General features: G+C 35.3%; 5 protein-coding genes across 8 annotated transcripts; all 5 read right to left on the minus strand.

Moving 5' to 3' along the window:
• Nucleotides 1–2,408: 2,408 nt before the first annotated feature.
• LOC131638495 (ABSCISIC ACID-INSENSITIVE 5-like protein 1) lies at nucleotides 2,409–4,537 on the minus strand. Of its 3 annotated transcripts, none has more exons than XM_058909054.1 (5): nucleotides 4,381–4,537; nucleotides 3,216–4,003; nucleotides 3,069–3,140; nucleotides 2,933–2,962; nucleotides 2,409–2,730 (listed from the first exon to the last, which is right to left on the minus strand). In XM_058909054.1, the coding sequence occupies exons 1-5, from the start codon at nucleotides 4,394–4,396 to the stop codon at nucleotides 2,644–2,646; spliced, it is 993 nt and encodes a 330-aa protein (XP_058765037.1). In that variant the 5' UTR covers nucleotides 4,397–4,537; the 3' UTR covers nucleotides 2,409–2,643. The 3 variants fall into 3 exon arrangements, with proteins under 3 accessions (XP_058765037.1, XP_058765038.1, XP_058765039.1); XM_058909055.1 differs by lacking the exon at nucleotides 4,381–4,537 and adding an exon at nucleotides 4,097–4,332; XM_058909056.1 differs by having other exon boundaries at nucleotides 2,637–2,730; nucleotides 2,933–2,972.
• A 25,102-nt stretch (nucleotides 4,538–29,639) lies between these two features.
• On the minus strand, nucleotides 29,640–31,398 carry LOC131638500 (uncharacterized). The gene is made up of 5 exons (XM_058909062.1): nucleotides 31,153–31,398; nucleotides 30,853–31,044; nucleotides 30,524–30,735; nucleotides 30,190–30,451; nucleotides 29,640–30,047 (listed from the first exon to the last, which is right to left on the minus strand). The coding sequence occupies exons 1-5, from the start codon at nucleotides 31,261–31,263 to the stop codon at nucleotides 29,688–29,690; spliced, it is 1,137 nt and encodes a 378-aa protein (XP_058765045.1). The 5' UTR covers nucleotides 31,264–31,398; the 3' UTR covers nucleotides 29,640–29,687.
• An 8,934-nt stretch (nucleotides 31,399–40,332) lies between these two features.
• On the minus strand, nucleotides 40,333–43,667 carry LOC131638516 (putative calcium-transporting ATPase 13, plasma membrane-type). Its single transcript, XM_058909077.1, has 3 exons — nucleotides 42,395–43,667; nucleotides 41,595–42,281; nucleotides 40,333–41,451 (listed from the first exon to the last, which is right to left on the minus strand). Exons 1-3 carry the CDS (start codon nucleotides 43,665–43,667, stop codon nucleotides 40,406–40,408), a joined length of 3,006 nt encoding a protein of 1,001 aa, XP_058765060.1. The 3' UTR covers nucleotides 40,333–40,405.
• Nucleotides 43,668–51,433: 7,766 nt separating this feature from the next.
• Nucleotides 51,434–51,853, minus strand: LOC131638517 (uncharacterized). Its single transcript, XM_058909078.1, has one exon. It carries the CDS (start codon nucleotides 51,851–51,853, stop codon nucleotides 51,434–51,436), a length of 420 nt encoding a protein of 139 aa, XP_058765061.1.
• An 898-nt stretch (nucleotides 51,854–52,751) lies between these two features.
• Nucleotides 52,752–55,450, minus strand: LOC131638499 (uncharacterized). Of its 2 annotated transcripts, none has more exons than XM_058909060.1 (5): nucleotides 55,288–55,450; nucleotides 54,476–54,747; nucleotides 53,892–54,103; nucleotides 53,539–53,800; nucleotides 52,752–53,445 (listed from the first exon to the last, which is right to left on the minus strand). In XM_058909060.1, exons 2-5 carry the CDS (start codon nucleotides 54,725–54,727, stop codon nucleotides 53,155–53,157), a joined length of 1,017 nt encoding a protein of 338 aa, XP_058765043.1. In that variant the 5' UTR covers nucleotides 54,728–54,747; nucleotides 55,288–55,450; the 3' UTR covers nucleotides 52,752–53,154. The 2 variants fall into 2 exon arrangements, with proteins under 2 accessions (XP_058765043.1, XP_058765042.1); XM_058909059.1 differs by having other exon boundaries at nucleotides 52,812–53,445; nucleotides 54,476–54,729; nucleotides 55,288–55,448.
• Nucleotides 55,451–72,089: the final 16,639 nt, after the last annotated feature.

Below are 72,089 nucleotides of genomic sequence, written 5' to 3' on the forward strand. Positions count from 1 at the left end.
GTACACATGGAACCCTGCCTCTAAACCTTTTCCTATCCCGTTTGATCTATCTTTTAAACTTTTTGTGCATCAAAAGGTTCTCGTCTCCATGACCATACATCTTATAGAAGACTAATTGAGAATTTGATTTACCTAATCAATACTAGACTAGGCATCTCCTTTGTAGTTCAACGTCTAATCTAACTTGTCTCTAATCCTTTCCTACCTTATTATAATGCAACCCTTCGCATTCTAAGATACTTCAAATCTTCTCTTGCAAGTGGTATTTTCGTATGCTTTTGCAGACCCTGATTGTGTTAGAACAAGATTTAGTTTTGCATTCAATCTTTGAGTTTTGATGATAACAATATATATATATATATATATATATATATATATTTGTTATGTAACAGTTTGGTATTATAATAGTTTCTTAAGTGTGCAGATTTACTATTTTGGCTGATTAAGGATTGATGTCCAAAAAATATCAGAATCAGCGTAACACACATTAGAAGAACTATTCATCTATTTCTAAAGCGATATCAGCAGTTCTGAAGAATGTTGAATGACTCATCAAGTAACGGATTTACAAATGTTTCTAAAGCTAAAGCTACTTTTCAATATCAGAAATCAAGAATGCATCGTTTAGAAAAGCTGCTGCTTTCAACTCTGGAGACTTATTTCTGACTCTGAAGAATATTTTCTCTTGGGACGTCTACGTTACTTGATCTCTTCCATGCGTTCTCTACTTCAGAACAGAAGTACATCTCAAAGAAGAATGATCTGATAACTTGCACTAGAAGCAATATGGTATAATAGTACATCAACTTTTTCCACTACTGCAAGACGTACTTGATGGAGAATCGCATCACAAAACGCAACGGAAATTAAAATTTTCCTTTAGTTATCCTTACGAATGGGCATGATCAGTGATAGAAACAGTTACCTCTTGTGGCGATTGAAACCTTTGATGTCGATTCGAAGGAGCGATCACAAGCGTCGATGAAGAACAACGTCTCTACTCAGTCCACACAAACAAATCCCTTCAGTCTCCTTTTTTTCTGAAAAAAAGTTGATTTCGGAAGTGCACTTCCGAAAACACCTTATTTTTTAGAAAAAAAGTGTTTTCAGAGATACATTTCTGAAATCACCTTTTTTTCTTTAGAAAAAATGTGTTTTCGGAAATGTATTTTCGAAATATTGTTTAAAAAATAAACCAACCAAAATAACCAATAGCAACCATGACACTGCCGTGCGGCACTGTTTCCGTTCTCCGCTGTGCAATAATTTGTAATTTGAATTTGAAGAAGGTAGAGGAAGATTAAAGAAGATTTTATTGTAATTCATTTCAGGTTGTAACGTAAGATTGTTGGATTTTAATTTTCAAGATAAGAAGTTTATGTAATTTTACAATAAAAATTCTGAAATCCCAATTGATGTCGTCGTCTCTTAGAATCACTACCTTGCTGCCTCGTCAGCTCTCAGTTGCTCTTGCCAATATTCTTTTGAAGATTGTTTATGGACGAAGATTTTGGGTCTTTTTAAGATTGAAGATGATTTGGTTGCTGTGTGAGATTGAAGATTTTTGCGGTAGAAATTGCAGAAAGTTTTTGGGAACAAATTTGAGAAGTTAAAGTTATTTTAAATTTAAAAAAAATAGGATTCCTCTAATCAGAAGATTGTTTGTTGGTGTTGACGGAGAGAATCAACAGTATATGCTATTGACAATTTAATCATATCCATGGCGCAACAGTATTCATCTTCGGAAATGGGTGTTTTCAAAAATGCATTTCCAAAAACACCCAAAAATGGGTGTTTTCGGAGATGCATCTCCGAACTCTGAAAAAATAGGAAGAAAAAAAAGTGACTTCGAAGATGCATCTCCAAAGTCAGAGGTATTATGAAATTTCCAGCAGGAGTTCTCACCCTAGAGAGGTGGATAAAGAAATTGTCTAAATAAAATAGACCCATTTCGTTTTAGGCCCATTTTTTCTTTTGGCTCTTTTCCTAGTTTGTTAGAATTAATCAGAAAGTTAGTTAGCTTTTTACTATATTTTGTTGCCTTCAACCTCTTGATATATAGGCGTTGACCTATCATCACAACTTCTAATATAAGCTTAATTCATAACTAAGAAATCTCACTTTCAAATTTGATCCTTCTGCGCGTACCACCATTAACAACTTCCCTTCAAGCTTTTTAAGTAGAATCAATCTCAAATCACTCATGCTTCTACAATCACTTGTCACTATTATTTTAAAGTGGACCATATCTTTTTCAACTTACATCAAAAATATATATAGACATATAACAAGTGACAAATCCAAATTTATTGAGCTTAAAGCTAAATCAAGAAAATGTAGACATGTCACATAACATGTTAAGCATTACTTACTTGTATGACAATGATTATAAAATTAGTTCCAATCCCTTATCTGCATACTTGAAAGTGATGTGAATCAAACACAGGTTGTTATCAAATCTATACATATTTATGAACAATGTATGCAGTAGAATAATAGCAGCATTCATATGTCTGAACTTTTTTCAATTGTCCATATATTAGAATGTACAACACAAGTAGAATTTCTCATGAGTACAGACACATTATTTTTTTTCCCTTCATATCTACACTAATTTTTTTAATTCTTCTTGTTGAGGCTTATTCACCAGGTTGCACTTATAGGCCTTCTTATTCCTCTTAATTTTTCTGTTCCCTTTCGAATCTTTGGTGAATTCGTTCTCTGTAAAAGCTGCAGCAACACGTGATAAACACTCATTCACAATGATGTTAGTAAAATACTAATAGGAATAAAGAGAAATTATATTTGAAACATTAAATCTAAGTAGCACCGCCGCTTCAAATTGAAGGCGTGTTTGGTGGTTATTATTAGTGTCAACGTGTCAGTGTATCTGTGTTCCGTTGTGTCTTTTTCATAGCACTAAATTACTTACCTCTTGTCTCCTCTTGCTCTCTGCTTCAGCCTATTTCAAACTCAAAAATAGATGTATATGTTAAGTATCAGAAAAGATAATTCATGACACAATTAAGAAAATAAGAACTTAAATATCGAATTTCAGTATTGTTTACCAGAATTTGTTTTAGCTTTTCATTCTCTTCTTTTAGGTGATTCAGCTCTGCCTCTAGCTCGACAGTGTATGCCTGCATTACAAGAATTTTCCATTAGGTAAAGGACCACTAATTGAAACAAAGAGTAGAGAATGAGGAACACAAAACCTGTCTTCTTGCTCGAGAACGAGCAGCCGATTCTCGATTTTTCAACATCCTACGTTGCCTTCGCTCCACGACAACTTCGGAAGGACCGTCAATTATCATCTTGCTATTATTACTACATCCACTTGATTCAGGCAAGTTTTGACTTTTCCCGATTGCGCGGTCCTGCAGTACTCCTGAGTTGTTATTCTGTGACATCATTTGGTATGGTACAAGACCATTGCTAGAATATCCCATTCCAATTGAAGGCCTCAAACCATAACTTGCAACATTCAATGGCCTCATATTACTTGAAACACTGCCACTATGATTCTGAAACGACAATGATGATGATTGTTGTTGTACTACACCAGCTTTCACAAAGAAATCCTCCAAAGTCATTTCTCCAAGTGTTTGTTGCTTCTTGCGTGACTCGTTTTTCTTAAGGCTATTTTCTTCTTTGAATTGTGGTTGGTTTTTATGAATCTCAGACCAAACTTCATCCACAGTTTTCTTGCAAATTGGAGGAGGGACAGAGAATGAGTTACCATGCTGTTCTTCTTCTGTTGCAACACTATTAGTATTCTTGAGAGATGGAGTAGCTTCATCACTGGAATTGCAAATGCTGGCTAGGAATTCTTCCATGTTGAGAGAACCAAAGCTCTTTCCACTCTTGCATTGGAACTCATCAAGGGTGAGTGAGAGTATTGAGCTTTGTCTGCTTAGTTGAGGAATTGGAGTTTCTACTTGTTCTTCTTGCATTGAAACCTCTTGATCTATTTCTTGTAAAGCCATGGATACTTCTGAAGATTCTAATTCATGAAATAAAAATGCTAATGAGTGTCCTTCAAAACATTTGTTAAGAAAACAAATATAAAAATATCGCGAAAAATGGTGCACTCAACTTTAAGCTAAAGATCAGATCGTAATGACCTATGATTTTTGTGTTGTAATTTAGGGTTTAGAATTAAAATCATAAACTGTCTGATCTCGGTCTAACGATATATTAAAGTTTACCAAAAGCATATTGTGACTAAAAATTTAAGATGATGTAAATGGATTCAATTGCATCCCTTAGTTGCATGCAACATGCAAACATGCATATGAATGTGATTTATATGAACTTCAAGAAGACAAGCAAAAAAAATAATACAAAAACAAAAGAATGAAAGGGAATATAGATTAGTACCTGAATATATAAACATCAATTTAGAGGAAGGGAATTGTGATGAGAAATATAGGAAAGGTATATATGAGAGAAAAGGAATAAGATAAGGCCTACACTAGATGAAAGAGAAAGGAGAGGACATTCAGTGCATGGAGACATAAACCTTAAATGCTAGTCACCATATTAAATCAAAATTTTGTTGTGATTGAGAAAGTGGTGCCCTTTTTATGGATGAGTTATGAATATTTGTTGACACGTTTTGTGATGCATGCCATTGCCAAGAGGAGTGTACTCTTACTCTACTCTTCAAGTTAAGTTAACCATTGTAACCGTGAGGTAGGTTGGACAATTGTTATGGTTTACTTTGGTTCTCAATTTACCAATCAACCATATCAATATGGATAGGATTGCAATAAAATTAAGTTTTTTTATTAACAAATGCATTCGGTCAAATCATATCATATAGAAATTTATTAAAATATTTCAAGATCTAACTAGTGACAATAAAATGTAATTTGATAGATGTGTAAAAGGTTTTACAGTGATGGTATATATAAAGAAGAATTAATTTTGTTTTTAGATATCCCTCTTATAAAATACAGATTTCAGTTTCACTCACCTCTATTCTCATGTTTTGCTGACTGTGCATATTATGTATCTTTGTTGGTAGTTTTTTATTTGTTGATTGGATTAAATGAATTGAATATAATGTCACAATATGGTTTTTGTTTTCCCAATCTCTTTTTTCGTTTCATTCTCCATCATTCAGTGTATTCTTCAACTTCTCACACGGCCATTGAACTCAGTCTTGCACACAATCGGAAGCATGGGTGGCAAGTCAGTTGGAAGCACCAGTACACCGTCCGTTGGAATTCCAGGTCTACCCAGATGCGGTTGTGACCGTGCAATGAAGATGTGAGTATCCAACACAACGCAAAATTGTAAATGAAAGTTCTGGAAATGTCGCAATGCTAGGGTAAGTTTCTTGTTGAATTTCCAGATGTTGTTGACCCAAATCTTGTTTACCCAGATGGTCCAATAACAAATATGTAATTTGTATGTGCATAATGAGAATAGCTATGACTTTTTTTTATGAGATGATGAAATTGGAGACGCACTAAAAGAGAATAGTACTATTTAAACATTTTTCCAAAAGTGTGACAAGGCAGAAGTGAAATTAGAAACCGCATTGAAGAAGTTAGAAAAATTAAAGGTGAAGGTTGAAGTTTAGAGGAAGATAAATGTGAAGCTGAAGATGGCATTTGTGATGTCTTGGTTGTTTTTTGCATTGTAGTACAACTTAATGTAATTTATGTGGTTTTTAAGTAGGTTGAAAATATTGTAACGTTGTTGTTGTTGAACTCATCTATTTTGGTATTGTAATGTATTTGCAACTTTTCTGTATTAATGAAATTCATAACTTTTCTGTCAAACAATTGATTGCACGAAAACAGTGGATTAGTCATTAATATATGGCACAAAAAGTGTGCAATAGTCATTACAAAATAGCATCAAAAGTATGCATTACAAAATAACACTAAAAGTCAAGTCATTACAGTCATTACTAAACGTTATAAACTGATTTCTTCTTTGGAGCCTTCTTTGACATTTTCTTTGGAGATTTCCTTGTAGTTTGAGAGTCATTGTATTTTTGAGTCAAGACTCCATCTTCTTCTTCAGTGAAATACATTGGCTGGTCTGGGATTGAACTAGGCCCTGTGATTGGTTTCTGAAACCATTTCAGTTTAATTCTCTCACTTTTCCTCTTCCTCATTGGTGTGGTTTCTTGTTTGACCTTAGTCTTTCCTTTCCTACTGGTACTTGGTGACTTGTTTGTAGATGTTGTTTGCACATTTGGATTTATATCACATATAGTTGACATCATCTTATCAGTAATATCTCCAAACAATACACCAGTCTGAGTTATAGCATTTGGATAAGTTGGACTTGGAATTGTATCGGTTGCACTTGGCACTTCATCAGTTGGACTTGGAACTGCATCAGTTGCACTTGGCACTTCATCATTTGCACTTGGACCAGCATCATTTTCCCTTGTACCTGTAGGAGACTTCACTTTCTTCTGCAATATACCTAAGCTACATATGAACCAACAATAATTTCCAGAACAGTAATAATGAAAAGGTCAACAACAATACCTTTCTCTTCAAGGAATTTGGATCTTGTTTTTTGCTCTTGCATGACTTCACATTGTGTCCAATCTTATCACACTTAGTGCACCTATAAGATACACTAGGGAGCCTTCTTCTAGCACCTTCCTCACCAGACGATCTAATTCTTAATTTTTTAGGTCTGCTAGGACCTTTTTTGTAGCTAGGAGGTAGAAGCTCTTCAATTTCAACCTCATGCCACATTTCCTGTCCATTAATAAGAATCACAGCAAATCCATAACAAAGGGCATATTTTTCCCTAGAGTAACACGCATCAATAAAAATTTCAGGATTTTGTTACCTAAAACCTAATGCTGTAACAACATGCTTATATGGAATGCCTACTAACTCCCAGAAATTACATGTGAAAGATCTCTTGGCTATATCAACAATGAATTCCTGTTTGTTATAAGAATGTGTGACCTAAAATTTTTCATCCAGAGCCCAGGTTGGCAACCAATGACCACTCATAGCTACCTCAGTATCTAATCTCTTTCTAGGAATAGGCATAACATTGTGAGACCATTTTTCAAGTTTCATGACAAAAGTACTGCACTTATTCAATCATATATTTTCTAATCCATTCACACATTATTAGTATAGATTTATCTCTAGCTACTAAAATGGTGGCATTAAAAGACTCAACAATGTTATTCATTAGTACATAACATTTAGGGTAAAAACTAAATGGATGCTTACACCATCACTTAAGAGGTACACCCATTAGCCATGACCGAGCCTTTTGATCTACTTGCTTCAATCCATTCATCTTTTGCATCCAGCCTTGATGGTAAGTTGTTTTTGATGCTCCCATCATTAGATCTCTTATTAATGATCCACCTCCAAATTTCTTCTTGAAGTTTGCATACAAATGTCGCAAACACAGCCTATGCTCAATTCTTTCAAACTTATATTCGAATACTGCTACCAAACCCTGTAATAGTGATGCAAATGAGTAAACTTTTAACACAACAAACATTTGAAAATGAGAATATATTGAAAACTAACTACTAGTGACCTTTTGCTGATTTGAAATAAAGACATATCTATTTTCTTTTTCCAACATCTTACATTAACAAATGTATAAACCACCTCCAACTATCCTTTGTTTATGTTTTTACAACATTAAAGGCCAATGGGAAATATTGGTCATTGGGGTCCCTACAAATAGCTATTAAGAGTTGTCTTCCATATTTGGTCTTCAAATGGCACCCATTAATCACGATTTACGTGTCTATTAGTCGTGAAAACAGCAAGTGCACAGTCGTGTCGTGTAGTTTTAAAAGATATCGATCCCATAAAGACTATGAATCGACCTACCGTATTCTTAAGGTACTATGTAAAGATAAGGCTAATGATAATAATGCTAAAAGGGAAAATAAGACTTAAATTTTAATAAAATATTAATAAACGAATATCAGTATGTATTTTGTCTAACTTTGGTAATCCGAATTTCATTGGCCTAGTTCTTCGATTTAACAAAAAACCCTTCATTAAAGCACTGTTAGTTTAAAGGTCTGTTTCTCAAACTCTCGCTCTATTGAATCAGACTATGGTCCTAACTCTAAATGTACGCTCTCGCAGTCCCACCAGATCTAGAATCACTCTTTGAAAACAACAGTACTAACGAAATTCCTTTTTCATGTAAACATTTATTTATTTAAAAACCCTCGTCTCAAACTCTCGCTCTGTTGACTTAGATTATGCTAATATTCTCTAACGTGCGCTCTCTCTACCCCGCCGAGTTTAAAAAAACTTTTTGAAAATAAATAAACACTTAATCAGTCATAATACGCTCCCGCTGTCCTTAAAACTAATGCCTAGTATCTACTATCCGGTTTTAAATCTCAAACTTCCGCTTTGTTGATTTTAAACCTTAGTCAGTTATTAACCTCTAAGTTTTGTCTGTTGATTTCTAACCTTTAATAATTCTAATTAGATACTAAACCAGAAAAATTGATTTTTTAATAAAACATTATTTAGGCCAATTTTATTCGGATCCCTTCGTTTCGATTAATTTACATACCGATATCTAATCGGTTTAACCAGACATAATAATTAATTCAATCATGCATAAGTTATAATACTTCATATATTTAGACGATTCCATAATCAAATTAATAAATAACATGCAACAAATATATTAAAGCGATTAAATTAAAAACCTGAAAATAATAATTCTTCAATAAATTTGTTCTTCAATCTGACTGAGTATCTTGAAATTCTCGAACTGAAAGTGGTAAATAAACAAGGAATAAAAAGCACTTAAATCTAACGTAAGGTTAGATCAGTGAAAAGTACGCAATAATTTTTGGTGTAGAAATTATTGCGAGAAAATATTATATGCCTAAGAACTAAAGAAACGGAATCAAAAACTAGAAACAAAACTTGAGAAATAAAATAATAGAAATGCTGGAAAATATATTGCACTGGTACGGTATATGAAAATGCCGACCCCTTGGCTTTTGTTTCTTCCCCTTTTTATAGGATGAGCTTTGAATCGGTTAAAGGAGAAGATTTAGGAGAGGTGGCCAATTTTCTGCGCAAGAATCGGTCTTGCAATTGCTTCTTTTTCATTCAAATTGCCTGAACGTTGCCTTTTTTTATGGAGAAGAAGAAGCAAGTGGCGGGGGCCACTTGCTTAGGGCGCACGCCCTCTTGCTGAGATTTGAAGAAGTGGGGATGTGGCCCCAGGCATGGTATGGGCGCCCTCACTTTGTTTCCTTTTTTTTCTTTTCAGAACGTGGGCTGAGTGGGGGTGGGGGCCTCGAAGTGGGTATGGGCGCCCCCTAGCCTTCTTTTTCTCTTATTTTGTTTTTTTTTCTTTTTCTGAACGTGTGAGTGGGGGTGAGGGCCCCAAAGTGGGTATGGGCACCCCCTCACTCTTTTTATTTATTTTTTATTTTTTCTTCTTCCAATTTTTCTTTCTTTGGTCTTGCGCTTCCAATGCGGGCTTTTTATTTTTCCTTCACTTCTTCAGACAATTCCTCGAAAAATATCATGATTTTATTCTTTTTAGTCGAACTCGGGATAATTTAAATACCTGAAATAAAGTGAGAAATACTAGCGTAATATTGAAATAAAATAATATAATTGATATAAAATGCATATATAATCTATGTTAATCGAATCAAATATACGTTATATTTTCGTGTTATCAAATACCCCCACACTTAAACCATTGTTTGTCCTCAAGCAATCAACCACACGGTAAAAGAAAAAATGATTAAGCAAGCCTTTTGAAACAAAGGCACGACACGACTCTGAGTCATACGTGGTTGCTAGGATAATGTTAGATCGATAGGTATTAAGTATTCAATACCAAGGACATTGTAACGACACAATATTCAAAAGCTCCCTCCTTATACAAACCAATTCGAATTATTCCATTATAACTCAACCTATCTCTCTCGTTTCTCATTTCGCTTTTTTCATTTAAGCGCAATCACATTAAGCCCGTTATCTGTACACACACATAGTAGGGGAAATCGGTTAGCGACTATGATCCTTTTTTTTAGCGCAGGGTTCTGGTTTTTAAGCGATGCAGCCCCATTTTTTCCCAACTGCGATTTTGGGGGATCGAGCCGTAGTCCGCCCTACCAAGTCCAGTACCAATGACTTCTGGGCCAACTAACAGTGGGTGCTTATTATTAAATCCTTATTGGCTTAACAACCGTTGGGCTAAAGGACCGGGGGAGGGTCACCTAACTTAGAAGGTTATTTTTTTTCAATTAAATCATTTATTTAGTAAAAACAGGATCATTCACTTATATTCATCGACTCCCTACGTAGTTTGTGCTTAAGATGGTGCTGACTGCTAATATAAACTACTTAAGAGCTACTTTGGAAACTTGAGCCTAAGGTATTGAAATAATGGGTATCCAATTACATAATTAGGGGGTTTAGGGTGTCAGGACGGTATCGATGTTGTTGAAACATCTCCAAGTCTTTCTAACAAAGCCTAAAATGTGACAACCTATATACTTTCAGAGTGTGTGCACCATGCGTCAAAAAGAAAATATTTGTTGGAGGTTAAAATTTTTAAAATTTCGGGGAAATTCAATAGCGACTGAAAATCACGTATAAGACTCGACAACACATCTAGAAAACAATAAAGCGATAAATGAAAGCGGTTAAGTTCCTCCCCCACACTTAAACCAAATATTGTCCTCAATGTTTTGATAGAAGGTGAATCGGGAAAGACAGAACCTATATGGATGCTATTGGCAGGCGACCACGACCAAATCCACTCCGCGTCCGGAGGAAATATCTTCTCCTATCATGCTCATCAATGGTGTCACCACCAGCAGTAACATTCGTAGAAATATGCATGGTGACCAGTTCATTTTTTAGATGATCATCTATAGATGCTTCGCCTAGATATGGTCGAGACGTGACAAGCGATCCATATCTTTATTTTCTGCAAGTTCAAACAATAAAAGGAAAACACTAAATTAAAAACTAGTGGGTTGCCTCCCACGCAGCGCTTTGTTTAACGTCGATAGCTTAACAGATTAATAGTGCAAGCACTTGTGGCGGTTCTCTCGAGAATAAATCCTCGGTTGAACTTTTAATAATACTCAGTTTCCATTTCCACTTATCGAGCCATCTCACATATCCCTCGCCTTTTCTTTTCTTTCTTCTGTGGGTTAGTTCATTCTTTCGAACTTGTGGTGGTGGTTCTAGATCTATCCTAAGTATTAGCTTTTCGAGCTCGGGCTTAGTGATTTCATCCACCACCTCAAAGGTTAACCTTGCCCTTTTAACAGTGATTATATCCCTATTTTCATGGTCCTCTAATTTTCTCTTTTTTGGTAAAACTTAAAACAATGGTGCATAGGTGTGGATATTTTCCCATATCTCGACATACGTTTTAGATTGGGAGTCTACCTGAGCTTCCATAAAACTTTTCGGGAAAGGAATCAGTGGGGTGTAGTGATTTAGAATAACAATAGGTGCCTCTTTCTGTACAACTTCTGCAACCCCTCTTTGTGTTGGTGGATTTTTCTCAATCCCTACTCTTTTCTCGTCAGAACTCTCCTCGACTACAATATCACTTTCCTTAACCTCGTTATCACTCTCCTTAGGATTCTCGATTTGTTTTTCACTAATGGTCGTTTCAACATCCACATGCTCCTCGGGGAAAGGTCCTAGAGGTTTCTGTTTAAGCATGCAGATTTGAGTCTCCAATGTCTCGTTGTGAGTCGCTAGGGACTCAACCACAGTGGTCAGCTGCCTAAGGGTGTCATTAACATGGGTAATTTGTTTTCTAAATTCTTCGTTTTGGATTGTTTGTGTCTCTAGAAAGTGCTCCATCATAGATTCTAACCTAGAGTGGGCTAGCATCTCGTCGGGATCCTCCATTGATGCTTCGAAGTTGAAATCATGTGATTCTTCTGGTTCTTCAAACTGAGTTAGCGTTGCATTTTGCGTTTCCACAAAGCGCTCCATCATGACTTCTAACCTAGAGTGCGTTTGCGTTTCAATAAAAATTTCCATTAATATTTCGAGGTCGAATTTATAGGGTTCTGGTGATTCCTCAAAATGTTGGGTGTGGTGATCGTAGAGGAAATTTGGTTGAGGATATGGTTGGTTGGAATTGTAAGGTTCTTGCGACTCCTCAAAATGCTGGAATTGGTAGTTGGGGAGGTGATTCGGGTGAGAATGAGTTTGTGACGCATTGAAATTTTCCAAAAGTATTTCGAGATCGGATTTATGGGATTCTCGTGGTTCCTCGAAATACTGGGGTTGGGAGTTGTAGAAAAAGTTAGGGTGATACATTGTAATTAATGAAAAAAATGCCTCAGTCTCTACTGCGTAACTAAAAGAGTTACGATATCGACTCAAATAGTCCCCGGCAACGGCGCCAAAAACTTGATCACGATTTACGTGTCTATTAGTCGGGAAAACTGCAAGTGCACAGTCGTGTCGTGTAGTTTTAAAAGATATCGATCCCACAAAGACTATGAATCGACCTACCGTAATCTTAAGGTACTATGTAAAGCTAAGGCTAATGATAATAATGCTAAAAGGGAAAATAAGACTTAAATCTAAATAAAATATTAATAAACGGATATCAGTATGTATTTTGTCTAACTTTGGTAATCCGAATTTCACTGGCCTAGTTCTTCGATTTAACAAAAAACCCTTCATTAAAGCACTGTTAGTTTAAAAGCCCGTTTCTCAAACTCTCGCTCTATTGAATCAGACTATGGTCCTAACTCTAAATGTACGCTCTCGCAGTCCCACCAGATCTAGAATCACTCTTTGAAAACAACCGTACTAACGAAATTCCTTTTTCATGTAAACATTTATTTATTTAAAAACCCTCGTCTCAAACTCTCGCTCTGTTAACTTAGATTATGATAATATTCTCTAACGTGCGCTCTCTACCCCGCCGAGTTTAAGAAAACTTTTTGAAAATAAATAAACACTTAATCAGTCATAATACGCTCTCGCTGTCCTTAAAACTAATGCCTAATATCTACTATCGGTTTTAAATCTCAAACTTCCGCTTTGTTGATTTTAAACCTTAGTCAGTTATTAACCTCAAACTTTTGTCTGTTGATTTCTAACCTTTAATAATTCTAATTAGATACTAAACCAGAAAAATTGATTTTTTTAATAAAACATTATTTAGGCCAATTTTATTCGGATCCCTTCGGTTCGATTACTTTACATACTGATATCTAATCGGTTTAGCCAGACATATTAATTAATTCAATCATGCATAAATTATAATACTTCATATATTTAGACGATTCCATAATCAAATTAATAAATAACATGCAACAAATATATTAAAGCGATTAAATTAAAAACCTAAAAATAAAAATTCTTCAATAAATTTGTTCTTCAATCTGACTGAGTATCTTGAAATTCTCGAACGGAAAGCGGTAAATAAACAAGGAATAAAAAGAACTTAAATCTAATGTAAGGTTAGATCAGTGAAAAGTACGCAATAATTTCCGGTGCAGAAATTATTGCGAGAAAATATTATATGCCTAAGAACTAAAGAAACGAAATCAAAAACTAGAAACAAAACTTGAGAAATAAAATAATAGAAATGCTGGAAAATATATTGCACTGGTACGGTATATGAAAATGCCGACCCCTTGGCTTTTGTTTCTTCCCCTTTGTATAGGATGAGCTTTGAATCAGTTAAAGGAGAAGATTTAGGAGAGGTGGCCAATTTTCTGCGCAAGAATCGGTCTTGCAGTTGCTTCATTTTCATTCAAATTGCCTGAACGTTGCCTATTTTTGTGGAGAAGAAGAAGTGTCATACCCCAAAATTTGCCCATACTATTTCTCCTATTCAAATTCAAATCAAAACACAAAGCTTCAAGACACACTCTCCTATACAAAACTCTAAAACTAGGGTTTGGCTCATTCAAAGGAAAATCAGTGAATCAAAAGCTCCAAAATCATCAAAAATTTAAGTTTCTAAATCAGGGTTTTTAAACAAAAGTCAACCCAACCTTGACTAATTATATCTCTTTCATGCTTTATCAAAAATTCCCCAACTAAAGCCTATTCTCAAGGAAATTTCATTCTCTACAACTTTGATGTTGGGCTCAAGGTCAAGAAATGTTTCTACCTAAGAGATATGAGCCAAAACATTACAGGTCCTTCTAGAAGCTCGCAAAAATCCGTTTTCTTCCAGGAGCCATATTCTCAAGATAAAATCTCCAAATGAAGAATATGTTCCAAAGGGGTTTGTAGAGGACATCTTGGGATTTTCAAAAAGTCTTAGAACATCTCCATATGATAAATATTGAGGGAATTATGACTCGTTGAAGTTGACAAGAATTGAGAAAGTACGTAAAAGTCAATTTGAACAAATTTGACGTTTTTTTGACAAATGGGCCTAAGTTTTGGTTTTGAAAAATAATCATGAACTTATCCAAGGCCCATAATGCCATTCTCTATTTTCTATTATTTTTTATTTATTTTATTTTGAAATTTGTTCAATTAAATTCAAATTTTAATTAAATAAATAATAAGAAATATAGAAGATATGCATGACTTTTATTTTCCAATCAAATCTAAGCATCCAGTTATCTTATTTCTGATTATGAATCGTTGCAAGAGATATTGGAGAGAGATATGGAAGATTGAACTCAATTTTGGAAAGATTTGCATACAAATATTCAATCAAGTATTTCACCATAATTTCAAGAGATTTATGTGAAGATTATTAACCTAATTGTTTATGCCATATATACTGAGAAAGCACAGAAGAATAGGGGTTTTTTTTTTTCCGGCAGCTTCAAAGCCTTGTTCTTAGAGCAAGAAACCGTGAATCCAAAAGCATTTGCAGTCAAAGATTCAAGCCATATTAAGCCAAACCGAGCATCCCAATCGATTCAGTGGAGCATTCTGAACGTGAACCAATCTTCCTCATCAACAAAAAACGCACAGCAACGCATCTCCATAGCCACGGTTTGCTTTCAAAAATTTTGGATCCGAATTCGCTCATATGCACGTCATAAATCACATTCGAATTTATATTTGCATTTAGAATCATGTTTGCAACCTTTCTGTGTAGTTTAATTGGGGTTTTGATGCAAGGATATCGATCCACCATTGTTAGGGTTTTAGGACCTTCAATTGGGATCTCTCTGTCTAGGGAAAATTGGCCAATGCCACTGGTACCATTGGATTCTTTGGATGATTTTTAGTCAATCCAAGGCTTTAATTCTGATTTATATTTTGTTTCTGTTGAGTTTCGATTTGCAGGGCTTATGGTAACAAAGAAAAACCGTTGCCATAAGTGTGTTCTGTTGCAGAATTGGAACGAGGAAGATGACCGTACTGGGCGCGAATTTCATTCAAGTTTTTTTGAATAATCTATTTTTTTTTTATATTTATTATTAGTGATGCATTAACGTCGTGAACAAAGTGGCGCAGTGGTAGAAAAGGAGACCTTAGTGCCTTGGTGTTCAATTGCAGGGGTTCGATCCCCACGGCCTTGCGTTATTTTTCTCTTTTTTCGCATAAGGCTTCTAGCTGAGGATCTCACGCATCTCGCCTGTGCAAACCCACGATGTGTCCTCCTTCGTTTGCCATTAGATCCTTCCATCACATGATCTAACATACCAGAACGTGAGGTGCATTATACGCCTTCAAGGCTCATCCACACTGAATCAAGCTGAGTTTCTTATTTTATTTATTTATTTTCTTTTACTTTTAATTATGTAACTTATTTATTTATATATTTACATTTTGTTTTGTTATTTGTTTTTTTTACTTATAAAGCTATATACTTTCTAAAAGTCTTTTTTATAAATAACAATATTTATTTATTTAATAATACTTATTTTTATATTACTATTATATTTAGTTACTAATGTTTATTTATTTACTCACATTTATTTTATTTAATTAATACTTATTTATTCTATTTATTTTATTTATAATTTATTATATTTATTTTTTTTACGATAATTAATATTTTTATTTATTTGTTTTAATTAAATAACTAATTCCATAATTCCAAATATTTTATTTAATTCATAAAAAATTCATAAAAAGTCATAAAAATATTTTTGGCACTGGATTTTATTTTCTTGTCCCGATTAAATTAATTAGGTCGTGAGACCAATAATTAATTAAATCGATTTATCATTATATTAAATTTGAATCCTAATTAGGGTTTGCCCTACACTGAAAATATTCCTTTTTTCTATGCCTTTTCAGGGTTACTTTTCAAATACCGTCCGACTGCGCGCCACGTCAAACAAAAGTTAAGTTCTATCCTTTCCTTATTTAAATTTTCTTTCACCTTTTATTTTTAGGGTTTGATCCCCGCTGACAATGAACTCCTCCTACACTTACTTCTTTTTCTATTGTCAATGTTTCAATGGTCAGAGTCAATGCTTCAGGCTACCTCCAATTATCGACCTTCAAAAACACGAAGCTAAGTTTCTTTTACCCTTTTTCTTTTATTATTATTTTCATTTTTAGGGTTAACCCTAATTGTCTCTGAACAAATAATACACTCACCCCTTTTCTGTTTATTCTTTCTTTTCAATTTTCAGGGTTTGTCGACCGCCAAAGCTACGAGTGTTACAATTTCCCTAAACCCTAACCCTAATGTTTTCTGCTTTTATTATTACTTATATCAAACCCTATTAAGGGATCCGCTGGTTACAATTTCCCTCCCCCGTATTTGTGTGATTATATTATTTAAATTGCGTGGTTAGTAATTTAGGGAGTGCAATCTTGAACTGAATTAGAGCCATTTAATTATAAGATAATATATTCCGAATTGAATCACGTGATTGGTGCACACACGCACACTTTTGGGTAACCCTCTCTGTTGCCTGTTGCCTGTTGCCCGTTGCCTTTGCCTTGTGTATTTTTTTGCAGAATAGCCAGTCCCTCGAATACGAGGATACCTCAGCCATGTTGCCTCGATTAAGATCATGGTCCCTAATGATGCTGCCTTCGATACACATGATCTCGACCCTCGGAAGTTGCCTACGAAAAGGCTGAGGTATCCTCTGGCTGCCTACGAAAGGCTATTATGATCCTTCCCCTTTGACTACCTGCCTCTCTATGGCATGGGTCAGTCTTATGGCGAAGGATATTTCGACGACCCTTCAACCTCCAAATGAAAGGCTTCCTGCCCTCCTATGGCATGGATAGATTCTTTCACTCTGAAAGGCTAAAAGAACACTGTTACAAAAATTAAGGTAATTGCCCTTAATTGCCTTGCTCTGGCTAAATTCTATTTTCAACTCCATTTTCTTAAAACATCATCAAGGCTACGCTCATTTACGAGCTAAAGTCCTTGTTTTCTCTTTCTTCTACATTTCTTCAAGAGCAAAGCAATTAAGAGCCCATGGAAAACCATGGATGCAAAGGGTGCCTTACACCTTCCCTTTGCATAAATTACCCCCTGAACCCGTTTTCTTTTAAAAAGGTTTTTTTCTGTTCTTTTAGCCTTTCTATTAATTTGGATAAAATAAAAGTCGGTGACGACTCTTGCTTACCGCAACATTTCGATAAAAAGTCAGTTCACCGTATTACAAGAAGCAAGTGGCGGGGGACACTTGCTTAGGGCGCACGCCCTCTTGCTGAGATGTGAAGAAGTGGGGATGGGGACCTCAAGCATGGTATGGGCGCCCCCACTTTCTTTCCTTTTTCAGAACGTGGGTTGAGTGGGGGTGGGGGCCCCAAAGTGGGTATGGGCGCCCCGTAGCCTTCTTTTCTCTTATTTTGTTCTTTTTTTCTTTTTCTGAACGTGTGAGTGGGGGTGAGGGCCCCAAAGTGGTTATGGGCACCCCCTCACTCTTTTTATTTATTTTTTATTTTTTCTTCTTCCAATTTTTCTTTCTTTGGTCTTGCGCTTCCAATGCGGGCTTTTTATTTTTCCTTCACTTCTTCAGACAATTCCTCGAAAAATATCATGATTTTATTCTTTTTAGTCGAACTCGGGATAATTTAAATACCTGAAATAAAGTGAGAAATACCAGCGTAATATTGAAATAAAATAATATAATTGATATAAAATGCAGATATAATCTATGTCAATCGAATCAAATATACGTTATATTTTCGTGTTATCACCCATCAACCCCAAAAAATGGTCTGCAACCATTTATGAACCCCTTTTTACTTCCATCAAAACAAAAGTAAAAAGAACGAAACCTTGGTTGGATTATTGGGATTGGTCTATCAATGTTGATCTTCACAATATTCCCAACATTTACCCATTGCAGCTCAGCAACATATCTCCATAGGATAGCATATTGATTTTCTGCATCTCCATCAATTATCTTCTTTGCTATCAGCTTAGCCTTCCATGTCCGAGCCCCAGTTATTCCCACTGAATAATTTTGTCTCATGTCTTGAATTTTATCACAAATTCTCACTGTATCAGATGTTTGCATTTTCTTCACAACTACCTTCACCACCCACCATGAATTTGCAGATCTATTATTTAAAACCCTATTACATGTGTGGGTTTCATTTGTAGTCTTAATGGCATAAGTGTGCTTCTGGTCCACCCTAGAGCAAAGCATTAAAAAATCAAATTTAGCCTTGCATTCTATCCTTACCCTGTATCCCTCATTTTTTACAAAAGTTATTTCCCTACCATTTAAAATTGTCCATTCACGAATGGCCTCCCTAAAGTCATCTAGGGAATTGAACTGCATACCCCACTTAAACTTAAAAAATTCTTATTAAATTGCTCTTTCCAGAAATTCTCAAACCTAGGTCCCTTTTCATCTTCAGATTTATCTGGATCAGAGCTGTATAGCCCTTCATTAACATAGTCATCATCTTCACATTTTCTCTTTTTGGGACAAGATAACAACCCAACTATTATCGTACCTTCACTAATTGGTATAGTTACATCAATTCCATCGAATCCATCCGCAATAGCAGAGGTTCTTTTTGTCTCACTGTCATTCAACCCTTCAACTCCCTCCTCTTCATCTCTTACATCTAACTCAACCATTTCAGTCACACACCTAGGCCTCCTAACTGTTGCTTCTATACCAAAGACATCATTTTGCACACACATTTTCCCATCCACTTGCATTGCACAAGCATAAGCAGATAAATCATAAGCATCATCATCATTCTTAATCTGAAAAGAGTTTTCATCTATGTTAGTGATTTAGATCCACATTATGTACGACCTATCTAAGTATCCCCACCCATTAACCATATTACGAATGTGACGCATTGTCCACTTTACAATGTGTTGCCCATAAACTATTATTGAAACACCACCCTTGTATATGGTTTCACCATCAATCAACCTTACAAACTCTCCTCCATGGTGGAAGACAACATTAAACAGCTGCATATTTTGAAATCGAACACGAAACTAATAAAAATTTACAAATGCATGTTCGATTCAAGCAGAAATGGCAAAAATTCAAACTAACATGTGTGGTTTCTGATAGGAAAATAGCAAGTGTACTATTTTTGCCTATTGTAGTGATAAAATGAGTTTTCTCCAACTCTATTATCAGTGCAATAATATAATTCACAACAATTGATTACCGATTCTCTAGAGCATCTAATCCTAAATCCTAAGTGAGCAGATCTTTGAACACACACCCTAACTTCTATGTCCATAGTCAATTACGGTAATGATCAAGCATTCAAATATCGAGAATTTTCCGGTTAAGATAAAATATTTCTAGTCCTAGATAATATTTATTATCAAATGTTCTTATTCAGGTCAATAAACAAAGGCTGCCCAGCTCAATATTTATAAAAACTCATAATCCGTTTTTCCGACGGTTTAAGCATTAAGAATGAAAATAGGAACAAATCAATTTAACAATGAATAACAAAATTACTGCATTAACAAATTCGAATTCAGTACATTCAGAATCACGGTCACCCCCTAGCAATAGGGGGTTTAGCTACTCATAACAGAAAATAAAGTAATAATAAAGATGGTTTTCATTACAGAATTCTTGACGAAATTAATCTGCAATGATGATCAATTACGAATCCCCCACTGAAAACTCTGTTCTGCAGCCTTTAAATCGTAACTTTGCTCCCAAAAATCGTCCAACCCAATGAAATTCGCACTCCTGGTTTATATAGAAACTGAACTGGGCTTTTAAGAAAATATTGTGCCACCATACTCGTATGGTATGCGTATTGCTTTTGGAGGCAATGTGGCATACACGTACAGTACGAACTTGGGCAGATAGTTGACTTAATGCAGCAAGGCATACGCGTACGGTACGCGTACAGGCAGGTTGCCTGTTTTCCTTCACTTCATACGCGTATGATACGCGTATGGGCAGGGCACATGATTTTTCTTGATCTGTTGCTGTCTTGATCCAACTGTTCTTCGATACCACAACCATTCGAATCTGCACAGACATGCTACACATACCAAACGTGTAAAAACTGACAGTAATCACTTAAAAAGTACAACTACGGACTAAACTAAAAATTAACTTAAAATTACCAGAAAATAACAAAGTTATACAGTTAATCATGACTTTTTTTGACGCTTAAATGACAGAAATATTTAGTATAAATGGTGACTGATCAGTTTCGCCCACGTCTTCGCCATTGTCAGCCATTTCCTCATCTTCTCTGCCTTCTCTGACATAGTTCGTCTTCTTCACTTATGGTTTCCAAATGTAAACCCTAACATTTCACCGGGGGTAAATAGGAAAGGATGCTCCAAATGTTTTCTGTTTTATTTTTGATTTAATTATGACTTGGCAATTCATTTAATCCAGTCAACAACTAAAAAATTGCCAACAAGAATACATAATATGTCCAGTCAGCGAAACATGAGAATATGGGTGAGTGAAACTAGAATCTGTGTTTTATAAGGGAAAAATTTAAAAAGAAAACTAGTAGGGGTGTCAAACAAAACTCGCTATAATGGTAGGGCAACGTATATTTATCCCTAAATATTATATTTTACAAATTTAGATATTAAAACTAAAAAAATTATTAAGCAGATGATCTATAAATTTTTAATACTTCATTTAACATTTTCAATCGAATAAATGAGAAACTCTTAAAAAAATCATAAGCAAAAGGACATTATTCAATTATTCATTGGTGGTGTGTTTTTTTGTCAAGTAGCATAGTAGTCGGAATTCACCCATTAAAATGAACAAGTAGAATATCGCGTGTTCGATCCGCGCTCTTACATTTGATGTCCCTGCACAGCTATCAACTGAGTTGACATAACGGAACTCAATGGTGTGTTTTTACAATACATCAACACAAATGAGAGAAATACGGGATATTGTAAGTTACAATCCACATATGTGATTTTATTAATAAAACACTTATGTTAGAGTGACAGTAACTCATTCACATATTCTCACATATTCTCAAAACTTTAACCACAATAGGATCATGATTTCACTTTTTCTCTAAAGTTTTCATCAGTCATAACTTGCATGGTAGGTGGAAGGTTCTCTAGTTTATGATTTTATTCGTGGGTGGATTAAATAAACACATATATTGTTGTTCGTGCAATGTTTGTAATCAATCCAGCTTGACGAACAATAATTCTATGTTGAAATTACTTCTAGTGTATCCCTATCTCGTTTGAGTATTTTGTTGCTTGTTATTTCGTCTATTACTATTAACAATTGAGTTCCCCACAATAAGTTTGTTGCATATCTCTTAGAAAATGGTTATTTTTCATGAAAAAAAAATATTTTTAGGGCATAAATCAGGTATTGGACTAAAATTCAACGCAAGATGACTATGGGTTGTTGAGAGTACAACTCATGTATTATTGAGATAATTACGTGTTGTTGAGATAACGATAATTGAGACAATTATAGGTAGAGATAATTGTTTGTTGAGGGAAACTAGAGATTACGGTTTTTAAATAAACTAAACCCTAATATTATATATATATATATATATATATATATATATATTGTAACACTGTAATCCAATTAATTCACAAGACATAAATAAATGGAACTATATCTACTCTATAGTCGTAAAGTTAGGCACCTGCGTGAACAAGGTTTTTATGTATTTCTCTCTACTTTGACTTGTATTCAGGTTACTGTTCTAACACGATCCTATATAAACCAATAAACAAAGCACATGATCACATGAACTTTTAGTAGATGACCTGTTTCTTGATTATGTTTTTAACATTTGAGTCTTTTGCACCAATTATAAAAAATTTCTTACTGTTTGATTTGATTCAAACTTTCTTCTTAGTGTGAAGATATTTAAGATACTTTATTTGAACTTTTGTCATCATCAAAACCTTGTTATACATTTTCAATTTACATAAACACACTTTATCCTTTTGATTGGATGTCCTAACATAAATGTCTTTAATGATTCATATAAGAAGAAGAAGAAGAAGGTTTAAACTTTGCCCAATAAATCAATTAGAGGTAATATTTATGTGTCCAAAGCATTTGATTAGCAGGATTATTATTTTGATCTGTGTTATATGAAAACTGTTTAACTTTATTTTATCATTTGTTACAAAAATAACTTATATATTAACGACTAAGAGTATTCTTTGTCCTATGGGCGCTTAATTAAACTGTTTGTCTAAATGGTGCTAATAACATGTCAACTCTACCAGGAGTGCTAAGATTATTCTCTGTCCTTAAGGAAGCCTCTCTCAATGTAAGCAAGGTAGAGATTGTATGAATATAGGGAAGGCACTCTTCGAGTGAGTGTAAACTCCAAAAGAAATTAAGAGAAGAGTGATTAGGAAGGAGAAAAGGAATTTTCTTTACTATCAGCATGCCTCTTCAAAGGGCCAAATTACAAGTATATAAGGTAAGGATGACATAACAACTTGCGGAAAATACGGAGTGGAAATAACAAAGCATTATTCTAACAGAAAATAAACTTTGTTGATGCTGTCAGTAGCTCACGAAATCTTTTATCCAATGCGGTGGCTTAGTGACACGTTTTCCTTTAATTGGCTCTTCCCTCTTAGTCTCCTCATTCTCATTGGGCTCCACTTCTTGTATTGGGCCTTGTCCCAATGGGCGCGTATCATCCCCCTCTTCTTCGAAATTCACCTTGTCCTCAAGGTGGAAATCCGGAAAACAGATTTGGAACTCAGTCAAATTCTCCCAAGATGCCTCCTCAATTGGGGATCCCTTCCACTGCACTAGTACTTGTGGTTGGGGCTGGCCATGCACCAACGTGGTGCGCCTAGCAAGGACATGTTCCGGAACGTCAACAGGCTGGTTTTCGAAACTTTCAAGTGGTAAGTCGCTCGCAGCAGGTACAACAGCACCTCTGAATGGTTTGAGTGCTGACACGTGGAAGACAGGGTGAATTCGACTCTCCGCGGGAAGTTGTAACTTGTATGCTACAGAACCAATACGTTCAAGAACTGGATAAGGGCCATAATAACGTTTGGTCAGCTTATGATGGCGATGCTGGCGAACAGAGATCTGACGATAAGGCCGCAGGCGAACTAGAACCAAATCCCCTATGTCAATTGTAAATCACGCCGGTGACAGTTCGCCTTTTGAGTCATACGGTGCTGAGCTGCCAGTAAATTATCTTTCAAGGTGCGCAACAGTTCGTCACGTGTGAGGAGAGCATCATCTAAGGCCTGAATAGTAGTAGAACCCCGAGTATAACTAGGAATAGAAGGAGGCCTACGACCATAAAGTGCCTGAAATGGTGACATTTTAAGGCTACTATGGAAACTGGTGTTGTAATGAAACTCAGCCCATGGAAGATAAGTAACCCACAATGCTGGTTTGTGCTGCGTGAAAGCTCGTAGGTATTGTTCCAAGCCCCGGTTAACCACCTCAGACTGGCCATCTGTTTGAGGATGGTATGCACTTCTCATAGCCAATTTGGTACCACTCAACTCAAATAACTTCCGCCAAAAAGTGCTAATAAAAATAGGATCACGGTCAGACACAATGGATCGAGGAAACCCATGATGACGAACCACCGTAGAGACAAACAAGTCTGCAACCTTAGAGGCAGTGAAACTAGTGGGCAAAGCTGCAAAATGAGCAGATTTTGAAAGGCGATCCACTATCACCATGATAACCGTATACCCATGAGATGGTGGCAAGCCGGTGATGAAATCCATCGTAATGTCCTCCCAGACTACCTCCGGAATTGGTAACGGTTGTAATAAACCTGCGGGCACTTGTGTAGAATACTTGATTTGTTGACATAGTAAACAATCAGCCACAAATTAAGTAACCGTTTGGCGCATGCGAGGCCAAAAGAAACTGGCAGCCACCCGAGCAAGGGTGCGTTTCACCCCAGCATGACCCCCACTAGGAGTATCGTGGCACTCACTAACCACTGTATTGCAGAGAGAAGAGGTAGGACTGAGCACATACCGCCCTTTATGAGTTACCAGCCCCTGTAAAATAGCAAAAGGGGGCTCCAATGTGCCCTTAGTTGCACGTGAATGAAACTCTAAAAGGAAAGGATCAGAAGTGTTTTCCTGTTGGAGTTGTTGTATGATGCCGAAAGTTGGAGTTGAAACTAAGGCCATAAAAGTAGATGCTGTAGCAGAATCAACACAAGGCCATTCTGCCGGTACTCGCGACAATGCATCCGCCACTCTATTTGAGACGCCAGATTTGTAATCAATACGAAATTGGAAACCCAATAACTTCCTCACATACACTTGTTGGTCCGGTGTCTGAATCACTTGCTGCAACAGTTCTTTAATACTCTTGTGATCCGTGCGAATAACAAAGAAATGGCCAAGTAGATATTGGCGCCATTTAAGCACTGCCTCTGTGATGGCATGCAATTCCTTGATATACATAGAGACTGCCTGCATTTTTGGACCCAATTTCTTGCTAAAAAAAGCAATGGGATGACCTTCCTGCATCAACACCGCACCAATGCCAAATTTGGACGCATCTGTTTCAATGATGAATTCTTGAGTAAAATCAGGCAGACGCAAGACCGGGGCAGCCATCATGGCATCTTTGAGGGTGAGAAAGGCCGCCGAAGCTGCCTCAGACCAAGTGAAAGAATCCAATCGTAATAGATCTGTTAACGGAGCAGCAATGCTGGCATAATGTGCAATGAAGCGCCGATAGTATCCCGTCAGACCAAGGAAGCCGCGAAGTTGTTTCAAAGTAGTTGGTGGTGGCCATTTCATCATAGCATCAAGTTTGCTCGGGTCAGCATGAACACCACGAGCTGACACAATATGGCCAAGATATTCAATGGATTGTTGACAAAACAAACACTTAGAAAGTTTAACATAAAAAGCGTTTGAGAGTAAACACTGTAGCACCATTTCCAAGTGTACCAAATGGTCTTCCAGAGACGAGCTATAGATCAATATGTCGTCAAAAAAAACGATCACAAAGCGCCTTAAAAACTGAGAAAACAACTGGTTCATGGTTGCTTGGAATGTGGAAGGGGCATTCGTGAGTCCGAATGGCATCACCAAAAACTCAAAATGACCGTCATGGGTTCGGAACGCCGTCTTATAAGTGTCACGAGAGTGGACACGGATCTGGTGGTACCCTGCTCGTAGGTCCAACTTGGTAAACACGGAAGCTCCGCCTAACTCATCAAGTAACTCTTCGATGGTAGGTATCGGAAATTTATCCTTGACGGGGGCAGCATTTAGGGCCCGATAATCTACGCAAAAGCGCCACGATCCATCTTTCTTCCGGACCAACAACACCGGGGAAGAAAAAGGACTATGACTCGGGATAATAATGCCCTGTTCTAGCATTTCTCTTATCAATTTTTCCATTTCTGATTTCTGAAACTGAGGATAACGATACGGTCTAACATTGACGGGTTTGGTACCTTCAACCAAATGAATACGATGGTCAACAGATCGATGAGGTGGAAGGCCGGTCGGAGCTGTAAACACCTGATGGAATCGCTGCAAAATATCCAAGACTGAGGAAGGTAGGTCTGATGGAAATGCAGGGTCACTAGAAGGCAGAGACTCTGTGATAGTGGCTGAAATAGTAAATAAGCTCGCCACGACATCACTATGAACCAATGCTTGAAGCTGATGGAGAGATACAGATTGAGGATCCAGGGATGGATCACCGCGGATGGTAACTGATTGGCCTTCCCACACAAATTCCATAGTTAATTCAGAGTAATCATGAACAACCTTGCCCAATAGTTGAAGCCAAGGAAACCCAAGTACTACATCCGGGCCTTCAATGGGTAAGACAAACAGGTCAACCGGAAAAGTGAGGCCCTGCAGCTGAAGCGGGGCAGCCTTGTAACAAAACTGACAAACCAGAAAGGATCCACACCCCGTAGCCACCCTAAAACGTGGACAAGGAGAGATTGGAAGGCCTAAACGTTCCACAAGAGTAGGCTTGATAAAGTTGTGAGTACTGCCACTATTAATGAGAATAGAAAACGAATGGTGTTCATATAAGCCGGCAATCCGTAAGGAACGACCCTGGAGCTGACTAGCCAAGGCGTGTAAGCTGGAAATATCACCCGAGACATCATCGACAAGTAACTCTTCATCTATTTAAGGGATAGATTCATCGTCCTCACCCAGTAACAACAGGACCTTGCCTTTACAACGATGTGTGGAACTCCACTTTTCATCACATTTGAAACACAAACCCTTAGCACGGCGATCTCGAAGTTCAGCCGGAGGTAACTGCCGAATAGGGGTGGTGTTCGGAGGATTAGGTAATAATGGAGGTAGGGTATTGGGATTGGAAGGGTGGTTTAGTATTTGGGCTGGACTAGTGTGTATAGTTGGTGAAGGTTGAGTGTTTGGGCTAGTGTTTGCAGATGGGTTAGAGTTACGGGTCCAATTTTTAAAGTAGGTTGTATTATCCTCCGAACGGGCCTCATAAGCCCGAGCCATGGCAAATGCTTCCATTAACATAGGGGGCAGTGGAATTGCAGTTCTCTACGCAAATGCTTCTTAAGGCCAGTGATGAAAAAACTAATGAGCAATGGTTCTGAAATACCTGTGACCTTGTTCATTAGGTCTTCGAACTGTGATTGGAACTCGGCGACGGAGCCAGTTTGCGATAACTTGGAGAGATCTCCTTCAATGTCCTCGTAAGTGGTAGGACCAAAGCGCTGACGAACGGCGTCCAAGAATTCTGTCCACGATCTCAACAGCGAATTACGCGAGGCATACTGAAACCAGGCGGCGGCGCGACCGTCAAGGTGGAAGGAGACAATCTGAAGGCGGGTATCGGCCGGTGTCTCATGAAAGTTAAAGAACGCTTCGATTTGAAATACCCATTCCTGAGGGTTGGATCCGTCGAATCTGGGAACGTTCAACTTCATCGAACGAGATGCTGAATTGGAGAAGCTAGATTGTGACCCAGAACCACTCATGCGCGCGTTCGCAACCTTGGAATCAACGGCGAGAAGATGCTCGTGTAACGTACTGTGGATGGATTCAGCATGGGATTCTAACGAAAATTTCACCAGCGCGCGAAATTCAGAAGCTTGAGCTTCCAATTTGGATTGAAGGGCGTTCATGATGTCATTAGTGTTCATGATGAAAGCACCAATGATACAACCTACACAGTAGAGATTGTATGAATATAGGGAAGGCACTTTTCGAGTGAGTGTAAACTCCAAAAGAAATTAAGAGAAGAGTGATTAGGAAGGAGAAAAGGAATTTTCTTTACTATCAGCATGCCTCTTCAAAGGGCCAAATTACAAGTATATAAGGTAAGGATGACATAAGAACTTGCGGAAAATACGGAGTGGAAATAACAAAGCATTATTCTAACAGAAAATAGATTTTGTTGATGCTGTCAGTAGCTCACGAAATCTTTCATCCAATGCGGTGGCTTAGTGACACATTTTCCTTTAATTGGCTCTTCCCTCTTAGTCTCCTCATTCTCATTGGGCTCCACTTCTTGTATTGGGCCTTGTCCCAATGGGCCCGTATCATTATTCTCTGTCCTTAAGGAAGCCTCTCTCAATGTAAGCAAGGTGCCTCCCATCTCTAAGCCTGATTCTTGGTGAAACATTTGTTGAATTATTATGGTTTGGAGAAATCTACATTCCCTCATAAACCATTGTCGAAAAATCACCAGGAACAAAAAAGGTAGTTTTAGATAGCAATTTTCCAAAAGAATGATCAAAGAAAAAGAGGATTATACAAAATGAGATACCTTACATGACAGAAACTGTTATGAACATAACTTTGGGGCTAAGAGAAACAGATAGAAACTACACTAAAAAGATAATATTGATTCTAAAACTAATTTTTTCATTCATTTCATTGATGCGAATTACATTCACCAATCACATATTTATACCAATAGCATAAACCAAATACTCACTATCTAGATTCTTCTAAAGAAGAATGACTCACCATTATTAATTATAATGGGCTTACCAGACTTGGGCCTAATTCATTACATTCCACCGATCTTGAAAACCACCTTGTCTTCAAGGTGTAAAAAAAAAAAAATCTAACTTATAATTAAACTAAACCCCAAAACTATTAAGTACTTTTTTTTCTTTTCTAATGCAGATTATTAACCCAAAACTACTAACTACTATTTCCAATAAAAGCCCAATTTATATCAACCCAAAGCTCACATTTTCTATTGCAAACCTAGGATTTTTTTTTTAACAAAAAAAAAAAGAATGCAATTGTATGCACCATAAATTATGGGAGAGCAGACTTCAATTATGGTGAGGATAAACATCATCACATGAGAGAGAATGTGGTAGGATGGAAGGAGGACGCATGGTAGGCCGAGATTGGATGGGAAAAATTGAGTATGAGGTGTGATGGGTGAATTAAAATCTTATGGAAGAATAAGTGATTGGAGTTGATGGATTTCAGTTGTGAGGTTGTTGATGCTTGCTAAAAAAACTAGTTTGAAATAATTGTTGGCTTTGGAGGAGTTGATTGAGGGTGGCAGAGAATTCTTCCATGGAGAGGGGAGGTGGAGTCACGGCAATGAGAGCACCATTTGTTATAAACATAACTTTGGGGCTAAGAGAAACAGATAGAAACTACACTAAAAAGATAATATCAATTTTAAAACTAATTTCTTCATTCATTTCATTGATGAGAATTACATTCACCAATCACATATTTATACCAATAGCATAAACCAAATACTCACTATCTAGATCCTTCTAAAGAGGAATGACTCACCATTATTAATTATAATGGGCTTATAAGACTTGGGCCTAATTCATTACAGAAACATTTGCAGATTTTCAATGTCGGATTAACTTGTGATATCTCATTTAAAAGCTGATGACTTATTCTATTCATCTTCGCCCGTAATTTAGATCTTACATGGAATTTGTATGTGCATCAATGGAATGGGAACTGTACCTGGACTTTTCACTATTTCGTCTATTGAAAATTTTGTAAATGAATATCTCTAGAAATGTTCATAAAAAACCAATCAGTGTAACTAATTATAGTTGGTTAGTTAGTTAGATAGTTAGGTTAGTTAGTTAGTTTTTTTAAGTACTAACAGTTCAAGTCTGCACTACCAATAACTGAATGTATACACACTAACATTGGTCACTTTTTCCATCCAACTAATGTAGTTACTACAATTCACATTCTTCTAAAACAATGTTAACAATAAACATATTAAAGTATGAAATCATGACAAATTAAATAAGTGCTACTTATAATATTTTTTATAGCACACTTTTAGACCCATCTAAATGAATTCCTTCCAATAAAAAATAAATGTATACAAAAAAAGTGTGCTAGATAGTTTCCTGATAGCAGTCATCTTTGAATAACAAAGATGATCTAGGTTTAAATGCATGATTTTCTTGTCCAAGTAAAAGTGCTTTCAAAATGGCTTCACATAAGCCCTTATAATACACAATTAAATGACCACCATCTGGTACTTCATGATATTGCATCCATGGTAGCTGTGATGAAACAAATCTTTGGATTTCAGAAGGCACAACTTTATCTTCATATCCTTGCCAAATGTGAAATGAACTTTGTTTGTTAGGGAATGGATTGTTTAGCTTCATTGGATCAAATTCCCATTTTCCAAAAGCTACCTTCCAATCATGGAGAAGTGTGTCAAAAACAACTTGTTCCCTTAACCTATCCTGTATGTATGTAGAAACATATCATGATTAATTAAGAGAAATTATATCGCAGACATTTGAGACACTTAAAGTACGCACTGAAATTTAGACTGTCTGATTTTGATCCAACCGTAACTATGTTAACACTGGAGTAACTTTTTACCTTTGAAAACATCGGAAAGCCCGGAATAGTCTTCAAAATATCGATATCGTTTTTATTAAAGAATGTTGGATTTTTTTCTATGACAGCATTTGAAGGTAGCCACTTTTGAGTAGCCCACCAATGCAATAGTTTAGGACAGTGATTTGCAAGCCACAGTGCCCACTTAATAAACCTCCTTCTATAGTCTTCTCTAATCAAACTTCTAGGAAGAGAAGGCCATCTGTAATTGATAACTGGTGCTATCAGTGCCAACCCTGCAAGCCTGCACAATTTTCTCGGTACTTAAATGTGCGCGAGACGGTATCATTATAATCTTGAATGTAATATCATGTACCTGTGAGGCAAATATTTTAGACAACTCCACGTAGCATAAGAACCCATTGAGACTCCAATTACATAAAAATGTGCTCCTATTTGTAGCTGATCAGCAAGCTCTTGAATATCAAGGGCTTCACTTTTCAACGAACGCTTCGGATTTGGATCGCTTTCTCCATATCCGGCTCGATCATATTGCAGAAGATAAATACCCAATTCATCTATCAATTCCTATAAGAATGAATCATATCATATTTAGAATATTCGAACCATATAAAGATTTTGTTTCTATAATCACCTAAAAGATTATACAGAAAAGCGCAATTGATTAGAGGTTGAGTTAATTACTTGGGGTGCTAGAAAATTCATCTCTTTGGAGCTTCCAAAACCATGCACAATGATGATCTTGTATGTTGCTTTATCTTTAGGTACACCTCTTTCGACATAAGCCAAGTGTCTACCATCTCTTAGTCTAATTCTTGACGAAATCACAGATAAATCATCAACTGAATCATCATTGTTTGGAGAAAGCTGAGTACCCTGATAAAATAAAGCCATGAAGAGAAATGAACAAAAAGCATCTTCATTAAGCACTTAATTTGTACAATGAACTACAATATAATTAATAATAGTAAGATCATGTTTTACCTGACAGAAACATCTGCATAATTTACGTGTCTGACCTTGTTGATTTTGAGTTAAAAGCTTAAGAAAATGTCTCATTCTATTCATCTTCTCTTGAAATATGAACCTTAGCATATAGTATTTATGCACATAAATGGAATGAGAGGTGAATTTAGCTATAAAAACAGAGAAGTTTGCATTTTCTTTATCATGTTATTTCATTTTGAGGGGATATCCTTTGAAAGGTTCCATCAGATAGAAGCATCTTTTTTTCTATATTCTTTACCAATTAGATAACTTTTTGTATTGTTTTCTAGATTTGAACTTTGCATTATTTTTTATACTTCTTCAAAATTAGGACTCCGTGTACGTTATGTTATTTCAACACTTCATTATTACTTTGATTATGATGTTTTTGCCTTTGATTAATGTTTTTTTTTTCATGTTGTAAGATCCACTTTAACAATTTTTTATGAGGAGGGTTATATTGACTCCAAGAGTAAGTGTTTAACACTTACTCCAAATCATAACCATTGATTATTATTAATCCAACGGTTTTAATTAAAGTTTTATATAAAAAAAAATATTTCCAAAAATAATTAGATTAAATGATCAATTAAAACCGTTAGATTAATGAAAATCAATGGTTATGATTTGGAGTAAGTGTTGAACACTTACTCTTGGAGTCAATATAACCCTCCTCATTATTTTATTTTTTATAGTAAATATCCATTTTTACAATTCATGAATAGTAAATTCTGAGGCTCATAATTGTTTCTGGGTTTATACCCAGATGTATTAAGAATATTCTTTTTTGTATTTTTGTGTGTGACTTTATTAATAATAACAGCTCACTGAAATTTTTTGTTGGAGAGGAATATTCCTTATGTTTTTTCTTTCATAATAGTATGGTCCGAAGCTACTGTATTTATAGGACACAACGTTGCTCCAACACATATTGAGTCTTAAAACGAATTGTTAAATGAGATTAATTTAAATACTTCTTTTTATAAATGCATTTTTTTTTCTTTTCACGCTTTAAAATACAAATCATTTATTAAATTATTTAATTTAATTTAATTTAATTTAATTTAATTTAATTAATAATAAAATCAATCAATTGTTTTGTATAATAGCCGTGAAAGTGAATAAGCTATATGTCTATACAAGCTATCAATTCAGCTCATTAATATGAAAAAATCAATTAATTTTTAACTTCTATTGAAATATTTAATTTTACCCCATCAAATTGTTTTTTTGAATAATGATTATTTAAATTTTTTTGACAAATTAAATTCAACTAGGTGTCAAAACACTAGGAATGACAACATGGCAGGTCGAGAATGATTATTACCTTCCCAAATTCAAACTCGAATCTCTAAATAATCTCTATTCTCCGCCCCAAATCCAAATGGGAATGGAGAATTAAAACTCAAACCCGATCCAAATGGATTTGGGTTAAGTTCGAGTATCCCCGCTCCGTCACCATCTATTTAGTTAAATCAATGTTTTTTATAAAAATACTTATTTTTTCCAAAATCAAATCACATTGTAAATAATAAAATAAAATAATTTCAAAAAAATTTCATACATACATTTAAAATATTTTAAATAATAAATACAAATAAAAATATCAAAATATTTGCCACATATTTAATATTCTAAATTATCAAAAATAAATAATAATATACAAATAAAATAAACGGGGCGAGTTCGGGGTGCAGGGGCGGATGCACATTATGTGGTAAGGGGGCTCAAGCCCCCACAAAGAAAAAAAATGTTTGGTTAAATATATCTAAAGTTTTGTAATTTGTCCCCATTAGAAAAATATTTATTACAAATATAAACATGTTATTTAATAAAATAATATATATTAATACTAATTTTAAGTTTTTAACCATTATTGTTTGATTAAATACACTTATTTAACATTAAATATATACTACAGTAAAAAAAAATGATTGTGATACCTTTTATGTAAAATTGTATAATCGAATTTGAGTTCTTACATTTTTTTTATTTTGATGAATACTATAACTAAAATTTGCCCCCACCTCTATATATTCCTGGATCCGCCACTGTCGGGGTGGGTACTAATGCCCCATTATCCTACCTGTCCCAAAATTTTGTAATCGGAGAAAATCCAAATGCAAACTCAAATCTAGTCAAAGTGGGTTTTTTCTGTCAACTTCAAGGCGGGTTGGATGGATACCCATGTGTACGAGTTTTATTGTCATGCCTAAATGATACGGTGACAAGAAATATGTTGTGTCTTTTGAAAAAATTAAAAAATTAAATTTTATTTATATAATAATAATTAATTAATTATGATAGAAATTATATTTCGATCACCAATATAAATATAAATAGTTTCTGAATTAAAGACTGCAATATGAATTTTTGAATTTTTAGAAATTTATTAAAAGAGATGAAAATTCAAAAACCTAAAAAGTGTCATGTGCATATATACATTCTTACTTTCGCAACTAGATACTATTTTCAATCACATTAGAAATTTTGATGTGTGAGATAGAGAACAATGACAACCAAAATAAATGGGGTAAAACAAAAATAAATGTCAAATAGTGTAAGTAAAGCACAAAAGAAAATAAGAAGGCGTAAAGTGGTGAGTACACCCATATAATTTATTTATCTAGTTCGATCAAACCGATCTACTATAGAAGAGGGCAATTGCTTAACCCATTATAATTTGAGAGTTGTAATAAGAGATTATAAAATAAGTTGCAAGAAATTAGTCTTTCAAGCTCATAAGAACATCTCTTATTATTTACCTGCATGTTTCTCAATCATTTTTCCTCTCAATATATGAATCACACAAATACAAGGTTTTTAGAAGTGTTTTTCAATCTCCTTACATACCTCAAAAGATTTTCAAATTCTTAAAACAATGAATCCAAAGAATCCCTCCATTTGTCACTCTAAGTTTCTCTCACTAGGATTTCATCTCTCTCAATTTCGTATCCAAAAGGATTAAAAAATGCCTTTTATATGTGTCAGGGGAAACAAACAACTTGTTTCCATTACGCTTCCTATAAACGTGTAACATTTCTAAAAAAAATAGCCTTATCTGCTTGATACTCGTGAATGTCAGCAACGATAAAGGTATTGGATATATTCATGGCATATGGGAGAGCTACCACATAAGCATTATCATTGATCTTTCAGGTTACTTTGAACAGGCCATATTTGCGTGGTTGCAGCTCGGTGTAAGTATCAACCGGGAACCTCACTCTGCGGAGAAACACCGCCACATCATCTCCTACATTGAAAACTTTGACTCTTTTGCGTTTTTCAGCAACTACTTTATTCTTCTGTCTAATAACCTCTAACTTAGCCTTGACAGCTTTTTTAACGGTCACCATTTTCTCGGCTTTATTCTCTTCCGCCGCACTAACTCCATGCGCTTTAGGCAAATTAACCAAATCAACTGCATGCTTAGGAACATAAGTATAGACTAGGGATAATGGTGACTTCCCTGTAGATGAATGCACAACACTGTTGTAAGCAAATTCGACCTGAGGCAAAACTAAATCCCACTGTTTCGGCTTATCACCACCAACACTCCGAATCATATTTCCCAAAGTTCTGTTGGTTACCTCAGTTTGTCCATATGTTTGAGGATGATTTGTAGAACTCCGGTTCAGCACGGTTCCAAACAATCTCCAAAGAGTAATCCAAAAATGAGTGAGAAATTTGGGGTCCCTGTCTGAAGTAATTGACTTAGGAACCCCGTGAAGACGCACAACCTCCCTGAAAAATAGTTTGGCTATGTTAGACGCATCAGCAGTCTTCTTACAAGCAATAAAGTTTATCATTTTAGAGAATCTGTGTATTACAACGAACACGAAATCTACACCTCATTGTGTACGAGGCAAGCCCAACACAAAATCCATTGTAAATCTTGCCAATTATCATCAGGAATAGGTAAAGGCATATAAAGACCAGTATTTTGAGACTGACCCTTAGAAACATGACAAGTATAACACCTCTTGGCTATAGTACCAACGTCCCTCCTCAAGTGTGGCCAATAATATCTCTCCTCCAGGCTAACAATGGTCTTTTCTAGGGGTGTTCGCAGTGCGGTTTGGGCGGTTTTGACTTAAAAAATCATCCAAACCGCAAGAGAAAAAAGTGTGCAGTTTAATTTGGTTCGGTTGACTTTTAGAAATAAAATCGAACCAAGCCAAACCAAATCAATGCGGTTTGGATTGGTTCGGTTTTTTTACAAATATTTATTGAGCCATTCATACATATATAGATGACAACATAACTTTGTATTTAGTCATTTATACGTTATCAATTAACAACAAAATTCATCATATTTGGATAACAACTTTCCATTTAATATACAAAAATAAGATTAGATAAAAGTGGAATAAAAAATATAGAATAGTAGCATAAAACAATATCAAAAACATTATAATGAAATAGAAAGAAAAAAAAAGAGGAGATGAAAGATTAAAGAAGATGAAAAAAAAGAGCAGAAGAGAGGAGAGATTATATAAGAAGAGAGACATTAAAAACATAATTGGAAGAGAGAACAGTAGAATAAAAATAATAAGATGAAAAGGAAAGAACTTAAGAGATGAAAGACTAGAAAAGAAGAGGTGATATGTACTTGGAAAAAAAAGATGAGAAGAAGGCACAATACCGCTAGGAGAGATTTGAGAAGACTTAAACTAAAACCTGAAGTGTGGGGAAGAGAAAATTATTTGTAATCGTAAGGCTAAGACATAATAGGTTTGATTTTGGGTTAAATATATGTCAAGTGAAGTTTGGGGTTGTAACATAATGTGGTTTGATTCGGTTTGGTTCGGTTTGTAAAATTCAAACAGTAAACCAAACTGAACCACGCAGTTTGTTAAAAAATGACCCAAACACATTCAAACCAAATGTAGTTTTTTGCAGTTTCGGTTTGGTTTGGTTCAATTTTGTGGTTTTCTATTGGGCCGGTTTGGTTTTGAACACCCCTAGTCTTGTCTCTACCCATATGACTGCTAAGACCACCACCATGTAGATATCAAATTAGATTCTCTCTTAAAGAGGTGCAAGGAATGCATAGTCAATCGGCTTTAAAAAGATAGCCATATCGAATATGAAAATCTGCACAAGGATGTTTTCCACTACACTTGGCCCATGACTTCTTGAACTCAACATCAATTTCATACAGCTCTTTCAGGAAATCAAAACCTATTATCTCATACGCTAAGGTAATTAGAAAAGATCCCTCCTACTTAATGCATCCGCTCACTTGTTAAGAGCCCCTGACTTATGCTGAATAATAAAAGGAAAGTTTTGTAGAAAACTTACCCACCGAGCATGAATCTTGCATCACCTTCTGACTATGTAGAAACTTCAAAGCCTGGTGGTCAGTGAATAGAATGAAATCCCTTTGAACCAAATAATGTTTCCACTGACGTAGGGATCTAAAGACTGCATATAATTCTTGATCATAAGTACTCCATTTTTGGCGGGCGTCGCTTAATTTCTCGCTGAAAAATGCTACAAGTTTCTTCTCCTGAGATAACACAGCCCTTATTCCCACTCCACTAGCATCACATTCAACTTGGAACAACTTGTCAAAATCGGGAAGTTCTAATACCGATGCGGTACATATCTTCTCCTTAATCAGTGCAAAACTCTGCTCTTGCTCAAACCCCCAATTGAACTTCCTTTTCTTCAAACATTCGGTAATAGGTGCAGTAATAGTACTGAAATATTTGATAAACCTCCTATAAAAGGTGGCCAGACCATGAAAGATATGTACCTCAGTCACGGATTTAGGTGCAGGTCACTCCCCTATAGTAGTCACCTTATCTTCATCAACCTGGATTCCTTCTTCTTCAAAAATAAAGCCTAGAAAAAGTAACTTGTAGGTGTTGAATGTACATTTTTTTCTAGATTAACGTACAAATGATTCTCCTGTAAGACTTGCAACACTTGCCTCACATGCTGTAAATGTTATATCTTGGTCTTGCTATAAATCAGAATATCATCAAGATAAGCCACTATAAAAGAACCAGTAAACGGGCGCAAAACCTGATTCATCAACCGCATGAAGGTGTTAGGGGCGTTTGACAAACCAAAGGGCATCACCAACCACTCATACAATCTCTCTTTTCTCTTAAAAGTTGTTTTCCATTCATCTCCAGGTCTGTTTCTGATCTGACGGTAGCCACTACACAAATCTATCTTTGAGAACACCTTCGAATCGGCCAACTCGTTAGGCATTTCTTCCAAACGGGGAATTGGGAATCGATACTTGATAGTTATCTTATTAATGACTCGACTTTCAACACACATTCGCCACTGATTTCCTTTCTTAGGGACTAAAAGGATTGGTACTGCACATGGACTCATGCTCTCGCGAATAAATCCCTTCTTCAACAAATCTTCATTCTGCTCCCTTAAAATCTCATTCTCCTTGGGACTCATACGATAGTGAGGAAGGTTTGGTAAGCTAGATCCCAGAATAAGGTCAATTTGATGTTGAATATCTCGCATGGGAGGAAAATCATTTTATAATTCCTTTGTAGTCAACTCCTTGAAATCCTCAAGGATCTCTAGTACTTCTTCTAGAATCATTATTCCATTCTTTACAACATTCATCAACTCTTTTATCACCACTGGACAGAAACATTCAGTTTCTTTTATAGCCTCATCAAGCTCCTTTTCACTCTTCGTCATCACCAAAAATCTAGACTTTTTTCCTCCTAGATTATTATCAAAGTGTAAAACAGGAGCCATAGCAATTTTATCTGTGCCCCATGTAAACATGATCACATTATCTTGTCCTCGATAAGTGATATCATTATCAAACTGCCAAGGTCTACCAAGTAAAACATGATAAACATCCATATCAAGAACATTACAAAATACCTCTTCTCTATAATATTTTCCAATGGAGATAGGAACTTTGTAGGCTAGTGTTACTCGAACTTGGGAGCCTTTGCTTACCTAACCGAGGGTGTATGGCTTCTCATGGGGTTCTGTAGACAACTTTAAATAATTTACCAACTTCTACGACACCCCGCTCTTTGTGCTTCCATTATCCAGAATCAGATTACACACTTTGTTCTTGATAGAAAAATGTGTTTTGAACAAATGGTTGCGTTGCCTTTCGTCTTTGGATGCTAGTAACATTCGCTGCAACACAAAATTTACCCTCTCATCATATTCTTCCTTTGCAAATTCAACATCGACATATTCATCATTCTCAATTGTAGGATCTTCTCTTTCCTCATCTTCCTCCCTCTCTTCCACAACAAAAGCGACTCTCCTTGTCGGACAAACATTTGATTTGTGGTCTCTCCCATTACAACGATAACATGTGTCTATAGTGGGTCTAACATATGGATTATTCGGCCTCTGAATTGGTGTTTTACCTGGTGCACACTGCTATAGTTGCTAGCCCATTTATTCCCAGGGTTGGAATCCCGGTATGTTGCATTCTTTTCCTTGTCACATGCTGATTCAAAGTTACTTTGGGGTGAGTACCTTCTAATAGACGAGAAATTTCGAGGAGATTTTTCCATCAATTATGCCTTCAATGCTAAACTGGATGCTTCAGCTACGGTCCATAAAGTCTGTAAACCCATTTTCTCCTGCAAGGATCCCTTTAGGCCACTGATGTATCGAGCCACTTTCCGACTCTCTGATTCTCCCGATTCATTGTGCTTAGAAAACCGCACGAACTCAGCTGTGTATTTAGTCACGGTTCTCTTATCCTGAACACACTCGATGTAAATCTTATAAAGAATCCGTTCATAATCCTTCGTAAAAACCGCTCAAGCATCAACTGTTTCATTATTCGTCAAGTTATGTCTAACCCCTTCCTTTGCCTTTGCCTTTGAACAACAAGTTTATTCCACCAGACAACGGCAGTAATTTTAAGCTTGATCACAGCCATATTGACTTGCTTGTTCTCGGGGATGCACATAACGTCGAAGAACCTGTCGACGTCGATCTGGCAATCAAGAAACTTATCCACTCTCATCACTCGCCTGATTTGCTAAATTCCTCATCTGTTCAATCAAAGCAGTTAGAGTCGCAGTAAAAGGGTGGTAGTTCCGTCAATATCTGCTTTGGTTACTAGTTGATCTGCCATAGTTGTCAAACTACGAAAAGAACAAGAGAAAACCTGCTCTGATGCCAACTGACGCAGTCGGAAGCCCTAGGAAATAGCAAGCGCTAAACCTAGAATAAAGAAAAGGGTTGCAAGTGCAAATCTATAATAGAACACAGGGTTGCAAGTGCAGAACCTGTCAGATAAGCTCTGGAGTCCACTACGAATAAAGAAAATTTTGGATTCTATTATAATGAAAGATAATCCTTATGGTCATGCCAAAGGTCTTTAAATAGATAAAACAAAGAAACCCTACTTTACAGTGACAATGCATTACCTTTAACATCATATTTTAATGAGGCAAAATTATTTTTTGAACTAATTTAAAATAATTTGATCAAAATTTATTATTTGCATAAAAAATATGGAGAATTGTTAAAATGATGTAATTTATGGTTTTTTTTTCAAGTTAAATTTAAGGAATTTTAAATGAAACCAAAAAGTTAAGAATTTAAAATTGTTTTTCACTCTATAATCCGAATGTTAAATTGTTTATTATTAATTTTTAAAATTTTGGAAGATGGTTCTCATATTTTAAGACAATTTCAAATTTATCTCCAAAATATTCAAATAAATCTCTAATAATTTTCAAATATTTACAAGTTGGTCCCTTCAAATTTTTAAAAATTGTAAATGGGTTGTTATTTTTCATATTTTAAATATGGCCCAAATTTTTTAAAATTTATAAAAATGACGCCTAAAATTTGACAATCATTTTAATACTCTATCCAAACAAAAAATATATATAAATAAATAAATTTTAATTGAATCATTTAAATTGCTTAGAATTAAAATTTTTAAAAAATTCTTAATTACCTTATCCAAACACATTGTAAGGGTATAGAAATGAGAATTTTAAAATGCGATTTGACATTTTGGATAGCATAAGAAGAAGATTGTTTGGTAATTTCTACTGATACCATATTACACATTTGTGAAATAGAAAGAGATCCATTATTATTGAATGAATGAAAAAATACATATAATTGGTTCCTTATATAAGAGGAAACCATACCTAACTGACAACAAATAACAAAAAGGAGACAACAAATAAAAAAAGGAAATTAATCTAACTAACTGTAAACACAAAAACTAACTAGAGAATTAATCTGAAACAATATGGACTAATCTTCATAATCTCTTCTTCAAACTGAGAAAATCGAGTAGTGGTTTATCAGAGACAGGAATCAACTTCACCACAAAACCAATTGGCCAAGAAGCAGAAGCAAGACCAATACAGATAATCCATTCTCTCCAATTCAACCTTTCTGTATCAGCAAATTTCTTCAAAAACTCAACCATCACTACTTGAAGCACCAATGTCACACCAACAATTCCCATAAACAATTTGCTTCTAAATATCCCTTCAAAAACATTCTTCTTCTCCAACTTCCTTGCATTGAACTCATTAAACACTTGACAAAGAACAAATGTATTGAAAATCAATGTGTCATTCACCTTTGATGTCACCCCAAAAATAGCCTCCCCTTTGAACTGAAGGGTCAGCAAAATTACTATTTGGTAGAAAGCTTGTGACAGAAGATTCCTCCACATAATGTTGGTAATAAGAGGCTTTGTTCTACCAACAGGTTTTTGATCCATTAATTCCTTAGTTGGTTTTTCAGTTGCAAGAGCCAAAGCACCTAATGTATCCATAATCAAATTGACCCATAATAATTGAACTGCTGTTAATGGAACTTCACCTGCTGAAACTGCTGCTACAAAATTGATAACAAGTGCAGCTACATTCACTGTTAATTGAAATTGAATGAATTTTTGGATGTTGTTGTAAACACATCTTCCCCAATTCAAAACTGTTACTATAGATGCAAAATTGTCATCTAATATAACAATATCTGAACTCTCTTTTGCAACTTCTGTACCTTGAATTCCCATTGAAAGTCCAATATCAGCTTCTTTCAATGCTGGTGCATCATTTGTACCGTCTCCTGTTACAGCAACTACATGCCCTTTTTCTTTTAGGCATTGAACCATTAGAAGTTTGTCAAATGGAGATGATCTTGCCATCACACAGATTTTTTCAACTTTCTCTAACCTTTCTTCATGCGTGAAGTTGCGAAATTGTTCCCCTTCAATCACGGTTTCATCTGTGTCTTGATTAGCTCGAAGAATCCCGCATTCAAATGCTATAGCTTTTGCAGTGAAAATATTGTCACCTGTTATTCGAGATAAAGTTAGTTAATAGTTTGTTAACCGAATTAAGCCGATCTATTACAACTGTTCGATAAAACTGAACCAAACTGTTATATAACTATGAGTGTTGAGCAAGTTAACAATAAATGGGATATTTCTGAAATACCTGTAATCATTTTGACATTCACACCAGCATGTTGGCAAGCTTCCACTGCGGTCTTCACCCCCGGACGACACGGATCCTTAATACCAACAAGTCCTAGCAATGTTAAACCATTGTCTTTTACCACTATCTTGCTGTTTTCTCCTTCATCTCCTAGCTCTTGAACTTCAACTTCAGCATATGCGAAAGCGATACAACGAAGACTACTAGCTGCCATACCTTGAATAATGCTTTCAAATTTCGACATAGTTTCGTTATCAAGATGTTTCACAATACCATAAGCATCATAGTATTTTGAACACATTCTTAGAACCATCTCTGCTGCTCCTTTCCAATGTGCATTCATTTTGTTGTCAACATTTCTTCTCAACAAAACTCCACTTCTTTTCTTCTTTGAGTTGAAAGTCTCAACTTGAAAAATAGAACAACTTTTTGTCAAAGTTTCCATCTCCATATTCAATTCCAAAACAGCCCAAGATAATATTGCCTTTTCTGTTGGACTACCAGAAAACTCAAATTTTGAATCAGAGTCTGATTTAGATTCATGAACACTACCAGTTGTATTATGAGCAACTCCTTCTTTGATCAATTGAAGAACAAATGGATCAACATTTAAATATGCACCCTCTTCCAATGGTTCTAGACCAAGCCAAAATTTGGTCACCTTCATTTGATTCAAAGTGAGTGTACCTGTTACAAATCACACAAAAATAGGTTTAGTTTTTCTTCAAGATGGTAACCGAGAATCGATAACTAACTACCGATTAACAAACTGTAACTAACTTTATATTTCCTAACAGTACCTGTTTTATCAGTGCAAATAGTAGTAGCAGATCCCATAGTCTCACATGCAGAAAGTTTTCTGACCATAGCTTGATCAGCCATCATTTTCTTCATTGAGTAAGCAAGAGTCAAAGTCACAGCTAATGGCAAACCCTCCGGGATAGCAACAACAACAATAGTAACAGCATCCGAAATAATTCCAATCACTGCATTCATCACTTCATCAAAACTAGTCTTTCTTCCGTTGAATTCTCGAACTCCGTTATCAGTCTCTGTGTTCCCGGTGAAATATCGAATGAGCAATACAACAAGAACTAAAAACGCCACAGCCAAACCTCCCTTTCCAATAGATGATGTTAGCTTATTCAACCTTGTCTGCAAAGGTGTTTCTTCATCATTGTCATTGCTTATAGAAGACATCATTTGTCCCCATGTTGTGTTCATGCCGACCGATGTAACTAGCATTTTGGCATATCCGTCAGCAACCTTTGTTCCGGAAAACAAAAAAGGATGATGGTGTTTACTAATCTCTACATGATCGCTTTCACCAGTCATACTGGATTCATCAACTCTGAGTGAATGTCCATCTACGAACAATCCATCGGCCGGTACTTGATCACCGATCTTCAAACAAACAATATCACCAACAACAATCTCAAAGATTGATACCTTTTGTCTGCGACCACTTCGAACCAAGTCAATTTGAATATTATTGCTAACTTGAGACAATTTATCAAATTGTTTGTTTTGTTTGAAGTTACTTATGGATGACATTGAAATAACAATGAAAACAGCTAGAAAAATGCTACCACCATCATACCAACCTTCTTTGATTCCATGTTCCTTGATGCCAAAGCCAAGTGAAAGAGAAGCACAAACCAAAAGGATTAGAATTGTGACATCCTTAAATGCTTCAAGAACAAAATGAATGAAACTTTTAGAAGGTGGTTTTTTATATGTGTTGGAACCAAACACTTGTTTTCTGATTGCAATGTCCTCAGAATCATGGTTGATACCAAACTCGGTATTGGTTTGAAGAGATGAAGCAATACCTTCAAGTCCTCCAGCATGTGCATGAAGGGTTTCAATATTTTTGTCTTTGACAAGATGAATAAGAGTTTGTTGATCAATGGTGAAAGAGTGAGGTGAGTTGATATCAAGGACAGTGAAAGTTGGTATAGGTGTGATTTTAGGTTTGTTGAAAGCTCTAGAGCAATAGATTGTGATGAAAGCATTGTGCCATCTTTTTTGGTTGTGTGTTGTATAGGTGTTAGTGAACAAGGTCAATGTCATGATTTCAAGAACAAAACAATAATTTGTTTGATAATAAGGGAATATAATGAATGATAGAAGAAAATGAATGAATTGTGAAAGTATGGTTGATGGTGTAATATGTTGGTGATTTTAGTATCATCAATGCATTTTGGTAGTAATGTGATTTACTATAGGCCAATGCAATTATGCGTTAAGTTTGAAACGAGTTAGGGTAGTGCGGAGTGCACGCTCGTCGAACCAAACGCGTAATTGAATATGAATAATAGAAACGGGCATAACGTTTCGTTTGAATAGTTGCACCCGTTCCCAACGGACATAACGATTCGTTTGAATAGTTGCACCCGTTCCCAACGGACATAACGGTTCGTTTGAATAGTTGCACCCGTTCCAACAGACATAATTGTTTCCGAAGAGGTGTGTCTGTTCGCTTCTATTATTGGTCTCCTATATAAGGAGTCTTTTGGTCTCCATTTGGAATACGAAATTACATACTTCCTCTCTACATTCTGATCTGTTCTCCATTGTCAGAAACAGATTGTTCTTCAAGAATTATCCCCGCAAAGATTTCGTGAACCCAGACAAAGAATAGGGTCGAAATACTTTGTTCGGAAAGTGAACAAACACGATTCTTGAAGATATCCAGGATTATCATACCAAATATCCAACAAACGAACAAAGTAGTCTTTCTGATAATCATGGCTGGAAGAGGAAGCACCGTCAAGGAGATGACTAAAAGTTTCGGAAAATTGGACAAGTTTCAAGGACAATTTACATATGGTGAACACACGAAAAATTTACATCAGAATCCGGGTACGTTTTTCTTATTTCTCATAAAAAAAAAAAAAAAATTAGAGCATGTGATACCAGTGTATCGATCATTGTTATTATAAATTTTTGGCCATGATTAATTTAGACGAACAAGTTTAAATTTGTAGTGTAAGTTTGATATGTATATATCATTCCTATTCTGTATTCATTTTGGTTTGTGTATGCGTTTTACTTTAACTATTACAAAGGAAATCACTATAAATCATTTAGTGCATATATATGTTAATAAAAAATTGTACGTGAACAGTTTATATATATGAACACAATAAACACAAAAGGATTTTCACAAAAATATTGCATGAATAGGAACATGTATCATAATGTGCTAGCAGTACTGTGCAAGAATTCGAAACATTGTTACAACATTATTATAGCATTATCATATATACATGATGTACTCTAATGTCCCTTTTCTTTGGTTATATGAATTCGGTATCGTTACTATATCATAAATCTTCTCCATCAATGGTTTGCATTTCATAAAATTATATGTTAATGGTTGAAGATATAGACGTGCAGAATGATAGTTTACTACTGTACCACAATATATATCATTCCATTGTACCGAAAATTTTATCAGTGTGTTGCATTGATTACTTAAGGCTTTAGAAATCAATATCAGTATGAATTATGAATATTGATATGGAAAATTTTAAAATTTTCTACCGCGAAACAAAGTTAGAATTTTAATTTTTACAGAAAATCCAATAATGGATATTTTACCTTTGATTTTGTTTGAAAGGAAATAGTGAGAGTTTTGTTTGTAAGATTCTTATTATTCTTCGAGTGGAAGATGATCATAAAGAGTTACAATGAAGATGTAATTTTAAGGGACTTCTCTTGGAATGATGTTTTCCAAGATGAAATGAAATCAACAATGTCAAATCATACTTGGTTGGATGCAAGTGAGTGTTTAGAAGGAAGTATCATAAAGATGATACACTAAACACCTACAAGTCTAGATTAATAGCCAAGTGTTTAGACAAAAGGAAAGTGTTAATTATTTAAACACATATGCACTAGTAGCAAGGACGGCAACAATTAGAGTATATTGTTTGCATTAGTTTTTGCATGAACTTATAGTTCATCAAAAGGATGTCAAAATGACATTCTTAAAATGGAGATCTCGATGAGGAGATTTACATGGAGAAATCAGAAGGTTATATATTTTCTACTGATGAACAAAAAGGTGTACAAGCTTGTTAAAACCATGTATGGATTAAAACAAGCACCAAAATAATGGCATTAAAAGTTTGACTTTGTCATTGTAAGATTCTCCGATTAAGGAGGAAACTTACAAATTAAAGAGGAGACACACAAGTTAGGGGGAGAATTCTCAATCTTATCAAAACAAGAATTCAAAGAGTATGTCATCATCAAAAAGGGGGAGATTGTGAAGAATATATCTTATATCTAATTTTGATGAAGACAAAGGTTATCAAAGAGGAAAAAGGATCAAAAGTTTCATGCGCATCAATGATGAAGTTGATCAAGAAGGTTGAACATAGAAATTCAAGTGAAGATTTGAGAGAAGTGAACATAACCAAGGTACTCATTGCAATTTATATTATACTATTTTAAATTGCTCTTAATTTCATCTCTCACTTCATCTGAAAACCTTCTTGCATCATCATGCATGATTATCTAAATATATTTCTTCATCTAATTCTTGTGACAAGTGTCTGTACATAAAGTTGTGTGAGAATATTTTGATATTCTTTTGTCTATATGTTGATGACATGTTGATCTTTGGCACCGACCAAAATCAAGTTGATAAAACAAAGAATTTCTTGTCGTCAAAGTTCTCCATGAAAGATATGGGAGAAGCGGACGATATTCTTAGTATTAAGATTAAACGGGAGAATAAGGGGTTTGTAATTATGCAATCTCATTACATTGAGAAAATACTCAAGAAGTTCAATTATGAAAATTGTTCTCCAGTAAGTACTCCCATGGATCCAGGAGAAAAGCTTATGCCAAATACAGGTAAACCTATGGATCAACTCGAATACTCAAGAGCCATAGGCTCTTTGATGTATGCTATGATTAAGCACTAGACCGGATATTGCGTATGCGGTTGGCAAGTTGAGCAGATTTATTAGTAATCCTAGTAGACATCATTGGCATGCGATAACTAGGGTATTCAAGTACTTGAAGGGTACTATGAATCATGGATTGTCATATATGGGATTTCCTTTGGTGTTAGAAGGTTATACGGATGCTAGTTGGATAAATAATGTTGAAGATTCATCGTCTACAAGTGGATGGGTGTTCTTGCTTGGGGGAGGTGCCATCTCATGGGCTTCCAAAAAGCAAACATGTATAACTAGTTCCACAATGGAATCTGAGTTTGTAGCATTGGCTGCTGCTCTGGTAAAGAAGCAGAATGGCTAAGGAACTTGGTATATGAGATTCCGATATGGCCTAAACTGATATCACCAATTTCTATCCGTTGTGATAGCAGTGCCACACTGGCTAAAGCGTATAGTCAAATATACAATGGAAAGTCTAGACATTTGGGTATTAGACATAGTATGATTAGGGAATTAATCATGAATGGGGTGATATCTATTGAGTTTGTTCGGTCGCAACAAAACTTAGCTGACCACTTGACGAAGGGGTTAGCAAGAGACTTAGTGAAGAAGTCGGTAATTGGGATGGGATTAAAGTCCATTTAAATCTATTAGTTATGGTATACCCAATTCCCTTCTAATACAACGTTAGAAGCAGAATTCAATGTGGAAAGATCATAGTTAAAGATTGGAGCAATTGTGTTTATCTTCCCAAGGTATGTGCTCAGACCTGCAAGTGATGGCTAGGTTGAAGTATATCTTCTTAATGGTTCTTTTGAAAAATTGCAAATGCAGGTGCAAGATTAAAAGGATCACCTATGTGAGCATGAAGTTTTGCCGCTTCAAGAAGCTTGGACTTGGCTTCCTATATGCTTATTAATGGATAAGGACACATGGCTTGTAAAGTGTCAAGTATGAATAGTAGAGTATTGTAAGAAACATATGTGTACTATATCTTTAAATATTCAAATGGATTGACGGGTTCAATCATTATGACACCCCGATTTTCGAATATTTGGAATGTGTATTTGTACTAAGATGAAAATTCAATCGTAAGACATTTTCTTCTATGCATTTGTTTGATCGTTATACCTGTAAAGTAAATCAAGGATTATACTAAAATGGGGGGAGTTTGTTGGTGATTTTAGTATCATCAATGCATTTTGGTAGTAATGTGATTTACTATAGGCCAATGCAATTATGCGTTAAGTTTGAAACGAGTTAGGGTAGTGCGGAGTGCACGCTCGTCGAACCAAACGCGTAATTGAATATGAATAATAGAAACGGGCATAACGTTTCGTTTGAATAGTTGCACCCGTTCCCAACGGACATAACGATTCGTTTGAATAGTTGCACCCGTTCCCAACGGACATAACGGTTCGTTTGAATAGTTGCACCCGTTCCAACAGACATAATTGTTTCCGAAGAGGTGTGTCTGTTCGCTTCTATTATTGGTCTCCTATATAAGGAGTCTTTTGGTCTCCATTTGGAATACGAAATTACATACTTCCTCTCTACATTCTGATCTGTTCTCCATTGTCAGAAACAGATTGTTCTTCAAGAATTATCCCCGCAAAGATTTCGTGAACCCAGACAAAGAATAGGGTCGAAATACTTTGTTCGGAAAGTGAACAAACACGATTCTTGAAGATATCCAGGATTATCATACCAAATATCTAACATAATATATTATATATAGATGAGTAACGTATCAATTTACGCGGTAACTTATCAATGAAATATATTCCTTAATATGTAAGTGTATATATATGGATATGATATGATATTTATATGTACATTGTCGACAAAGATTATAATGTTATTATTTTGAGGAAGGAGGATGTTGCTAGGAAGTGGTGGGATATTGCTTTAATTTTGTATATGTTTGACAACATAGTCAGCAACCATGATGAAGCTGCGTTTCCTCTTTTTGTCGACAGGTAGTCCAATATAACAGTAAAGTTACTTTATAATTTTATTTTATCCCTTTTCATTAACTATCTTCATCTTCGGTCATAAATATTTTGAAAATTCACAGGAGTACTTCAATAGTACCCCAAATAAGTGATTCATTTCAATTTTTAATGTATTTTTTTTCAATTCTACTTTTTAATCAATAAAAAATTTATCATTCCTAATACATGATAAGGGTACTATAGTAAAAATATTATTCTCTCTTTTATTTTTATACACTTTTTTTTAATGTGTGCGAAATGATATGTTGGACCACTCATTGTAAAACGGAGGAATATTTTATTAGAAATTTCAGGTGTAAACCAATCCTAGGATTCAGGGAAAATGAATGGAAAGCATTCGGAACAGGATTTTCCACTTTAGTTGGTCAAGGAAATTTCCTCACCATGCTTATTTACTATTTCCAGTTTATTATGGATTTTAAATAAAATATTTTAATTTATATTTTTTAAATGATTTTTATAATAATTTCTTGATAAATTCCAAGACATCAAAAAAAAAATTGTATTTAAGAAGTTGATGGAGTATTTGATTAAAAATTAAGATCAAATAAACGTATTTTTTTTACTAACCTAATATTTTAAAACTCTCTTGTATTGAATTGGAAACTGGTCAATGAGATATTGACAGTGACAATAATTCATTGAGTTATTTATTACTCCCTCCTCTCTCTGTGCTTTTTTAAAATTAAAAAAAAAAAAGTTTCTATTTAAGTGTCGTTTTTATAGTTTAATGTTATAATTTGTCAATTATACTCTTACTTTCTCAATAATTTCATTTGACATTTTCCATAAAATTAATTATTTTTTCAATTAATTATTAAAAAAATAGTGTATAATTGAATTTATTTAAAAAGAGAAAAACAAATGAGAGTATAATAAGAAAAATAACTCTAATAATTCACTATTTTAGTTGAAGAACTTTTTGCTGAAACGACGGTTAAATAAACGGAGGGACTGTTTGAGAATGACCTTTTACATTATCTACCACACCCAAATTCCAATGAGTCATTTGTAGGCCATTAATGTGTGTTTCAAAATTAGATGGATTATTTCGAGAAAACTTACTACACAAGGTGAATTATTATTACTTTTTTAATTACTTCCCTCTTATCTTAAGTGGTGGAGTAGCATTTTATGAAAATTCAAAAATACTTTTATGAATCTGAAAGTATTTTTTTATGTACCTCTTTATATCAAATTCACGAGTAAACGAACCATATCTTTTTATTTATCAGAAATTAATTTGGAGATGCACTTTCGTACATTTTATATGCACTTTATACATTTTTAACTAAGACACTCCTTTTGACATGATTTTGTCCAGATATGCACTTCTATACTCATCATATATGCAGCACATCCATTTCTAACTGAGACACTCTCATTTTGACATAATTTTGTTCGGTGATGCATCTACGTGCTAAAATACGGATATACACTTTCGTATTCTCCTTGTACGTAGTAAATTTTGAGTTTTTTTAGAAATACACCAACGTAATAGACCATGTATTATAACTATGCTATTACAATAATTTTTTTATAAATTAAACAATACACTTAATCAACAATCATTTACATATAGGCATAAAATAATTCGACTGACCCTGTATGTATCATTGACATACACTCCATGTTCAGAGACACTTTGTGAAACCTACTTCAATCAAGGATGCTGACCAATTCGAATCATTCATGTCGTGATCCAAATTGATTGGTTCTACTTTAGCCATCATCGTCATTTATTCTATTAAGTCACCCTCTGCACCGACTGCTTGATCTATCCTTGTCAATTCAGTTCTCATTCTAATCGATCTTCTGACATTCTACTCAGGTGGTTCTTCATTTCGATTAGTTGTGACTTCAGTTTGTTGGTATTCATCAAACACAGTTGTGGTTGTATCTGACTCCTGTCGAACTACCCATGACTCCAATCCCACCCTTTGCTTTCATCCACTAAAACATCTCTACTAACCACTAGTTTATCATCGTTTGGTGAATACAACTTGTATGCATCAGTCGAATGATAACCTATGAGCACCACGGTCTGACTTTGATCATCAAACTTCTTGCTCAATTTTTAAGGCACATGCCTGAAACACATTGATCCAAAAACTCTAAGATGACTTACATTTTGCTTATGTCTTGTCCAAGCCACATAAGGTGTCTTCTCGACTATCTTCTTCGTTGGACATCTGTTTAGAATGTATAGTGTTGTCGAAGCTGCTTCACCCCAAAATCTCTTTGGCATTTATTTAGCTTTCAACATACTTTTTGTCATGTTCAGTATACTTCGATTACACCTCTCATCTATACCATTAAGCTGAGGTGTATAGGGTGCAATGACCACATGCTCTATACCTTCGTCATTGCATAATTTAGCAAATTCTCTAAAGGTGTATTCACCTCTACCATCAATTCTCAATTTCTTTAACATGCATCCACTTTGTTTCTCGACATGCAGTTTAAACTTCTTCAACCGTATGAATACCTCACTTTCCTGTTCAATAAGGTAAATCCACATGTATCGGGTGAATCCATCTATGAAAGTTAAGAAATAGTTGTTACCTTACTTCAAAAGGTCCACACACATCAAAGTGAACTAGCTCTAAATTTTCCTTCGACCTCATGGGCAAGTCATGCTTGAATGCTTTCCTAGCCTACTTTGCTTTGCAACATTCCTCACACACCTGACTTGGTTCCTTCACCTGAGGTAAGCCATACACCATCTTTTTCTGGTTGGGCATACCTAAACTTCTGAAGTTTAGATGCCCATACCTGTGATGTCATTGCCAATTCTTGTTTTCTTCTGCAGTTGAAGCAAGAAACTTGTGATCAACCGTGTTGATCTCTACTTTGAAGGTTTGTTGTCTGCCAATGGTGCTTTCAGAATCAATATTCCATCACCATCTTATACTTTCATCTGATTCTTTTCTACCATCAAGTTGTACCCTTTCGCAAGCAATTGATCTATGGTTATCAAGTTACTTGTCATCAAAGGTACATACAACATATCAATGATGTTGGCTTTTCGACCATCATTTCTAACCACATATATGTTTCCTTTACCACCTAATCTGACGTGTCTGCCATCTGCAAACTTGATCACTTTCTTGACTGATTCATCTAACTTGGTGAACCAGTTTTTATTACCAGTCATGTGGTTGCTGCATCCTGAATCTAGGTGCCACGTTTTGGTTTGCTCATTGCTCGATTGCGTATTTTCCATTAGTATCACATCCTCAGAATAACTATCTCCAGCATGAGCATATTTCACTTCATCACCATCTTTTTTCTCCTGCTTCTTTCTTTCTTCGATAGTCTCGAGCATAATGGCCAAATCCTTGAGAGTCGTAACACTGCACCTCCTTCATGTCAACTTTCTTTTTCGAGTACTTGTTGCCCATGTGTTTTTTGGTTGAATCAGTGTGATTCTTTGAGTTTTTGCTTGAATTCTCATCACTATCAAGATTCTTTCTATGTTTCACCTTCTCTTTTCGAGACTTCTTGATGAATCTTGCTTGCAGCGCATATTAAACCACCTTATCCTTTTCTTAGTTCCTCAACCTCAGCCTCATCTCATGAGGCTCTAATGAATCTTGAAGTTCGTCCAACTTCATCTCAGCTAAGTTCTTGGACTCTTCAATAGACACTAAAATGTAATCAAAATTTGGAGTCAGAGATCTCAACACTTTCCCTATCTTTTGTAAATCGTTGATTGATTCACCGCACACCTTCATCTGGTTCGTTAACAGCACCACATGTGAAAAGAATTCTGAGACTGATTCATCTTTCTTCATCTGAGTCATCTTGAATTATTTTCTCAATGTCCACAACTTCACCCTTTTCAGTTTTTCATCTCCTTCGTACACGTTCTTCAGCTTGTCCTATGCTCCTTTGGTCGTTTCCTCTTCAATGATCTTCTCGAACAGGTTAGGATCCACGCATTGATGAATCAATAACAGAGTTTTCCATGTTTCTTCCTTTATCTTTGTGTGCAGCCTTATATTCATCATCTGCATTTGCTTTCAATGCCAGTACTCCATCATTCAAGTTTTCAGACACATCTTGAAATCAAAAGATGACATTCATTTGCACAATCCACCTCTCATAATTCTCGCCTTTGAAAATTGGTAGATTTGTTGGAAATTGTGTTGATGTTGTTGTCCCGTTTTCCATTATAGATTCTCTCTGAAACACAACCCGAGCTTGTTAATACCAATTTGTTGGGACAATTAGGATTTTCAAGAAAGACGAGGAAGAAGAAAAGAGAAAAGAGAGAAAAATGTATTTTGAATATGTGAAGTTGTTATTACTAAAGTTGTTAAGTGTTCAATTATATAACTATTCAATAGCATGCCTATTTATAAGCGATCAAGGCCTAAGCCCAAAACTTACAACCTAAGCCCAAAACATATTTTGGCTTCGACACAACAACAAAATGTTGTATTCGACTATGTCGAATACTATTACTTCGATTAGGCCGAACACACCTACATCGAACACAGGCTTGCATCCAAGACATTGAATTATAACTTCTAACATGTAGGAGTATCATTTTCACGCAAAAAGCACAAGACAATATGTAGACTAATAGTTTTTTAACAGACACTATCATATCATATGAATACCTTATGATAATATAAGTGCTCTAATTATGGACTCACATTGATTACTCTTAAATATAAATAAATGACCTCCTTCAGGAAGCTCATGATAATGAATCCAGGAAAGTTTCTGTGAGATGTAGCGGTTCAGTGTATAGGGAATCATCTTATCTTTAAGGCCTTGCCAAATGTGAACTGAACCATCATTCTCAGAAAATGGATTTCTTATCTCTGTTGGGCCAAACTCCCACTTTCCAAAACCAGCAATTATGTCGCGGTATAACGACTCATACTCTCCTTGCTGAGTTATTTTCTCCTGAATCAAGCAAGGTTAAAAAAACACTTGGCATCATTCGCAAATAGCAATATATCAGTGTCAAAAACAGAATACCTTATGAGTATAAGCTACCTGGCCAGTGCTTGGGGCTTCTGAGAGGCTTTTAAGGATCTCAACATCATCCGGAGGGAACATTTCAGCATTTGTGAAACTCAATGAAGTGAACCAATTTTGAGTCATCCACCAATAGAATAACCAAGGGGTGTAATGTGCAACTCGAAATGTCCATTGGTCTGGTTGAGGGAGCGTTTGAAATGCCTCTGTTGATAGATTAACAGGAAAAGAAGGCCACCAATAATTTACAAATGGGACTACCAAAGCTGCTCCCAATAATCTGCCGAACTACAAGTCATTTCTCTATTACTGAGAACAATAATAGTAACCATCAAAATCAAAATGAAGCTAAAAGTCAGAAATTAACATGCCTGTGTGGAATATATTTTAAGCAGCTCCAAACCGGATAAGCTCCTATTGACATTCCAATGATATAGAATTTATTCCCAATCTGCAATTTATCTGCTAGTTCTTGAATATCATATGCTTCACTCTTCACTGAACGTGACGGATATGGATCACTCTCACTATAACCTGCTCTGTCGAAGTAGAGGAAATATATCCCAAGATCATTAATAAGTTCCTACATCAAAACAAAAATATAATGACTATAAATAAAAAATCAAATTTTAAAATAATCAGTTAGAGACCGAGAGTAAAATCAATTCACCACAAAATATCAATTATAAAATCTTGTTATTAAGTATTTACATTATTGGTACAAGTTTCTATCATACTCCAATAAACTGCAGAACATTCACATACTCACTGAGATTATCTACTAACATAAGCACTTGTGAGACTATATAGGACAGCATTTGAAAACAACTTATAACTTGTCTATAAGTTAGTTTTAACAAATTTCCATAAGTTCTCCGGGATATATTAAGCATTACTAATGGCAGATAAGTGATTAAAGCAGACATAAGATTAGAGAAAAGGAGCAAGTTCTTACTTGAGAAACTGGCAAATGAGTATCTTTGGAATTGGCATATCCATGAACGACAATGATCTTGTACCTAGCTTCTTCCTTTGGAAAACCAAACTCCCGGTATGCCAAATGTCTCCCATCATTGAGTTTCACTCTAGGTGAAGTAACCAGAGGACCGTTAATGGATCCACATATTTTTGGTGGAGGAGGCTTTATGGCCATATAAGCCCATCCTATGAGAATCACCACCACTGCTATTGCTATCCGATTAATCATTGCTGAAAAAACAAAGTATACTAAAAATCATTGCTTAAGGTTAGGAACAGTTGTCCAAACATGTTATTGTTACGCCCAAAATTGTGGTTACAATCTAGTTACATTGACAAAACCACAATTACATGTGAAATTTTAATTAACTGGTTACTAAAATATATGAATACATTGACAAAACCACCATTACAGGTAAAAGTTTAATTAATTAGTTACTAAAATATATAAATACATATTATGAGATTTAAGTTGATCCCGTCAGTTTTTAAAATTTCAAACTGCTTTGTGAGCAAACTCTGGACTTGATCAAGTTTAGTTTCAATCTTAAAACACAAACAATAATTTTCACTTTTGATTCAAACTTAACAGTGTCAATTTTATGCTAAGCATAAGAGTTAAGTCTTATTATTTTAGAATTCATCATATATCTGTGTATAGTGGAAACTGAAAGTAATAATAGGAACATTTCAGATTCAAACAAACTAGAAAACTCAACCTGGTTTGTAAACCATTTCAATTGCTAGCTTAATTTCTAAGCACAGACTTATAAGAGAAAGAGAGTATACCTTGTTACAGACTCTATGTAACTGCAATTGCAATCAAAGGCTGTGGATGTACTATTCTTCAGGCAGGGTTCTGCTGTTGGAATTGAGAGATAGAATGTAGGTGAGGTTCAGAATATAAACATGATGACAAGTATAATATGAGAGTGAGTGAGGACAAGATAGAATGGAACCCTCATAAAATTTGATGTATGTTTCACCATTTTTGGGGAATGGGACCCACATAAAGTGATGGGTGAGACCTTCATAAATTTCATTAGATCAAAGAGTGGATTTGGATTGCATGCAGCCAAAACTAGAAGCACATAAGATAGATATGGCCGTCCGATTAAAATCAAACGATCAAGATTAAAAGAAGTTTGACTAAAAGAATCTTTAAAAATAAATTAAACTCTGATCTCAATTAAAGGACCAGCTCCGTATTGGCTGCATACATGCAATTTTGAATGCATGTGATCCAAATCTTGAAAATGTAAATGTTGAAAAGAGTGTTAGATGAACACAAAAAGTGGCTTCTATGATACTATGACATAAAAAGTAATTTAATATAATATAAATAAAAATTAAAGAAATTTAATATTAAAATTAATAAAAAATACTTTAATTATTAATATTATATAAAATTATCATTAAAGTTTTAAAAAATATTAATGAATATTAACTTCATTTGTTTATACAAAAATCATTTTATTGCAATAATAATTTTTTCATTTACGTATTATATATTTCTTATATTTATTTAAGTTATCTAATAAATATTATAAAATCATTTATTCACTGTCAGTGCATCACCTTTTTTCTCTTTTTCTAATAGTTATTTCAATTTTTATTATTAAATTTAAATATATTAATATTTATTTTTAAAAAATAAATATTAATATCTTTATAAATATTAAAATAAATATTAATATTAATATCTCTTTGAAGTCATCATAACTCATAAGGTATATGATAATTTTCCAAGAATTAAGAACTCATCATGATATCGCAGCATAAGGCAGAGTTACCAATTATTTATATAGGAACAGAAACTCTTACCGAAATGATGAGCACGGTTATTTCATCATCTTTGATATCTTAAAAAATGTAGATAAAGTTCATATTCCCCCAACTTCAACTCAGACACAATTGCTTCCAACTTAGATAGAACAATTTGATCATACCGCACATATCCATGTCCTTCGTCGCAATGAACTCATGGATTTTACCATCCACAAGAATGAAGCTCCATCCAGGAATTTTTTTCACACCCCTTTCTCTCATCATTGATCTAACCTTAGTCACTTAATCCCATCTACCTTCTTTAGCAAAGATATTTGAGAGAAAAACATAAAACTTGAATCATCTGGAACCAACCTATAGATTGTAAGGCATCAGTTTTCCCCATTACAAAGTTATTGTGCTTCAAACAAGCACTGAGAATACTCTTCCAAATCAAAACATCAGCACCAAGGCATATCACATGTAATCCAAAGTGCTCCTTCAAATTTACCCACTCTACCAAGAAGGTCAATAAAACACCCACAACAAGGCTGAATTTAGGAACTATCTTGTACTTCACTTGCATGGTTTCAAAATAAAATTGACCCTCTTCACAAGTCCTCCATGTTTGCAAGCATTTAAAAGCCCTAAGAAAGTTATATTGGCAGGCTTAAGTTCTTCCCTTTCAAATTTGAGCAAAACCTTGACCGCTTCACGGCCTATTCCATGACCAAATACATAACACGTATGTTAACAAGTGATGATCCAATAAAACTAGACCTATAATGTATCTTATCATAAAGCACATAAGTATGTATCCATTTACCTTCCTTGACCAAAGCCGTACAGGGGCATCAGGTCTAATCCCTAAACTCAACATCTCTCTAAACACGCCCAAACCTTTCCTCGGTTAATGATTAAGAACAAAGCAGGAATCATACATGTTCATTTAACCACGTCTCTTACAGTCATAGCCATAAAAGTTCCTCAGCAAGCTCACACTTCCCATTTTTCCCATACTATCAATCATAGCATTACAAGAAACAACATCCCTTTGAAGCGTTTCCTCAAACATCTTGCGACCTTGCAAGCTTAACCAAACCAACCTCCAAGAATTCAATCTCTAACAAGCATTTTATCAAACACCTACCATGCACGCTTAATCAAAACAACCTCCAAACACATGTATACTATTGAGTTGCTCACAAAAAAGTCATGCCAGGAATGTGTTTTTAAAACAAACTCACGATTTGAAACAGCGTCATACATAAATCAAGATAATAACTATTGAGAAAATATCTAACCTTGACGAATTCGAAAGACTAAAAAAATTTCTTTTGATAAAAACTCCAACTTTTTTTTTTTGAGAAGATAAAAAAATAAATAAAAACTCCAACTTTGCTTAACATAAATGTCAAGATTAGGCAAGTTTCTTTCCGTTTTTTAAAATTATAATTTTTTATAATGTTACATTTTTTAAAATAAAAAATTCATTTAAAGTATAATTTTTAAAATATTATTTTAAAACATTTTCTTAAGAGATTAATTACAATGCACTGTCATTGTAAAATTCTTTACACAATCAATGAATCACAATCATTCACAAATCTTATTTTATAAATAATTAAAAATTAAATTGAATTTTAATAAACATTTAATAGACATGATTCATTGACGGTGTAAAACTATTTTACATTGTCAGTACATACCAACTAACTTCTTTCTTAGATATCAAAATTTCAAAAATTATTTTAAAACAAATTTCATAAAAATTAACTAAGATATATTTTTTATAAAAAAATTCAAATTCAATTATATTTTAATTTATATTTATGTTATAGGATATCAAAATTAATTTTTTAATTTATAAAAAACAACTTTTAAAAATATTTTTGAAAGTGCAAAGAATAGTTTTCATCACTTTATTTTCTACAAAGTTTAAGTTCTTGTTGTTGTTAGAAGTTTCTGTGAAGCATTTAGTATCAAACTTTTCAGTGCAATTCCAAGTTTAACGTTCTATTTAGTTATTATTTACATGAGAAATGCTAGCAACACTCTCTTTTCAACACTTTCTTTAACATTTATTTTTTTATTGGTTGAAACATGGGTGGGTCTTACCACTTTAGGTGGGATCCATTTCCAAAGTGAGAGACCCACACATGTTTTAACCAATAATAAAGTGAGTGTTAGAGAGTATTGAAAAGAGAGTGTTGCTAGCACTCCTCTTATTTATAATGTCTATGTTCTTATTTATTACCATGTGTGTTAAGCTTTAGTGCTTATTTAGAGAACAACATTTCCGAATCCGCTAAGTTTATTGCTGCGATTATGACGTTAAAATTGGCTAAAAAGAATTAATACACTCAGCTTTGGTTGGAAATTGATTGTAGTTTTGTGGTTAATGCTTTCAAAAATCATGCATTGGTGTCTTGAAAACTTCGGTTTCGTTGGCTTTGTTGTTGGGATTACACGTTGCATATTGATTTCAGAATCACTCATAACTATAGAGAAGCCAAAACTACCTCTTGGTTCAACCATATTCATAATTATATTATTAGGAATTACTTGTTAGACAAAAAGGATACTCCTAAACATAAGTTTTGTTATTAAGGGGTCTTGGTTTGGTCCCTTGTGTAATTGATTCTCTATTTTGTTTAATGATATTTTGTTTTTTGGTTTTTGAAAAAATAACTTTATAACTATGTATGAGTTAAAATCTTAGGATTTGAAAGGACTGTCCAAAAGACATATCTCTTGTAGGTTCTTTGTTGCAAGATAACTAAGGGTCTGTTTGGTAAAACTAGCGGTTGACTGATAAGCTAGCTGGTAGCTTATAGCTTATGACTGGTGGTTGATGACTGATGACTTATAGCTTATAGCGGATGGTTGAGACTGATAGCTTATAAGTTCATTGACGTGTTTGGTAAAATTAACGGTTCAATTAACTTATAAATGTAAAATGACATAAAAGATATTTAATATATAATTATTTTATTTTAAATTAAAATAAATTATAAGGGTTAAAAATGGATTTTAATTGAAATAATAAGGATAAAAAAGGAAGAAAAAGTAATAAGCTATAAGACATAAGCTAAAACGCTATTTGAAATAGCGTCTGAAAAATAAGCTATAAGCTAGTAAAATAAGCTATAAGCTCGTGATGAAAAGACCGTTACCAAACGGGTCTAAATTATCATATGAGCTTATAAGACATAAGACATAAGCTATAAGCTTACCAAACAGAGCCTAAGTAAAGGTTCTACACTGATGAGAAAAAATAATTTTATAAAGCACCAGGTGCTAAAAAAACAAAAGAGCTTGAGAACATTGCACAACTAGTTCAAAAAGTCTACCACATCTTAATTTATTTATTTTATATAGATTTTATTAGGATTTAGACTTTGGGGCTTTTTGGTCGTAACAATTTTGGAAATTTTAAAGATTTGGTTCTAATTTTGGGTATGGTTTGGATCATTGTGTTGTTGGGTCAATTGGTTATTCTATCCTGGTGTTGGTACATTAAATTTGGCTATTAGTTAAGGCACTCTAAGTATAAATTCTTCGCGAAATTTTTTCACTATATTTCATAGATCTCTCATGCACTACTGAATCGACAAAAATGTCCTTCAACTTTCGTAGATGTATTTCTGGAAGTACGATTTTTTCAAAAAATTTAGTTTTTTCTCGTAGATGCATCTACAGAAGCGTTAAAACTCCGAATGTTTTTAGATACATCTACGGAAGACTCTATTTTCAAACTCTTCCGTAGATGTAGCTACAGAAGATTTCATGAAATTAATTAATTTGGGATTTTCCTAATTAATTTGAAATTTTCTAAATTAATTTTTAACTTAATTTAGGATTTTCCCAATTAATTGAAAAAATTCCAAATTAATTACTCAAATCCCAAGTTTCACTATGTTTTAACGCTTTCTTAGATGCCATCAACTTAATTAATTTGAGATTTTTCTAATTAATTGGGAAATTCCCAAATTAAGTTACAAATTAATTCGGAAAATCCAAAATTAATTTCTCAATTAATTGGGAAAATATCAAATTAATTAAGTTCATGAAATCAGAAGGGTTTGAAAAGAGAGTGTTTTGTAGATGTATCTACGAAACATTCTGATTTTCCAATTAATTGGGAAAATCCTAAAAATTTCACTATGTTTTAACGCTTACGTAGATGCATCTATGAAAAAAACTAAATTTTTTTAAAAAGTGGGTGCTTCCGGAAGTGCATCTACGAAAGCAGGGGACATAACTGAAATTTCGCACGGTGTGTGAGATATATGGGGTGCATTGAGAAACACTTCTTCGCTCTAGTGAAAAATCAAAACTACTTTCAAAATTTAAAAACTCGTCTCCGGACACATCTTAACTGAAGTACATTAAGTTTATGGGTAAGCAAGTCACACCTTCATTTTATTAAAATAATTGTTCGAAAATATATTTTCAAATTAATATGAAAGTGTACTTCAGTATTCAACAACCATTCATCTTCTTCTTCCTCCTAATATTGCTGAAGTGTTTTGAGTATTAACATGAATCAAACAATTTTACGAAACTACGTTGCGCGTAGAACATTTTGGTGTGGTCATTTTTATTTTTTCGAATCCACGCACGATCGCATTATATACAGTCAGCGCCTTTTTATCTGGGTACTTTTAATTGCAAATTTGATCATTACCGGAGAGTTTTATGAACTACGTTGCACGTAGGTCTTGTTGGTACGTTCATTTTATTTTTATATCATGTGCGCGCCTGCTTTTTATCCGATTTGATTCTTTCTGATTCCTTTTATTTTATTTATTTAAATTAGTTGTACTTAAAATAACTTTATGGTTAGTTTAGTTTTCATCTTAAGCTTTTATTTTAATTATTAAGTAATTGAATAATGAAGGTATATTATTGTATTATTATGAGATTGAAAAAAGGAATCAGTCAATGATCAACCAATAATCAGCGCCACCCCCATACTCTCGGGAATGGATTATCTAATATTAAAGCGCCAACGTCACCCTATCTTTGGGAAAATGTAGACCGTTGGATAGATTAAGTGATCCATTTTATGCCACGTGGCCATTTTAATATTAAAAATTTGAAAACTTAACCAACAAGTTATATGTTCTGGTGAATGCGCACTGATCTCTCTGCCTTACAAAAAAAAAAGAGTATCCCTCTGGTAAAGTTGTGTGGAATATGAATGGTTATCAATGGCAGTTACATTGTTACCGACCTGACCGCAGAAGGCTACACGCCATCATGATGGCAAACACAGAAATAAATGAAGGGAGATTTGAGATAGTTGACGGTTTGTCGGAAATGACGCAGACAACGCTTGATTTGGGGCTGACAGAGCTAAAATGATAGTGCAGTTTCGAAACTAGATCTCTTTTAATTTTGTTCCTTTTCAATCTCATGCAATATATTTTCATTTGTTCTGGATGTGTTATTGCAATTCAATTTCATTTTGGAATGCTATATTTGATCTACATGCCATGAGTGAAAGAGATTGTAACCAAATCTAAAAAAAGCATTCATCTAGATGGACGGCCATAGCAAAGAGATGATGGTTGGTCGACGACGGCAAGGTGACGACGACGGCCAAATTCACAACAAGAAAGTGGCGAAGATAGTAACACCCTTTTCTATAACCCCAAAAATATAACATATAATCAGAGTAAATTAACATGCATACATACAAAGAGTGTCACATCGACGTTCCTAAAAACTTAAAGCTTTCAAGAACCAACAATACAATATCTCAAACACAGATATACCTGGTCATAAATACATAACACATATTGAACAGTTCGTTTCTCAACAGATGCATATCACAACGGAAATAACAAATACTCATGTATTAACAATAATCATATCCCATAATATGATCATGTCTCCATATCCTCATTAATTCAGCATAAGATAAACAAATCCAAAGATATTAGGCACTAAGTCCAGTCAACAACCATTAACATCTCATAAATAAATAATCCATAAGGAAAACATCATATTACATCTCAACAAAATAAAACATGAGTTCAACACATAACGACTCCCAAGTGTTACATGACCAGAACATTAACTCACTACCTAATTAAATGGAAAAGACCAAACTAGGCTTCTCCATTATCCTCGTGCAGAGCACCACTATCTTCAGTACCTGAGCGATGTTGCATAGAACATCATTCCAACAGAAGAGTGAGAATTCACATCATCATAGAAATACGTAAAAATAAGCAATGCATAGCATACATATATAAGAATTCATCACACCTTGCATAATCATGTAATTAGCGTTTTCTCAAGTCTATTTCCCAAACACAATTATCACATCATCACATAGCATCCACAAGCATAATGTATGTGACTCGACGATAACAATGCAACTCATGCATGTGGTACCAACTCTGTTATCCGTTCTTGACATAATGGGTCCATCTCCCAGACAAATAACCTGCAAAAAAGTCTGTTCTCTAAGCTTTCAAGCCCCCTCTCTGAGCTTGGGACAAGTCACTAGTCTCCGCGAGAACTAGCACTCATTGCCTCTTGACACAAATGATGCATGTGCAACTCATCAACAACATATGCAAATTAAGATCATCTCTCAATCTTAATAATATACGCATACCACAATAATTCATCTCATATGAATTACCCACCAAAAGATGCACAACATGCATCAAGTAATCATCCACAACAAGGTACATTCAAATAGCATATATTCATTTGCACACAATCATGAATCATATATATATATACCATACCAACACATAGTATTCACATTCCTTCAAGCCATAACACTTATTCACATAAATACATGTTATTATATAATCACATCAACGTTAAATCATCAAGAGCTAACAACTCTAGTCCTATCATAAAGATAATTTCATTAGCTTCCTAATGCTTCAAATGGCACATAAAACGGAGTTACGGATCAAAAGTTATGCCCTTTAGAAAATTCACAAAACAAGGTCCTTTCGCCCGGCGGAAGCTCTTGCTCGCCCGGCGCTTCATTCCAGAAACTTAGTCACATTTTCCCCCTCTCGCTCGCTGGTCTCTCCCGGCGAAGACATCTGAGCGAATGCTCGCCCGACCAAGCAGAACATTTGCCTGGAGAATCACACCAAAAACAGAAAAATACCGTGCGTTTTGAGCACCCTTCCAACCCAAACCAAATTCAACTTTCACATGTTATTGGTCCAAAATACACCAATCAACACCATATTATCATTATACAATAGCAACCTAATGCATTTTTATTTATGGGTACTAACCTATCATATCAATTTCTCCTATTTCATCATCAAATCCAAAGTTTCAAACTAAAACCTAACTACTCCAAATTAGGAAGAATGAGATACCCAATCCTAATCATATATCCTACCCATTGCATAAAATCAGATAGAACCATAATAATGGGAAGTCAAACCCTTACCTCTTGAAGAATCTCCTTCTTCTTCTGGTTCCAAACTTCCTTTTTCTCTCCTTTTCTCCTTTTGCATGTTTCTCCTCTTTTACAATAATGAGTTCTAAAACCTCTTTTCCACTAAAACCTTATCTTAGTGTTATATTATTTTGGGTTTAACCCACAAATCCATCTAATGTTCTATTTTCACTATTTAGGCCCAACTAGTAATATCTCTCTAATAACATAATTAAATAAGTAAATAATTAATAAAAACACCAAATAAAATAATTAATAAAATAACTAATAAAAATCGGGATGTTACAAAGAGTTTCAAAGTGGCGGAGAGTTTCTGATTATTGTATCTTCCTTTTTCTCATGTGTTTTTTTAAACTCCTTGGTGGACACATGGTATGCGGACTGATTTATCTAATGGTACAAAGTTATTGAAATATACTCTAACATTGTCGCAATTACGTTAGAGAATCTGCTTCCCATACTCTCTCATGACCAATGAGATTTGAGAGTTTCAAAAATGAAAAAGAAAAAAAACACGTAGAGGCATAGGATATCTCCTTGATAGGTTCAATTTTAGTATCTTAGTGCAGTAAGCAATGAAACAGTAGAAAAGCTAAAGACTGATTATTAGAAATAGAAAGGCTAGAGTTCAAATGGGTTCTAGCATACAATCAGTCAGATCTAGCTTACTAAAAGCAGAAAATAGCAGAAAAGAGCAGTAAATGGAAGGAATAAAAGGTAGGCACTTATAGAGGCCTTATCTCTCCTAGGATAGAGTGTACTACTCAATTTCTGGATGCCCTAAATGATTGATAGACCAATCATTATATAGTCAGTACTAGGAATCATTCTCCACTTATTGGCTGCCAACTGTTAGGACAGCTGTAATACCATGTGCAGCAAAATCTATACTAGATTCTATTCTCTCTCTCCTTCCCTCTTTGTCTTTTTCTCACATACACTTTGCCAAACCTATCAACTCTCCCCCCTTCAAAACTATCCTTGTCCTCAAGGATAAAATTAGGGAATTCAGCCTGCATTTTCTCAACAAACTCCCATGAGTTTTCAAATTCAGGGAGGTTCTTCCACTTCACCAGCACCTCTTTTTCTCCTTGCTCATTTCTCCTCTCACTAATTACTTTGTCAGGCTCAGGCTCCATCTGCCACTCTTCATTCAAGCATTCAGGCAGTGGTTGTGGTTTCACAGAAGGTGTCACTGCCTTCTTAAGTAAAGATGCATGGAACACAGGATGCACCTTAGTATCCTCATGAAGTTTCAGCTTGTATGCCACAGCCCCAATCTTTTGAATCACCTCATAAGGCCCATAGTACCTGGGACTTAACTTCTGATTCAATCTCCTTGCTAACTTCTTCATTTTGTAGGGTTGTATTTTCAAATACACCATATCTCCTTGATCAGTGGTTTTCACACATATATTTACCATTGTTTTTAAGTATGTTTAAGTTATGTTATTGAGTGTTTTATTTCTTTATTATACATTTTATGCTTTGGTTGTGTATTTTACTGGTTGCAGGCTTAAAGGAATAAATCGAGACAAGTCAATGCCAAAAAGTACAAAAAGGGGAGTTTCGAAGGAAGTGAAAAGTCAAGCTACATGAGGTCTGACACGACCACCTGTGTCACTTGAAACTGGCCATGTTAGGATGAAGCGTGGCAAAGAAAATGCAAAAGATATGAAAGTCACGGGGCTGACACGGCTCGTGTTAGCAAGTGTGAGATATGGAAATTTTCAGCATGTTTCTCATCGTGATATGCGTGTAGTATTTTGATCATAACTAGAGCTTCGTAACTCGGAATGATGCGGTTCCGGTGGAAAACTTTTGCTAACGAAAAGGGCTACAACTTTGATGAAGAACACAAAGCCAAATTATGAAGTTAAGGGCTCACACGGACCGTGTTAATCAACACGGCCACCCGTGTTGAAATGTGGCTGGAAATGCGAGTTTGAACCAAAGTCAGAGGATCAACACGGGCGCCCGTGTGCAGGAACACAGCCCGTGTTGATGAGCGCGGGCTGAATATGTGTTTATAAGCTTCCTCACTCAAGTGGGATCATTAAGGGTATTCTTGGCATTTGGTTTCAACCGGAATGGAAGATTGATTATAAAAACAACTTTAGAGCAAGAGAGAGGGGACTTTTGACAGATCAGAAGAAAAGAATACAAGAGAAGATTGGAGAAAGCAAGGGTTTGGGAGAGAGGAAGATCTTCATGAACGGAAGCAATTGAAGATTCAATCTCCTCCAATTTCTTGTAATGTCTTTATTCTATATTGTGTTTTCTTTGAATACTATGAGTAGCTAAACCCCCCAATGCTAGGGGGTGGCTCTGATTTAACTTTGTAATGACTCTGAGTTTGCAATTGCAATAACAATCATGTTTTTAATTGTTGATTTATTCTCTTGATGTTTCTAATGCTTTTCCTTTTGGACAAATTGGAATTGATCTATGATTATCATTTAGGCGGACCACCATTGATAATGCTTTCATGAGAATATGCTATAATAGATATTACCTAGGACTAGGAATACCTTATAGTAACCGGATATTCTTGATAACTTAATTGCTTGATTTCATTGTAAACCTCTAAGGACTTAGGGTTTAGGATGAAGGATCAAAGGTTTTTTCACTAAGGACTTAGGATCAAACAACCTTAGGAACCGGTAATTGATTATTTAAAATAAGTTGTTGCAATAGAAATTTCAGAGTTGTTACATTGCCAATCATCCACCATCCCTAGCATGTTACTCATATTTGTTACAAAGTCAATTTCATTTACTGCTTATTCTATTTTTCGTTAAGTTATAATTACCAAACAAAACCCCATTGAAGTTTTTGTTTAATTGAACCTTGCATTGAACTCATTATTCCTGCGCAGTCCCTGAGATCGACATTCGGGGAATTTTCCCTATTATTACAAGAGGCAAAATAGTACACTTGCTATTTTACCGATCAAGTTTTTGGCGCCGTTTCCGGGGACTGCCATAATATTGAGTTTAAGTTGAGTTCAATTAGAATTTTGTTGCTCTGCGACTAAAATTTTATTTTCTGCACTTTTTATTTTATTTTTTTTTCTAATTCTAATATTTGTCTAAGCTGTGCATGCGAGGTAAGGCCTCAACTGAATTTCTTTTTGACGCAGAAATTGAAAGAACCTTGCACGCAAGGCGTAGACAAGCTCGTCAAGAGAAACTGGAATCTGAAGAAGAAGTTGTGACAGTTCATTCAGATTCTAAAAGTGAAGAGGAAGTTATGGGCGAGAATCCACCTCCGCCTGAGAGACTTCTCAGAGACTATGGTGTTGCGAACACACCGGGTGGGAGACTAACAATTGTCAACCAACCGGTGAATGTTCCTAATTTTCAATTGCATCCAAGCACCATCACTCAGCTCGAGAGAAAGCCTTTCACCGGAAAGGTTAATGAAGATGCAAACAAGCACTTGCAAAGATTTTTGACCATGAGCACCACTCTGAAAATTGATGGTCATACTGAAGAAGCCAAGAAGCTAAGGATGTTTCCTTTCACCTTAGCCGAAGAGGCAGAAGAGTGGTTCTACTCCCTCCCAGCGGGCAGTATCACATCGTGGGAAGAGATGGAAAAGGCCTTTCTGAATGAGTATTTTCCAGCGTCAGTCTTTCTAAGAAAAAGGTATGAAATTCTGAACTTTAAGCAGAAAGAGGGTGAACCGTTGGGAGATGCCTACAAAAGATTCAAGAGGATCCTCGTAGCATGCCCAACTCATAACATGGATCATACTGAGCAGATGCAAGTATTTGTTAATGGGCTTAAAATAAAGACAAAGCAGTTGATCGATACGGCAGCCGGTGGCTCAACTAATTTCTCAACAGCCACTGGTATCAAGAAAATCATTGAAGCTATTGCTGCGAATGAGCATTTGGAATTATATGACCGTAGTGTAAGCCATCCTGAAGGGATAATTGATTTGAAGTTGGCTAATCAAGTTATAAAAATGGAAGACCAAATTGCAGCTGAAGTTGAAAGAAGACTAAAGAAGATGACTGTTGAGACTCAAACTGTCGCTCAAGTTCAACCGGCTCAGACTGTCAGCTGTGAGATTTGTAGCGGCCCTCACCAAACTGTGTATTGTTTTGCAACTCCTCAAAAAATTGAAGAGATCAAGTTCTTGAAGCAGAACAATCCTTATTCTAACACCTATAATCTAGGGTGGAAGAATCATCCGAACTTCTCTTGGAAAGATCAGCAACAACAAGTGCCTCAGAAGGCAGAATGGGAAGTAGCTATTGAGAGACTGGCCGAACAATGTTCTCTGTTTCAAGAAGAGACGAGAAACAACCATAGGAACACCACAGCTTCAATCAAAAATCTGGAAGTTCAAGTGGGTCAGATAGCACAACATCTCACTCTACAGGCACAAGGTACCTTTCCGAGCTCAACTGTGAAAAATCCAGAAAACCAAGAGAATACCAGAGTCTGAAGAAAAAAAGGAAATAGATGACAACTTGGTAATAGAGGTAGATCTTGAAATAAGAGAGAATGTGAAAGAACCTGAAGTATTGGTACTACCGGTTAAGCCACTTGAAGAGAAAAATAAAAAGGAGGCTAAACCGGTGATTAAATTACCATTCCCCTCTAGAGTAGCCAACAAGGATTCAAAAGAGAAGGATTTTGAGAAGTTTGCTGCAATGTTCAAAAAGTTAGAGATTAACTTACCCTTCTTTGAAGCACTGGAGAATATGCCTTTGTACAAGAAATTCATGAAATAAGTGATTTCTAAAAAGAGACTTGTAGGAGGGGAACCTGAAGTGGTAACTGAAAAGTGTGGTAGAGTCTCACCAGAAAGGAGGATCCCAATCAAGAAGAAAGACCCTAGAGCAGTGGCAATTCCTTGCACTATCAATGACAGATCGTTCAAGAAGGTGTTAATTGATTCTGGTTCTAGTGTAAGTTTAATGCCATTGTCTATTTTCAAAAAGCTTGACATTGGAAAGATAAGCGAGAGTGAGACAAAGTTGAAATTCGCTGATCATACCATTAAGCAGTCATATGGGATAGCTGAAGATGTATTGGTAGAGATTGATAAGTTTGTCTTCCCAGTTGATTTCCACATCCTGGACATTCCTGAGGATGAAGAGACTCCAATCCTTCTTGGGCGACCATTTCTGCTTACTAGTCGCTGCAATTTGGATATGGAAAAAGGGAAACTCGTAGTTAAATCATTTGATGAGGAGGTAACACTGAAGGTGTTAGAAGTCAAAAAACAAGCTGCTGGTGGGAATAATCAATCTAAAGTTGGTATGATCAGAAGCGAGGGAGCCAACAAAAGTCCACATCATCCTGAAAAAATTTCAAGTATCATCTCTAAGGTGGCCTCAGCTCATACACCTATAAAAATTCCTGCGGTAATTCAAGAAATCAAGAAGAAGAAAACAGTGGAAAGTAAAGGTGAGAAGATGAAAGTGGGTAGTAACTTGAAGAGAAAAGTGATCCCTACTTCTCGGCTTCATAAGTTTGTGGTTGCGGAAGTGACAAGCAACCAAGTTTGGAGGAGGAAGTACCCTCCTTAATAAAGGGTATTGGACCGTCGAGCCATGCGACGTTAAACGAAGCGCTTTGTGGGAGGCAACCCACACTTTTAATAATTAATTTCTCTGTTTGTTTATTTTATTTTTAGGAAATAAAAGAGGACGTCTCTGGTGAAAGCTTGGAAGTGATCATTAGAGTGCATTACCCTCTGTGAGTCACCTCTCTCAGGCTCGTTCTGAAACATTGAGGTCAATGTTTAGTTCAAGTTTGGGGGAGGTTCTTCTCTTTGCATTTTATTTTTATGTTATTGGTATGATGTGAAACCATAAAGTGAATTCTGCCCAAATTTTGACCGAAATTTTAATTTTTGTTGAAGAAGTTTTGATCCTAAAGAGCGATCGGGAATAGTATATAGAGATGAAGCGAGGTTTGTTTGAGGACAGGAAGTGCGCAATAATGTGACAAGAAGAGGTTTGTTTAAACACCCTTGGTTCCCTAAAAGAAATACGAGTCTAACGTGTAGATTTGCACCATAGTACTTGTCTCCTGAGAAGTACTTCTCGAGTAGTTTATTGATACAGTCGGGCATAATTCAGATTCACTTGCATGGTGACTGGTTGAGAAAAAAAAAGAGATATAAAGTTGGCACCAAATGATGAAAAGGCGGTAAAAGGCAATCGGCTCGCTAAGTTGGGTAATCCTCACCCGGTTATTCAGCCCAAAGGAGATTGATCCCCAAACGTCGTCCAAAAGGACAATATATAACTGCAAAGTTTGAAAATTTCATCGGTAATAAAAAGTAGCCGATGCTGCTAGTTTGGTGCAACGAAAAGAAAATAAGAAGCCTTGATTCGTCTCATGCAGGTGATGAGTATTATAAGAGATGTAGTGCCTTAATATGATTGTCCGAATGAAAGAGGAGGAAAATCAGAAAGAGACTTAAGTGCAAAGCATAGTTGGAGAGGTATCCGAAACGGGAGCTTGAGGTTTAATGTAGTAACAAAACTCGTCGCGTCATGTGAATGCCGAACCAACTGTTTCTTGATCAATACAGATGGATATTTCACGTATGAACACCGTGTGCTTTGAGGGTCATTAACTTTTGTAATTGTCGCTTGAGGTCAAGCAACGGTTTAAGTTTGGGGGAGTTTGATCAGTGGTTTTCACACATATATTTATCGTTGTTTTTAAGTATGTTTAAGTTATGTTATTGAGTGTTTTATTTCTTTATTCTACATTTTATGCTTTGGTTGTGTATTTTACTGGTTGCAGGCTTAAAGGAATAAATCGAGACAAATTAATGCCAAAAAGTACAAAAAAGGGAGTTTCGAAGGAAGTGAAAAGTCAAGCTACATGAGGTCTGACACGACCACCTGTCACCTGAAACTGGCCATGTTAGGATGAAGCGTGACAAAGAAAATGCAAAAGAGATGAAAGTCACGGGGCTGACACGGCTCGTGTTAGCAAGTGTGAGATATGGAAATTTTCAGCATGTTTCTCATCGTGATATGCGTGTAGTATATTGATCATAACTAGAGCTTCGTAACTCGGAATGACGCGGTTCCGGTGGCAAAATTTCGCTAACGAAAAGGGCTACAACTTTGATGAAGAACACAAAGCCAAATTATGAAGTTAAGGGCTCACACGAACCGTGTTAATCAACACGGCCACCCGTGTTGAAATGTGGCTGGAAATGCGAGTTTGAACCAAAGTCAGAGGATCAACACGGGCGCCTGTGTGCAGGAACACGGCCCGTGTGCAGGAACACGGCCCGTGTTGATGAGCGCGGACTGAATATGTGTTTATAAGCTTCCTCACTCAAATGGGATCATTAAGGGTATTCTTGGCATTTGGTTTCAACCAGAATGGAAGATTGATTATAAAAACAACTTTAGGGCAAGAGAGAGGGGACTTTTGACAGATCAGAAGAAAAGAATACAAGAGAAGATTGGAGAAAGCAAGGGTTTGGGAGAGAGGAAGATCTTCATGAACGGAAGCAATTGAAGATTCAATCTCCTCAAATTTCTTGTAATGTCTTTATTCTATATTGTGTTTTCTTTGAATACTATGAGTAGCTAAACCCCCCAATGCTAGGGGGTGGCTCTGATTTAACTTTGTAATGACTCTGAATTTGCAATTGCAATAACAATCATGTTTTTAATTGTTGATTTATTCTCTTGATGTTTCTAATACTTTTCCTTTTGGACAAATTGGAATTGATCTATGATTATCATTTAGGCGGACCACCATCGATAATGCTTTCATGAGAATATGCTATAATAGATATTACCTAGGACTAGGAATACCTTATAGTAACCGGATATTCTTGATAACTTAATTGCTTGATTTCATTGTAAACCTCTAAGGACTTAGGGTTTAGGATGAAGGATCAAAGGTTTTTTCACTAAGGACTTAGGATCAAACAACCTTAAGAACCGGTAATTGATTATTTAAAATAAGTTGTTGCAATAGAAATTTCAGAGTTGTTACATTGTCAATCATCCACTATCCCTAGCATGTTACTCATATTTGTTACAAAGTCAATTTCATTTACTGCTTATTCTATTTTTCGTTAAGTTATAATTACCAAACAAAACCCCATTGAAGTTTTTGTTTAATTGAACCTTTGCATTGAACTCATTATTCCTGCGCAGTCCCTGAGATCGACATTCAGGGAATTTTCCCTATTATTACAAGAGGCAAAATAGTACACTTGCTATTTTACCGATCACTCCTACCTCATACATCACTTCTCTGCATAACTGGTCCTTCAACTCCTTAATCATCAAATTTCTCTCAGCAGTAAGTTTGTTGACCTCATCTACCAAGGATGAAGGTGTGTCTCCTCTTATCAACACTGGAGG

This window comes from Vicia villosa, unplaced genomic scaffold (genome assembly GCF_029867415.1).
Source record: "Vicia villosa cultivar HV-30 ecotype Madison, WI unplaced genomic scaffold, Vvil1.0 ctg.002324F_1_1, whole genome shotgun sequence".
Taxonomy (NCBI): domain Eukaryota; kingdom Viridiplantae; phylum Streptophyta; class Magnoliopsida; order Fabales; family Fabaceae; genus Vicia; species Vicia villosa.

Bases quoted from the DNA above. Each gene is read 5' to 3' on its own strand.
- LOC131638495 (XM_058909054.1), bottom strand. The intron at 2,963-3,068 runs GTAAACAATACT...AGTTTGAAATAG, and splicing joins AAAAGCTAAAACAAATTCTG to GCTGAAGCAGAGAGCAAGAG. The intron at 2,731-2,932 runs GTAAGTAATTTA...GTGTTGCTGCAG, and splicing joins AGAGCAAGAGGAGACAAGAG to CTTTTACAGAGAACGAATTC.
- LOC131638500 (XM_058909062.1), bottom strand. From the start codon at position 31,263: ATGCTAAGGTTCATATTTCAAGAGAAGATGAATAGAATGAGACATTTT. The intron at 31,045-31,152 runs GTAAAACATGAT...TTATTTTATCAG, and splicing joins TATGCAGATGTTTCTGTCAG to GGTACTCAGCTTTCTCCAAA. The intron at 30,048-30,189 runs GTAAAAAGTTAC...ACATACATACAG, and splicing joins GCTTTCCGATGTTTTCAAAG to GATAGGTTAAGGGAACAAGT.
- LOC131638516 (XM_058909077.1), bottom strand. From the start codon at position 43,667: ATGACATTGACCTTGTTCACTAACACCTATACAACACACAACCAAAAA. The intron at 42,282-42,394 runs GTACTGTTAGGA...GATTTGTAACAG, and splicing joins TATTTGCACTGATAAAACAG to GTACACTCACTTTGAATCAA. The intron at 41,452-41,594 runs GTATTTCAGAAA...CTCGAATAACAG, and splicing joins GAATGTCAAAATGATTACAG to GTGACAATATTTTCACTGCA.
- LOC131638517 (XM_058909078.1), bottom strand. From the start codon at position 51,853: ATGCTCGAGACTATCGAAGAAAGAAAGAAGCAGGAGAAAAAAGATGGT.
- LOC131638499 (XM_058909060.1), bottom strand. From the start codon at position 54,727: ATGATTAATCGGATAGCAATAGCAGTGGTGGTGATTCTCATAGGATGG. The intron at 54,104-54,475 runs GTAAGAACTTGC...GTTTTGATGTAG, and splicing joins CTCATTTGCCAGTTTCTCAA to GAACTTATTAATGATCTTGG. The intron at 53,801-53,891 runs GCATGTTAATTT...GTAGTTCGGCAG, and splicing joins TTAAAATATATTCCACACAG to ATTATTGGGAGCAGCTTTGG.